General features: G+C 36.2%; 1 protein-coding gene and 2 long non-coding RNA genes across 6 annotated transcripts; 2 read left to right on the top strand and 1 right to left on the bottom strand.

Moving 5' to 3' along the window:
- Nucleotides 1–7,817: 7,817 nt before the first annotated feature.
- Nucleotides 7,818–25,583, top strand: LOC104595330 (uncharacterized). 2 transcript variants are annotated; one of them, XR_016083398.1, is made up of 3 exons: nucleotides 7,818–8,073; nucleotides 9,725–9,915; nucleotides 25,487–25,583. It is a non-coding gene; the product is annotated as an uncharacterized LOC104595330 (long non-coding RNA). The 2 variants fall into 2 exon arrangements; XR_734865.2 differs by lacking the exon at nucleotides 25,487–25,583 and adding an exon at nucleotides 19,638–25,480 and having other exon boundaries at nucleotides 7,820–8,073.
- Nucleotides 25,584–31,730: 6,147 nt separating this feature from the next.
- LOC104595324 (protein RICE SALT SENSITIVE 3-like) lies at nucleotides 31,731–34,014 on the top strand. The gene is made up of 7 exons (XM_010256019.3): nucleotides 31,731–32,176; nucleotides 32,335–32,388; nucleotides 32,482–32,655; nucleotides 32,759–32,864; nucleotides 33,011–33,052; nucleotides 33,161–33,217; nucleotides 33,392–34,014. Exons 1-7 carry the CDS (start codon nucleotides 32,040–32,042, stop codon nucleotides 33,875–33,877), a joined length of 1,056 nt encoding a protein of 351 aa, XP_010254321.1. The 5' UTR covers nucleotides 31,731–32,039; the 3' UTR covers nucleotides 33,878–34,014.
- Nucleotides 34,015–35,182: 1,168 nt separating this feature from the next.
- LOC104595316 (uncharacterized) lies at nucleotides 35,183–46,231 on the bottom strand. Of its 3 annotated transcripts, none has more exons than XR_016084699.1 (4): nucleotides 45,703–46,220; nucleotides 44,570–44,629; nucleotides 44,309–44,388; nucleotides 35,183–36,175 (listed from the first exon to the last, which is right to left on the bottom strand). It is a non-coding gene; the product is annotated as an uncharacterized LOC104595316 (long non-coding RNA). The 3 variants fall into 3 exon arrangements; XR_734857.3 differs by having other exon boundaries at nucleotides 35,185–36,175; nucleotides 45,713–46,211; XR_016084698.1 differs by lacking the exon at nucleotides 35,183–36,175 and adding an exon at nucleotides 37,210–40,117 and having other exon boundaries at nucleotides 42,021–44,388; nucleotides 45,713–46,231.
- Between the last annotated feature and the right edge of the window lie 10,020 nt (nucleotides 46,232–56,251).

The following is a 56,251-nucleotide window of genomic DNA, read 5'->3' as shown; positions in this document are numbered from 1 at the left end:
GCCAAGGTCAGGGTGGACAAATACCATCCACGACCCCAAAGTTTTGGGTTTTCCCTACCCCCCAAGCCCCGACCAGTGGTCAAAAAACCCACCCCCGATTGGGGTGGGGCCCCCATCTCTAGTGACGTATACTTTTTTAACCCAATTTTATTGTTACCGTCTTCTTCCTTTTAGCAACAGCAAATCGAGCTGGCTTGGTCCTTATCCAGTGGCAGCGATAGCCCCCTACACCTCCAACCCCTCACACACACGCACGCACACACTCTCTCTCTCTCTCTACCCCCTAGGGTCCCATCATCGAGAATGAAGAAAGAGCCGCTGAGGTCCTATCACCCTAACCCTTCGAACCATCTTCACATTGCCTCCTCAAACCCTAACCCTTTGAACCGTCTTGTTACTTGGCCAGGTTTGCTTAGATCTATTGTTCAAAGCTCTTCTATAGCTGCCCACCACCTCATCCCAGATCAAGGAACCTGAGATGGGGTTTTATACAAGGGAGGTGGAGAGAGAGAATGAAAAGGGAAGGAGGTGGAGGAAGAAGATCACCATCTCAGATCCGCTCAGATATGTTAATGTTCAAAGCTCCTCCATAGCTGCCCACCTCATCTCAAATCAAGGAACCTGAGATGGGATTGCATACATAGGAGGTGGAGAGGGAGAATGAAGAAGGGAAGGGGGCTGGAGGAAGAAGATCACTGCCACTGCTAGAAGTTGCAGCGATGGCAATGATTTTGATGGATGAAGGCCAGATTGAACCTGGGCAGCGAAGACCAAACTGAGAAAGATGAAGAAGAACTAGAGGAACTTCTAATTTGATTTAAGGGCAAAATAGACATTTTGGCCCTTCTGTCAATATTTTAACAGCAATGGTTATTTTATGAAATAGTAGGAGTAGCATTAGACAATAATCAAACAATAGAAGTATATTTAGTCAATTAACTAAACCATAAGGGTAGTTTAAGAAATTTACCCATAATTACTGATACACAACTGAAATGTATTATAAGGTTAGTATGAGGCATGCTCTATGAGGAGAAGATCCAAACTCTCATCTGGCCCATAGGCCACATGTAGGAAATTAGAAGTCTTGCATATGCTGGTGTGCAAGTTGGGCATTTGGGCCTATTTATCCAAATACGAGTCCACGAGCAATAATCGTGCAGATGATGGAAATTGGTGGGCCCCTATGTAGAGCCATTATAGACACAATTTGGAGTTTGGATCTACTAACGACAAAAGGCTGGTTTTATTCTAGCATATATATATACTAGACTTGGCAAAAGGTTGACCCAGCCCGCAAATCCGACCTAACCCAACTCGAAAAAACAGGGTTAGGGTCTCATATTTAGCTACCCGAATGCGAAAATGACCCGACCCGATCCAAAAAAACCGGGTTGGGTCATGGGTCAACCCGTTGACCTGATTGTCAAGTCTAATTGAGATTATTTATGCCATTGTTAGAAGTTTTCATTCTTTAATTTTTTTTATTTAGTCTTTACTTTTTATTGTTTACTCTTTAAATTGTTAAATGTTCAAGCTTTTTATTTTATATTTAGAATTTTAAGGTTAATTCTTTTAATTTTGATAATTTTTATATAATTTTTCTTTATTTTTTTAATTTCAATTTTTTTTGGATGACCCAAATTGACCCATGGGTCAACCCTAACCCGAATATTTAGGGTTAGGGTCTAACATTTGACAACCCAACCCGAAATCAGTCCAAAGTAACTTGACCCAACCCAAACCCGACCCATCCAACCCAATTGCCAGGTATAATATATACACATTAAAACACAATAGTGAAGAAATTTTCTTTTTTTTATTTCATTTTTTAAAAGATAAATTTCTTAAACTACCGTTATGGTTTAGCTAATTGACTAAATGTACCCTTAGACTTGAAAATTGAATTATACTACTCCTAATGTTTCTAAAAATTGACTAACTCTTGAAAATTGAATTATACTATTCCTAATGTTTCTAAAAATTGACTAACTCTGCCCTTATATGTGATATAATGTGACTAATATATTTATCAAAATTTTCAAAAATACCCTTCCCACCTCCATTCCTAAAAGCGAGGGAGAAAAGGTACCAGAAATTTTCTCCAGTGCGGGAGCTCGGCCTGCTTGTCTGTTCTAGTGGAGGCTAATGTCTTGTACCTAGGGTTCTTGAGAGATGGAACAAAGACAGAGGGATCAGTAGGAGAAGAAACCCTCCCTTTTCTCCTCTGCCCAGTAAGGGAAAACACGAAGAAATCGCTGCACTCTCTCTCTCAGCTTCCCGGAATTAGACCCAGAAGGTGTGATAGATTCAAGTACTCCAGATCCTGTAATCCAAACAAAACTACTAGAATCTCGCCATGGAGGAAATTTGCGGATAAATCTATTCCGACTGCAGCTAGGAGATTGTAACCGAAACCCATTTCATTGTTTCCTCATGTAGCATTTGCAGAAACCCAAATTTCAAGCTCGTAGATTCTGTTGCTAGAGCAACTTACTTGGCGATTGTTGAAATATGAGCTGATGCAGAAACCCAAATCTCAAGCTCGTAGGTTCTGCTGCTACCACAGCTAATGTTGAAGTTTCCATCTAGTATAAAAGCAAGAATTTGAATGAAAGCAACCAATTTGGCATGACACCTTTAACTGAATCTTCATATGCCGCACCTACGTTTCAGAACAGGGGGGTGAGGTCGATGGGGAGAAGAGCGAGAATCTTCATATGCCGCACCTACATTTCAGACTGAAACAGGGGGTGAGATCGATGGGGAAGAAAAAAGAAGAAGAAGAAGAAGAAGAGCGGGAAGAGAGAGTGAGAGTGAGTGAGAATCTTCATATTGCTGCACCTGCGTTTCAGATTGAAACAGGGGGGTGAGATCGATGGTGAAGAAGAAGAAGAAGAAGAAGAAGAAGAAGAAGAGCGGGAAGAGAGAGAGAGAGAGGGGGGGAGGGAGAGGGAATCTTCATATGCCGCACCTACGTTTCAGATTGAAACAGGGGTGAGATCGATGGGGAAGAAGAAAGAAGAAGAAGAAGAACGGGAAGAGAGAGAGAGAGAGAGAATTTTCATATGCCGCACCTACGTTTCAGACTGAAACAGGGGATGAGATCGATGGGGAAGAATAAGAAGAAGAAGAGCTGTAAGAGAGAGAGAGAGAGAGAGAGAGAGAGGAGAGAAAAGAGAAACGAGAAGAAATTTAAAGAAGGTGACCCTGCTCGGGATGGCGCCAGAGGTAATTTGACGGGAGCGTCAACAAACCTAACGGGTTGATTGTACATGAGGCGCTCAGCGCCTAGAATCGACGAACAAGTAACGTTAAGGGAAGAACAACTTGTGAGTCGAAGATGGGGTTTGCCTCGAATTTCTTGAGAGAAAAAGATGAGATGTAAGCAACCGTTCGGTAGTTGCAGCAATCGCCGTCGTTGTCGATGGCGATCACCGTGTCGATGATGGGGTGAGTGTTTGAGTAGGGTTTTGAAGCGGCAAAGACAAGCGTCGAGCAGTGGGAGACGAACAAAGACGCGTGGAAGAGATTGTGTAAGACCTTCTTCAAGGCAAAGATAAGCTTTGACATTGAAAATTTAAAGAAAAAGGATGGGCAAAATAGTCTTTTTAATAATGAAGATTTAGTCAATTGTCAGAAACATTAACATACTTTGAGATAATATTGAAATAGTAAGGGTATAGATAGTCAAATTCCTAAACTTTAGGGTTAGTTTAAGAAATTTGTTCTCCTTCTCAATAAAAATTATCTAAAACCTCTCTCTCTCTTTTTCAATAACCTAAATAATATCCTCTCCTAAAAATTTTGTAAAGTACCTTCCCCACTATCCCTCACTTTCTCCTAAATTATTGCTAATTTAATAGAGATTTCTCTCCTAAATTCTCTCTAATCATATTTATCCTCTCCCACACTTTTTATCTATATCTATCTAAATAAAGTTTAAATTAAAAAAATTGAAAATTATTTAATATTCTCTCAAAATTATATAATAACTTTAAAATATTTATTGAAAACACAAAAAATAGTTTCTCTCTCTCTCTCTCGATCCCACATGTTCCCAATAACCTAAATAATATCCTCTCCTAAACTATCTCCCCCACTATCCCTCACTTTCTCCTAAATCATCTCTAATTTAATAGAGATTTCTCTCCTAAATTATCTCTAATTCTCTCCTCCACTTTTTTTATCTATATTAATCTAAAGAAAATTTGAATTAAAGATTTTAAAAATGATTTTATAGTCACAAAATTATATAATAACTTTAAAATACTTGTTTAAAACACAAAAATAGTTATAATATATTTAATTATTAACAATTTTATATTTTTACAAAATTATTGTTTTCCGGATTGTTCAATTTAAATGTTATTCAAATAAATAAATATTTAACATTAAAAAATAAAATAGTTTAAATATTTCAATAACTAAATAACAAAAACAGCTAAATAATTATATAACAAAATATTTAACATTATGTAATAACTTTAAAATAAAAAAGTCAAGTAAAATAAATTTAAATATTTTATATATTATTTAAATATTTAAATAAGTAGATATTTTAACTAAGAAAATATTTAACATAACTAGATTTTAAATAGTTAAAATAATGAAATTATGTATTAAACTTAAAAAAATCTTAAAACTAGAAAATAATTATAACATAATATTCAAATTAATAATAATTTAATATTTTACAAAATTAATAACGAAATTATGTAATAATAGTATAAATTACAATTATGTGGATTATTAAATTCAATAAATAGTTAATATTTTAAATTTAAATAATAATATTATTTAAATAACTAAATAATATTGTAAATAACTAGTTTCACTTATATCAACTAATAATTCTAGAAAAATAACTTTCAAACAAATTAAAGTTTATTAATAATAATTTTATAATCTTAATCAATATTTATTATATATTTATATATACTAAAATCAACATTTGTTGTATTTCAAGTAATTATTTATTTTTGTGATAAATATGTTTTCAATAATTATGTATAAATCTATTTTTGTTTTGTTATTTAATAGAAATTTTTCAATGATCATTAGAGATTAAACCACTATTATTTAACTTTTTATGTTTAATTTATTATATTTATTGTATTTTTGTTATAATTTATTGATTAATATTTATTAGAGATTAAACTATTATTTGAGATTACACTATTTATTGACTAATTTTATATATTTTTTATTATTTTATTGTATTTTTGTAATGATTATATTTATTTTATTTTTATTACCAATATATTTTCAATAATTGTGTTTTTTCGCTATAAATGTTCAGTAATTATTGGATATTAAACTATTCTTGTTTATTAGAGATTAGACTATAAATTTAGATAAAATTAGGAGTATTCATGGGTTGATCTGGTTCAATTGTAGGTTGTTTGGCCAACCAAATCAATGTGGTTAGGTTGGGGAGTTGGTTACGCAAAACTAGGGATGCAAACAAATCAGATCAAATTTGAATAAGGGTATATCTGAATTTGATCTGATACTGCTAATTGCAGATCCCAGATATGATATACATGGATCTGAATTCGAATCCAATGAGGAAGTCAGATTTTTGGATCTGATCCGATCTGATTTGATTTTTAAAAAATTAATAACTTATTAAAATTAAAATAAAATATAACAATTTAAATAAAAAACCAAAAACTACAAGTATCTTTTCAACTATTTTCATCATATATGTACATGTTTTTATTAAAAAATTAATAATATAAGAAATTTACAAAAATGCAATATAAATAATATATTTATAAATGAATAAATAAGTAACATATATATATATATATATAGATGTTTGTTATATATATTTATACATAAATAAATAATATATATCGGATCAAATCTTATTGAATCAGATAGGGGTTGGGTGATCTGAATTTGATTTGATTTTTGATCGGATCCTATTATCTAATTCGATCTGAAGATTCAAAGTGGGGCTATTTGAATCCAATAATATAGGATCAGACTTTTGGATCGGATCAATGATTTGATCCATTTGCACTCCTACTCAAAAACCAACTTATCATTAGTGAAATCTGCCTAGCTCGGGTTGTATTAGTTTGAGTCAATTTTCGGTTTGGTTAGTCGATTCAAAAGACAAACTTAAAAAATAAATTTGAAAATAAAATTCATGATATAAAATATTTTAGAATAAAAAGTATGGGGATTTTTCCATATGTGTGTGTGTGTGTGACCTAGTCAGTTTGAGAAATTGATCTAACCTGGTCAGTTTGGGAAATTGTTGGACCAAATCCAACAAAAAATACTAGAAAATCAACCAATTCGAGTCGAGATGGTTGGTTTCATTAGTATGATGAACAATGCTACTTGAAATTAATTGCTGTTATTTTTGTGTTTATAAAAAATTATTAATAGTAGTATATAAGGGAAAATCTATGATGCGGGAAAGATACGATAATATGGTATCAAAAGAGTTTTGACCAATTAATGGAAAACCACCCATGAATTTTGATAAATAACACCTATTGGCTACCACATTTATGATACCAATTGATTGGTCAAAAAAATTTCAAATATCATGCATATCTTTTCTATATCATTATTGAACCCAAAATATAAATAATTATTATTATTTTAAAATAAAAAAATATAAAACAATTCTATACTCTTATATATTTCTATTATTTAACTTTGGTTTAACAAATCTCATGCATCCCACATATTCCTTCTACTAAGAATTAAGATACACTGCTTTGAAACCAAAACAGTCACTCTATAACTCCATATCTTGTTAATTAGACCGTCCCCGCCAGTAAGAATTAAGACACACTGCTTTGAAACCAAAACACATTCACTCTATAACCCCATATCATATTAATTAATTAGACCATGTGTATCGATGCTTTTAATCGATTGATGTGATTTTTTCAGTATCGAACGTATTGATGCTTTAAGCGTTGAGATAAGCAGAGTTGAGGTTTTTGCATATAAGGGATCAAATCGCGGAGTGAAGAATACAGCAAAATATGACAAAACATTCTAAATGGGGACTTGAGGTTTTTGTATATATATATAAGGGATCAAATCGCTCTATAGTTGAATAAAGGCTCGAAATTTCGATACATATTGTATGTGGGTATTTTGAAAACAGTTCTCACTGAAATAAAAAAATATATATTTATTCTATAATCAACTAAAATAAACTGGCCCAGCTCTACTTATTTTCAAAATAAGTAATTATTCTGGACTTTTTTTTTTTTGCTAAACATAAATAAATACTTATTTTCTAAATCCCACCATTTATTTTCAGTAATTATTTGAATGAGTGTGCTTATTTCAAGTAATACCAATGAGGGGGTTATTCGAATAGGCTGCATTTAACATTCCTTATCTTAGGGATTTATCACCTTTTTACATTTAAAATGCGCCATGAACACTGAGTTTTTAGATAAGTCCATAAAATAAGCGGAATGCCAAAATGCAGCCTAAGTGTTTACTCCGTTAAATGGCTTAACGAACAGCGCCTTTCCGGTTGTTGACCACAGGTGTTCCAAGTCCAACGGATATAAACGTGGTCTCAGCACTTCCTTGCTATTGTCCACGGACACGTCATCGGTGGAAATAAAACGTTGATCTCATGAAGTTTTCATCACTGACGTGTCCGTGTTTAATTGGCGTAGTTGCAACTTGCAGCACATGTGAATTCGTACCGGACTGAATCTGAAAAAACAGAACGAAGAGTGAGGGGCGCCTATGCACATCCTACCATGCATCGGGAATATCTCCCCTACCTATTAATTATTATTCACGGGAAATGCTCTCAATGCACGGTGGATGTGCATGTGAGGCGCCCATTTGTGAGGAGCAGCAGATCCCGTCTCGAGGGAAAGAGTGACTGTGAGTTCCTCGTTTTGGCGGTCTTGAATTTTATTCGCTTTTCCCGGCTCTCGTGATTTCTGATTTTATTTTTATTATTGTTTTTCTGATTTCGTGGATTAATGGAGAAGATAAGTATCTCAGATTCTGAACTAGAATGTCTGTTTAATGAGAAGAGATGCACCAAGAATCCTCTTGTTCCTATAGGTAATGAGTTTGTTTTAGAATTACGTATTCTTTAGATTTTTCTGCTTATTCATTTCATCGTTCTTTTATTTTCTTATCGTTTGTTTCTGTTTGAATCGATATCCTCAGACTGGTTAGCTACTTATTAGTTTTAACCGGTAATAACTTCAGAGATAACGACGAACTCTGGCAATTTTTCCTGGCTGGTTTGCTATGTCTAAAATTTTGTTCTTAAGGCTCAGTTTGGAAGGAGCACAAATACAAATATGTAGAGTGTAAAACCTTACATTTTGTATTATTTTATATGTATTTGTACTATACACATTTATATTTGTACTTCTTTCAAACTGAGCCTACGCGAACTACATGGCAAGCAGTTAGTGAAATTTGACTTTCCATCCTGATTGTTTTTCTTTCAGTTTCATTTCACATTATTCATACGCTTATGGAATTGATGGAACCTGAACCGAAATGAGATAGCATATGGTTGAAGTGGAGGAAAATACAAACCATGGAAAAAAAAAGGAAGCAAATAATGTGTGCCATTGAAAAATAAATGAAGAAAATGGAGGTTAAGGAAACAAAAGGCAGTAACTGTAGAGATTATAAGGTGAATTAATCGTCTCATGGGGAAGAAATTCTAGACTCTAGATGAAGGTTGGACTTGCTTGACTGCCGAATATTGGGCATCCTCATGGTATCTCACACTAGTACGTCCAGATATTGTTCATCTATACTATCTAAAATATGAATCTTCACGTCACCCATGTCTGAAATAGATGCTGTCATTAGCCATGTAGTGTTGAATTGTTAGGCCTTAGGCTTTTATTGATCTGGGTAAAAGTACCATTGGGCATATAATGAATACAAAAGGGTTTAAAGACATGCCAATGCCCTATTCGAATGGTGGGTAGAGAGGGCCTCTCAGTAGAGCAGGGTTCACATGTTCTAATCCATGTGCAAGTTACAATCATGGCTGAGGTGAAGTTTGGCTCAATGCCCTTCTCCTCCTCCTCCTTTGGGTTATGTCTTATTCTCCTTCTGTTTGCAACAATTTAACAAGCTTGAAGTTTGGCTCAGTAAATATATTTTAGTTCTGTTTTGTTCTGCAAGTAAACATTTCTTCAGGTTAAACGATGTAACATGATTAGCTTTTCAAGGACAAAATTACAAGTAATTCTGTAAAGAATCTATCCAGTTAGAAGCTGGTTTTCTTTGTCAATTTGCCTCATCCTTTTCAGTGTTCTATGTTAACTTTTGCCACTTTTTTTACTTCCTGTCCTATATTGCTCTCAGTTGACGTTTCTATCCATTTGAGCCGTTGCATGATAGGCTTCTTTTATCCTTATCAAACTTTTGTGTTGTCTAAGTTTTACAATTTCTATTATTCTTAAGTCTAGGTTTCTATAGTCTATGCAGAAAATTCAGAATCTTGTCCAGTTTCTTTTGTTCTCTTGCATATGTTAATTTTTTGTTTTCAAATGGCTGAGTTTCTAGGTTTATGGTTCCACAGCCCAATTTGCTTGTGGGATAGGAACAGTATAGACAATATTATCAATTAACAGACCACATCAATTGCAGGTTTTGTTCATCTAAATTCACTAGAATTGAATTCTGCTATTTCTCTTCCAATACTCGCTTTTAGTTCATTTGCTGATTGTAAATATTTCAGGTGAGCTTTTAACTGGGGTTTTCATAGCTGGCTTAATCACTTCCAGACAGGGAAACTCTCAGTTGGGTCAGAAGATAATGAAGCGTGGTTGTATAAGGTGCCACAGTTGCTCTAATGGTTGGAACTATATAAGTGCAATCAGAGTGCATACAACTGCTTCTTGAATATTCTCTATTTACCTTTTTGTACAGGTATTTTTTCCATTATGGAGGGTAAGTATCATTCTTCTTGAGTGAGATATTTTCTTCATGTTGTTAGTGAAAGTCTTATTCTAAGCAAGAAGGCATCCTGGCCCCCAGTGGACCCTTGCCTGTTTCCTTCTCTTTAAAATAAAGACATTAGTTGGGTGGAGAAAATGTTTTCATGGACCGATTTAGAAGGATCTCATAGTTCTGTTATGAGGAATTGTATGAGGATGAATGGTTGAATCAGCAAGAAATGGAGATTTCCTGTTAAATTCCACTATGCTGACCATATGTGAAATGTTACAATACATGGATGTGCTGAACTAGAAGTGCCTATTTCAGACTGAGGTCTTCTGGTAGATAATAGGGACCTGCTTTATGCACATTTTATTGAAAATTTTGGTAATTGCTTCTAGCTCCTTGCTTTGCATGGAACAGAAACGACAATGGTTCTCAAGGTGTTGAGGTCTTCTAATGGTAACCTTTTCTTGGTGTCTTTATCCCCTATCTTTTTTAATGTCTTCCTTATTGTCAAACAGTATTCTGTGTTTTCTAGGTGTATGTAATGCGTTACTATGTGGTTAATTTGAAAGAGCTAAGTTAAGCCATACATTATTTTTTTGGCACGTAGCTTGTTCATGGGTTGTCTAAAGTTGCTCTGAACTAATAGATGATCCTCCAAATGGTCAGTAGCTATTTGGTGTCTCCATTCTGATATATTTGTTTTGTTATTGTAACTGTGCAAAGAAGGGATGATAGTCCATGCATGCCACCTTGAATTTAACAGTCTGCAAATTATTGTCCACCTATAAATCAGAATGATTCCATGGTATCCATCTCTTTGGTCTGAAGAATTTTCAGCTATTTAATAATTTCTTTTTTTTCAATAAAATATTTTAAGAGGAAACTTAAGGCCTCTAAGTAGGAAATAGATACGCTTAGTACCATCTTTTTCAAAAATAAATAATTAAATAAATGAATAAAACAAGAAAAGCAAAAAAAAGTTCATGGTAATCTGATGCTTCTAGATTATGGCCAACCTTTATAATTTAGTTTTTATTTGTGCTACTGGTAAGGCCATTTTTTAGGTTATAATAAATCACAACTAGTGGAGGGGGGGGGTGAGTTTCCAATCTTATGGTCTATTGAAGTAAATAATTGTTAAATATGTTCTTGAAGAGCAAAACTGAACAATGTCATGAGACATGCATGCAGGTCAAAGGAGTTGTCATGCCATTTCTTTTCCTTCTCTCTAGAGCAAAACTGAGCAGTGTCATGATTCATGACAGCTTCTTTGTTTTTTTTTTTTTTTGGGTAGAAATTCATGACAGCTTCTGGTCCAACTAACATAATTCCCTTCTTCCTACCTCTCTATTACACACTTTCTTAACCAAAAGCAAGTGGAACAGTTAAGCCAGACTATTTCAAAAATAGCAAGTAGATGAATAAGAATCATGAGAAGTCATTTCCTTATCCCTTATGTCCATTCCATCCCAATACACGCAAAAATCAAATTTTGTGGACCATCTATGCTTGAAATGAATTCACTGAGTGTTAGGGAAATTGATCAGTGGGGAGAACATGGTAAGTAAAATACTGAACAATTATTCAAGGAAAGAGGTTTTCTGGATCTTTCTTCATTGATTGTCTTGACTGTAGTTTGGATCAGAGGGAGTTAGGGTTTATGTATGATATTCATAGGTAGCTCTTGGGATATAATGAAATTTGTGAGTTATATAAAGTCAAACAGACTTTTGTTTAGAGGCTGATATGAACTTATGCCTTTACCTTTTTGTACTTCTCGTTTTAGCAATGAACATTTTGTTATCCATCAAAGAGTTTATGTTACTATGCTTCTGCTTTTGTGAAGCTCTGATGCTTTTTTGCCCAGCTTAGGTCTTCCAGTCAGAGTGGACTCCTCTTGTTCGTACCATCTTCTTCTGAGAAATCCTCCAACTTGATTAGTGTCAAGTGATGTCATCTCTCATCTATGACATGGGCTTGAAGATGGTTTGAGTGAAACAAGTGAAGTTTTTTTATTTTTTTATTTATTTTTTTTTATTTTTGAATAATGTTGTAGAAGGTGCTCATGTAAGAAAGAAGAATAAATGTTGGGAAACATTGTGGGCTGACCTTTTCTTGGAAATGTATAATTTGGGGGAAACCTAGTAGGTAATGTTCCAGTTGGTAATTACTTTTGTTTTGATTGGGTGGTTGTAACTTTGTAAGATGCTTACTTGAGTCAGATTGCAAGCTTGCAATGGTATAATCTCTGATTGGATTGGAATCTCAAAGAGACTAATGGTGAGGAGTTGTAACTTTGTAAGATGCTTACTTGAGTTAGATTGCAAGCTTGCAATGGTATAATCTCTGATTGGATTTGAATTTCAAAGACTAATGGTGAGGAGTTGTTTGAGGAATCTTTTGCTAAAACTGAAATAGTATTCCTTTTTTTTAAAGATATTGTGGGAAGTTGAAGTTCTAGCAACAAGGGAAAAGGAATTTCATGGGCACTTGGATGATTTTTGTTATTCAACAGAGAAGAAGAGAGGAAGAAAGAAGAGAGAGAGAAGAGAGAAGAGAGAAGAAAGATTTGAGAGCCAAAAAGGTTGCTAGCAGCGCCAGCTTTTTAGTATATATACTAGGGCGATAGTAACTAAAAAATAAAAGAGTAGAATTACAATAGTACCCCTGCGGTACTATACTTAGAGAAATAACAGCTTTTAACACTCCCCCTCAAGTTGGGACATAGATGTCAATCATGCCCAACTTGTCACATAAATCATGATGCCGCCGTGAGTGATGTAGCCCTTTTGTAAAGATGTCTGCAAATTGATCTTTAGAGATAACATAAGGAGTACACACTTCCCCTGTGATGACCTTTTCTCTAATAAAGTGTTTGTCGAGTTTGATGTGTTTAGTTCTATCATGTAGCATTGGATTAGCAACAATGTTTATGGCTGCTTTGTTATCATAGAATAGGGTCATAGGTCCGTCCACTGGAAAACCCAACTCACTCAACAAATTTTTTAGCCACATAATTTCAGCCACTCCATGAGCCATTGCCCGATATTCAGCTTCAACACTAGATCTAGCTACCACATTTAGCTTTTTGCTTCTCCAGATAACTAGATTTCCTCCTATGAAGGTACAGTAGCCACTAGTTGACTTTCTGCCATTCAAGGATCCTGCCCAATTTGCACCAGTGTACACTTCAACTTTCAAATGCCTGTGCTTTTGAAACAGCAAGCCTGCACCTGAGAACTTTTTAAGATATCTAAGATCTCTTTCTGCTGCTTCAAGATGAGTGGTCTTAGGAGTGCATGAACTGGCTAAGAACACCCATTGCATAAGCAATGTTGGGATGAGTCATAGAAAGATATAACAATCTTCCTACAAGTCTCTGAAACCGTTTCACATCCTTGATAGGTTCACCTTGGCAGTCACCTAATTTGTGGTTAGGATCAATAGGGGAATCAATTGGCTTCACTTCCAATTTTCCTGTATCCTGGAGTAGATGTAGGACATACTCTATTTGGGAAATGAAGATACCCTTTTGTGAGCGGGCCACTTCAATTCCAAGGAAGTACCTTAGAGGACCTAGATCCTTTACCTCAAACTGGGTAGCAAGAAAAATCTTGAACTTTTGAATTTCATCCTTCCAATCGTCAGTGATAATTATATCATCAACATATACTATCAGTGCTCCAATTTTACCTTCCCCTCTTTTCACAAACAATGTGTGATTAGATTGACACTGCTTGTATCCTTTCTGCTGAACCGCTGCATGGAACTTGCTGAACCAGGCTCTTAGTGATTGTTTCAGCCCATATAATGATTTCTTTAACCTACACACTTTCTGTTCATTACCTTGAGCCCGAAAACTAGGGGGTTGTACCATGTATACTTCCTCTTCAAGGTCACCATTTAGGAAGGCATTTTTGATACCGAGCTGATGCAGATCCCAGTCAAGATTAGCAACAGGGGAGAAAAGGACTCTAATGGAGTTCATCTTGGCAATAGGTGCAAAAGTTTCTGCATAATCAACTCCATACACTTGTGTAAACCCCTTTGCCACTAAACGAGCTTTATACCGCTCCATCGTGCCATCAACTCTATGTTTAACTGTGAAAACCCATTTACATCCAACTGGATCCTTTCCCTTAAGAAGATCTACTAGTTCCCATGTGCCATTTTTATGTAGAACATTAATTTCTTCCTTCATAGCATTTGTCCATTTAGGCATCGAAAGGGCCTCTGCCACATTCTTAGGGATAGGAACATTGTCAATGGAAGTGAGAAAGGCCCGAAAAGAGGGTGAAATGTTTTCATAGGAAACAAAGTGGGAAATAGGGTGTTTAGTGGTGCAAGATCTAACACCTTTCCAGTGAGCAATAGGAAGGTCAAGGTCATTAGCAGTAGAAGTTTCAATAGCAATAGGGTCAGGAACATCGATAGGAACCAAGATACCTAAATGGGTATGATCCGCCCCTAGAGAGTTTGATGGCATTGGTGGTACAACTTTTAGGTTCTCCACAGCTCTTGAACATGGTTGGCCTTTGTGACGACGAAAGAAGACACGAAAGGGAGGAGGATCAGGAAGAGGAGGGAGTTGAACCAGTTTCTCCTCATTCCTACACTCCCCCTGAGGAGAAACATGGAAAAAAGGCTCACTCTCAAAGAAAGAGACATCCATGGAAACATAAAACTTCTGAGAAACAAGATCAAAGCAACGGTTCCCTTATGAGTGAAAGAATACCCCAAGAAGATGCAAGGAATAGCACGAGGGTCTAATTTTCCACGAGTGGGTGACAGATTTTGAACAAAACAATGACAACCAAACACACGAGGAGGAATAGAAAGAAGGGGGAGCCTTAGGAAAAAGAAGTTGGTGTGGGGCTTTGTACTCTAACCAACGAGAGGGCATATAGTTGATGAAATAGTTAGCAACCTCAAGCCAAAAACGTTTTGGGACATTCATATGAATTAGTAATCCCCGGACCACTTCAAAAAGGTGTCGGTTCTTTCTTTCAGCAACACCATTTTGTTGTGGTGTTCGGGCACAAGAGCTACGGTGAAGTGAACCGCGTGAAGCAAAAAATTCCATGAGATCACTATGAAAATATTCTTTGGCATTGTCTGATTGAAAAATTTATTTTAGTTTGAAATTGGGTGAAAATCATCCGTTAAAAATCTTGGATAATTTTTGGTACTTCATCCGTGGTTCGCATGGGATATACCCATGTATATCTGGAGTAATCATTGATAATGGTAATAAAATACTTGTAGCCACTCTCAGATGTTAAAGTAACAGGGCCCCAAACATCAGAATGGACAATGTGGAAAGGAAATTCAGATTTATTATTCTTTGAAGAAAAATGAGTTCTACACTGCTTACTCAATTGGCAAGTTTGACAATAAATTCTGAAATTGACACTGACTTAAACAACTCTGGAAACACCACTTTTAAGGACTCAAAAGATAAATGACCAAGACGACAATGCCATAAATAGACCTAACTCTTACAAGACTGACTCTTAGACTTTGTAACTTGAAGACTAGCCTTATTCTCCAGCATGTAAAGCCCATCCACCATATGTCCTCTACCAATCGTCTTCCCCGAGGCCAGATCCTAGATCACACAGTAAGAAGGGAAAAAGGTCACTGAGCAGTTTAAGGAATTGGTAATACTACTAACAAAGAACAAATTAATGGGAAATTTCGGGACATGTAAAACATCAGACAAGGTAAGGCCAAAGGGAAGAGAAATGGTTCCTTGACCATCTATGGTAGTGTATGATCCATCAGCTAGTCTCACCTTGTCTCTTTCAGAAAGGAGGTGATAGGTTTAAAAGTAAGAGGACATACTAGTCATGTGTTTAGACGCTCTAGAATCAATGATCCAAGGAGTGTCAGGGGTATGAGATGCTACATGGAAAGCTGTGGCAGAGTTGCCTGATGTAGACGCAAATGAAGTTGAGGGAGGAGCATCCATCTGACGAATTGCTCTACCATAGAGCTCTAAATGGTCATGGAAGGAATTAATAATATCCTCCCTTAGGTCAGATCCAGAGGCGTGAGTCTAAGTCACAGTAGTAATGGGGGGCTGATTCTCCTAAGAAGCCATATTTTCCATAGTGTTCTTTCTTGTACTTTGTTGTCCTAACTTTTTATTTAGATCTGAACCTTGCTTCTTACTCAAATCTTGAGCCCATTTTGGTTTCTAATGAAGATCCCAGCATGTATCTCGGGTGTGTCGGGGTTTCTGGCAATGAGTACACCACAATTTGTCTTTGTCATTCGCCTTTTTCTGAAAGTCCCCCCTCTTTAATGTATTTCCCCCACCTGTAATCACACTCCCTTTCGCTTACAACCCAACTACATCCCCTCCAAAATTGTTCATCAAATTCCTTCTACTTTCTTCTGATTGTACAAGAGCATAAACTTCCTGGACGGAGGGAAGATCCTTGCTACCTAGGATCTGAACTCTGATAGATTCATATGCAGGATTCAAGCCATGTAGGAAAGTAAACACTCTTTGCTGAGAAACAAGTTTCTTGTATAATTTTGCATCTTCATCACACTTCCAGTCCACACTCTGATAATGATCTAACTCCTTCCAGACAGAGGTCAAGTCTAAGTAGTACACAGAAAGACACCTCTCCCCCTGTTTACAAGTGGACGATTCTACATGTAACTAATAAATTTTTGCATAGTGACACAACTCATAATAGGTTGATTTTGCTTGTTCCCAGATTTCATTTTCCATTTTAGCCCACATAAAATTCCTTCTTATTTGAGGTTGTATAGACCTAAAAGCCAGGACATGGCCATGCTGTTTTCCTGGTTCCATTTGTCATATTCAGCACTCCCAGAATTGGGTTCTTTGATTTTCCCATTTATATAACCTTCCCCTTGCAGTAATGTACAACTTGATCCCTCTTGACCATTCTAAATAATTTAAACTATCGAGAGGAATAACAGCCATGGGAAAGGATAGGTCCACACCCCCGCTCATTCCATTCTGCATTGAGGAAACACCGGCCGTAGCAGAATCTTCACCGCTCATGGTTACAAATTAAAAAAAAACTCTTAAAGTGGGCAAAAAACCTTTTTTAACATCAAGGGAGAAAGGAAGCCCCTTTTTTTTTTTCTAAAGAAACACAACCCCTTTTGATACCAAGGTTTAAAATGTCGATGTTGAAGGAAATGTCGCTTACCAAAATATAGGACATATGTCGGAAATGTCGAGGGGAAATATTGTAAAAATTAGAGACATTGTGGAAATATTATGAAATATGTGGGAATATGCGATGATATTTTGTAAAATGATAAAATAAGCATTAATACATATTTCTAGACTATTATCTTATTCCCAACCATTATATAAAGCTAAGAAACTAAGATCAATAACAAATTAGTAAATGGCGTTTTACTGATTTATTATGCATTTTGATGTTTTTACAAGGTTATCTGATAATTTCTTTTCTTATTTTTAATTCTGATTTATTATAAATTCTAATATATTTATTTCACACTAGTAAATAGAAATACATTTATTCTGATTTTTTAAATATTAAAGTTATAATACATTATGTTTTATTATAAATTTAATAAACTGTTTCTCCTTTTTGTAGTATTAAGATTATGATAAATTCTGATTTCTTATAAAACTTAATGAATTTATTATGATTTTTAATACTAAACTTATAATAAATTATGATTTAGTATAAAATTTTATATTAAATGTAGAATATGATTTATTATAAAATTTAGTAAACATTTTCTGGTTTTAATAAATATTTTAAAAAATATTAACTAATTAATATTTTATGTTTTACATTATAAAGTAATTAATTTATTCTTTTGTTTTTATATTTTGTTAACTCTTTTTTATAAATATTTTATTTGAAATATTAAATAGAAATTATTAATGGAATAGTTTATATTAATATACTGTATTATAATTATATAATATACTAATATTATATTATTAGTGTACATTAGTCGACATCCTGTCGACATAATAGGAAAAACTGTCTTTTTTTTTGGTTATTTGAAGTGATTTGGTCGACATTTCTGAAATAATGTCGACATCCTGTCGACATATAGGAAATGTCGACCGAAATAATGTAATTTTTATATTACCATCCATTTTCATGTCGGTTAGCCTCAACATCAACATATGTCGGGCGACATTAGCGACATTTTGCGACATTTGAAACCATGATACCACCAGGTGCTGTTACCCCTTTTTTTGACAAACACAGGTGCTGTTACAGTACTAACAAGCCATTTTTGATAAACACAGGTGCTGTTACAGGGCGTAGAGGTCATTTCTTGACCTACGCATCAAACATAGATGTTGTTATAGCAAGTACAGGTCACTCTGACCTTCAGGTTCAGCATAAAAGCTGCTATCGCTCACACAAAAGGTCTTCACCGACCTACAGATTTTATAGGGGTCAGTCAACCCCACAAATAAGGAAAGACAGAGGTGCTGGTCACCTCACATCCAGCCAGCAGACCTAGAACAGGTTCTGCCCTGGCGCACGACCAGAAAAAAAGAGGGAAGGAGAGAGATTACTTCAGGCGTGAGGAGAAGACTTGATCTTCAATCACTTGAACAGTAGATGATGGCGACAGGTCTGGAAGTCTGGTGCGAAGGGAACAGTTCACTCGATCCCTCCTTTTCAGATCTGATAGTCTCGCTCTGATACCATGTTATGCAGGAGAGAAGAAGAGAGGAAGAAAGAAGAGAGAGAGAAGAAAGATTTGAAAGCCAAAAAGGTTGCTGGCAGTGCCAGCTTTTTAGTATATATACTAGGGCGACAGCAACTAAAAAATAAAAGAGTAGAACTACAATAGTACCCCTGCGGTACTATACTTAGAGAAATAACAGTTTTTAACAATTTTGATTTAGTGAAACAAGAGGAGGCAGGACACTGGAGGGGGAGGCAAAGAATAGATATTTTCCTCTGTTTTTGAATGCCTGGAAGATCTGCTCCTGAAGTACATTATTTTGGTAGAGAAAAGTGGAGATAGGATTAGCTAAACACAATAGTTGTTTATCAGGCTGTGGAACCAATGATAACGACCAGCACTAGTCATAAAACACATGGGCCTAACCATTCAACCTCTCACTGTGGGCCCCAAGCATTTTATGGCTGGCATGGGGCATTATCATTGGTTCCACAGCCTGTTATACATCCACCGCATTCAGCTAATCCAAATTAAGAAAAATGGAATCAGTGTGGATGGTGGAAAAAAACAGGAAAGAAGGGTAGGCTAAAGGAAAACTAAGTTTCAGTATTGAACTGTACAAGGGTGGGCCTGAGAGTGAATTACTCAATGCAAGACGAATCCACATTTTCTTGAAGTATGTGACCATGGATTCATTGGTGTTTATTTGATTGCATTTGCTTTGTATGCTGACCAAAATAGGTTAGTATATGCTGCTTGAATAGGCCGTCCAAAACTTCCTTGCTCTCATGCCTTGTTTATGACTTTATTCTTGAGACATCAAAGACAGGTCATCACCATTTTAAGTGAAATTTTTTGTCTGTTAAATTTGTTAGATTTATTGGTTGGAGGGCTTTATGATGAAAAGTCTCCTGGTTTGATACATGGGAAGAATTAACAATATATGCTAATCTGTTTAAGTACTTAGCAAGAAAGTTTTATTCAAGAAGGGATAATATATCTCATATCATTTTTTGATTCCTAAGGATGTTCAAAGAATCTCCTCAAGATGGGCCATGTAGATGTTGCAAAGAAGGTAAATCGATAACACTTTACCAGGGAAAATGACAAGTGAAGCACTTTCCATAGGAGCATATGGAGCACAGTGGGGAAGACGACTAGCTATTAAGTTTGAGTAAGATGTCTGAAAGGGGTATTGTGAACTAGAACTTCTAGCTATGCATTACTATGGCAAAGAGAATGATAATGGGCTTGATGGTCTACTTGTCAATCTTGTTCAGACAATATGGTATTATTAGAAAGGAATTCATAGAAAAGGATGCTCCTAACCTCAAATATAAGATTAGATTGAATATCTAAATACTTGGGGTTGACTATGACTTCTTGGTTATGGCTACAGAAGAAATGTTTTATTTTTAATAGGTAATTATTACTATATTTGCTGCATTAATAATCTGATAATCTCTAGAGTCTCTCTAGAGTCAAAGTTTCTATAACTAATTAACTGATCTTGGTTTTCCTTAGAAGTCATAAAACGTTTCCATGGTTGTGTAAGATTTTTGAAGACTTATGTTTGCTTTGGTTACATTTGGATGGATAGCCACAATCTCTCTACAACCCCCAGCAATGAGATCCTACGGTTTTTTGTAATGAAAGATGGACTTTATTTGTCACTGAAAATGCATCAAAGCATCACCCTTCTCTTTCTCATTTCTTATTCTGACTAATGGGACTTCTGGCTTCTGGTACATTTTAAGAGTTTTGTAGTTAATGTGTGTTTGGAGTCTCTTTGTCTTTACTTCCTGCTACTGTAATGAGAATTTTATTCAATTAAGAGAATTAAATACATAATAACAGAAGTTAGTATGCAGACAATGCACCAGAAATTGTTACAGTAAAGCCCAAAAAAGCTGTTGCCTTTGAAAGAATCAGCCGTTCCATTTGCAGTTCTTCTGATCCATGTGAACGGGGCATTAAGTTCCCTTGATATGCTTATTATCTCCCTTAATGGATGTCTATAGATCCAAGGAACATTACCACTTGAATTGGTCCAAGATATCACTATTTTTGAGTCCCCTTCTATCTCCAAGTTCTTAAGATCTGCTTGCTTGGAAATTTTTAACCCTTGTAGCAGAGCTAATAGTTCAGCTTTTAAAGAATCACCATCCCCTAAAGGTCCTGAGCACATAGCCAAAACTTTTCTTGAGTATGCTCTGAGCACACCACCAATGCCTGCCATTCTCGGGTTTCCTATAGAGCTTCCAACAAAATTCAGCTTAATCTTGTTGGGTCATAGGGGCTTCCACTCCGTCACTTTTCTTTCTTTCTTCTCAGCAGTGTGTGCCACTTCATCCCACACTCTTACTATATCAGTAATTGAAAAATCACTCCAGCTCTTTCAAAACTTCCTGCTACTGTCATGAAGGTTCTAGAATTGCCATCTCTAAGCTAATAGGTTAGCATTTGGTAAATCTGACAAGTTGAACTAGAATTAGAAAATATCTTTAAGTGTGATAACTACAACGAAAATTACCAGAGTCAGAAATTTCCAACTAGAATCCATGATCTAATAGGAAGGTCCTAATATGTGGAAGGCCATAAATACTCCACATTAAAGTAGATCTTCAGTGTAAGAATCTAAGGAAGGGTGAGTATGTCCATCAAAGGTATCATCATCATCCAAGCCATGTTGGCTACATGATCCTGTTTCCATTCTGTTCAGTCCCATATCCAGTGTCAAATTATAGGTGCTTGACATTACACTTGGGTTAAGGTGTAGTGTGTCACAATTGAGGCGCCCTAGCATGAAAGCAGACAAATCAGGATACATGACCATGAGAGCTGGGCAAAAGTTTTAGTGCCGGCTGCCAACCTGACACAATGCTCCTTTATCTAGGCTTGGGACCGGCAGTGTAAGACAAGCTCAGATTGGTGGAATTTCCATCAAAGGTATCTTATGCTGAGTTTTTCTCCCTTCCTAGAGATCTAAATGCTTATTGAAGAACCTTCTTTGAAGAATATTTTTGCTGGATACTTTTTTGGTATTCCATTTGCTATAAACAACTTGCAGAAACCTATGGGGATTAGGGCATTTTCTTAGTTTTTCTGTTGAAATTATCAACCATATAAAGATGTTACTGCCTTCAAAGCCATTTTTTTAACATAAATCCTGAGGATAGAGATATTTTTCTGAGAGAAGTTAGAGGAGTTACATATTTCTAATTAGAAATGATTATCCAATAGGACGGTCTGTGCATATGGAAAACTCCAAAGAGGTTTAGAAAGTGATGAGAGGATAAAACTCCAAAAGAGGTTTGGAAAGTGAGTTTGCCTATCCAAGGTGGGGTTGAGCCTTGAGTTCAGCTTTTTATCTTGAGTCCTTTTCTTTTCTTTTTCTTTATCAGTATTCAAGATTTGGAGGCTTAGTGTAGCATGTTCTTTGAAGAAAAGTTTTAGATGGATGTGCAGTCCTTTTCGCTGCTTTCTTTTATATTTTATTCTAATCCACATTCTGGAATGGTTCTAGATTTTTCAAAAATTAGCAGCTGTTTGTTATTTCCCGAACCCAGATTTCCTACTCACTTTTCTTACCCACTCTCTACCCGCCGTGAATTGTAGGAGTTGAGCTTGTTCTCTTGGATTTAGTTTGCTGCTACAATTTTCCGGAAACCCACTATTCATATTAGGTTTTCCACCTATATCAGCTGGTGATTTGAATATACCTATTTGGGTCTCTAGGGCATCCCTTTATTTCTAATTTAAGACCCTTGACATTTTTCTATTTTACTTTTTAAGTTAGCATCACTATGAATTCTAATTTTTTTTTTCTTTTCTTTTTTCTAGTAAAGATGAATTCCTATTGATTATTTGGGAACTTTCTAATAGATTTCCTACATTGCAGCAATATCCCCTTCATCCATTGCTAGGTGGGTGGTCCAAAAGGGTTTGAATCACGTTATGAAAAATTTTGGCAACTCTTGTTTGTTTCCTTCTAGGGTGGTCACTCAGTTATAGGGGTATGAGTCTATTCTGTAGTTCTTGGCTTCTTTTGGTTATTACTGCTTTAGGTGGTCAGACTATTCTCTCTCTCTTTCTCACACACATTTTATTTTGTCCTCATTTTTCTTGGGGTGGTGGGATATCCAATGGAACAAATTATGTTTGAAGTTTTGAGGTGTTATTTAGATATTGGAGACACTTGAAAGGCAAATCAAGACCACCAATGCGCAAAAGCGAAGAAAGCAAAATGATTCATCATAAATCAGCAGCTAAGAATGATTCAATGACGTCATTGCCCAATATTTCCATTTGGGGTGGCTCTCTCCTTGTCAAATGGGGAAAAAAGCCTTTAGAATGTATCAATCTAGGCTTGAGCTTTAACTTCAGTGCTAACCTTAGATGAACACGATGCAACTTCCGTAACTCCTTTCTAGGGAGGCTTTATTGGGAGTAGTTAGGCTATTGATGATGCCAGGATCGATAGGTATTCTGAGTTTCTGATGAACCTATGCTATGGATTTTGAGGGGGGAATCTAGTGTTTTAGCTTTTGGAGCTGGATGGGGACCTCTTTGTGGAAGACAGCTTGCTTAACTTGATTGTGGGCATAAGACGCCAGTCGGAAGACATGGACATTCTTGTGAGATGTGTCATCACGCATGGGCATGGGCATGGCATCTTCGCTCGCTCGAGGTGATGAGGTGATTGATGTTGTTGGCTTGCAAAGCTATTACCCTATTTCTATTTCTCACTTGATTTTTCTTCTTTATAGTGTTCATCTCATCTGTTAAAAAGTGGTCAACATTTGTTGGTGATACTTCCTACTTCCTAGACTGTCAAGTGTCAAGTCAACTTAAGCGAATCTATGCTTTGAATGCAATGAATTAAACCAATCCTGTTCTTTTTTCTTTTCTCTTGTTTTCACTGGATTTTTGCCTTTTGAGTTTAAAGTTCAAAGCTTTCCCTTCTCTAGTTTACTCTGGGTGGCCCCTGGCTTGGGCGAACACAGCACAATTCATAGAAACTGAACCATATCAACATAAGCAATCAATACTGGAGCTGTAGACCTTGAAAATCTGAAAAGCTTGAATTCTGTTCGCTTGAACAACTACACTGAGATTCTTAAGTGGGCATGGTTTAAGCTGCATTTGGCATTTCTTATTTTAAGTACTTATCTCCTTTTTGTAGTTAAAATACGCTTAAGAATACTGATTTTTTAACAGAAAATAAGAGAAAAGTCCTTAAAATAAGGAATGCCACATGCAGCCTTAAACTGTTGAACCGGTCCATCCCAGACTCCAACAACAAGTGGATCCCATCAGCTAATTAGAAATTAGAATGCGTATTAACCTTTCTATATCCAGAGCAAAGCACTTGGTCATAAACGGTCAAAAGGTACGTAGTTTAACCTTTCAGTTTCAGCCCCAATTACTGCCACAACAGTACACAGAATGGTTGGGTCTGTTCTGTAGTGGAAAAATTTTGGGGGCTAATGTATAGCTTCCACCCGAGTCACATCTTTGGTTCCTAAAATAGGTAGGGTGAATGAATTTATGCCTAAACCACCAATCATAGTGTGCCATGTGGCATGTCATGGCAGCAGAAACTGTTTTGGCTAGTAGTGGGGAATTTATTTCAGGTACTAGTTGATCTTCCCATTCGTCTTGTTAGCCGGGGAGATGGAGACTACTCAGTGGAATGCTAGTCTCTCGTACGTAAACACTAAACAATAGAAGCAAGTATAACCATCTAAGTCGTGGGCCCTACTTATTCTTGGACCGCGACTTCTCGCATATTGTGGGTCCCATCTCATGGGCCGCAGCTTTTTCTTACAGTTTAATTGGGGTTGGGATGACGACGGTGGAAGAACGATAGATACTACAATTCTGTCCAAACACCACCCTGGTGACATCCCAAGTTTGCTAGATGACTAAGCATCCTGTCCGTCTAATCCTTGTTCCTTTGACAGCATTTGGTTGCAGACTTGCAGTGTGAATTTCCATTGCACTGGTGTAAATGTATAGTGCAAATAGGTTGTGTAAAATCTAGTTTCTTTTTTTCTTCAGATTTGACCTTGTCGGCTTGTCTTATTTGTTTGTGAGCAGTAAAATAATGTGATCCCACATCTTACATGAAAGAGAACGATGGTAGGAGGATTATTAGTTCATATGAGATAGAATTGAGATGTGGTGCAAAATGATGCAGGTTCTAGTTCATATGAGATAGAATTGAGGTAGGAAGGAAGGTGGTGCAAAATTTGCATCAGTTTTTGAGTTGTGAAATTCACACTGTTAGTAAGTGCGAATGAGACAAAAAGTACAAATTTTATATCATTTAAGAGTACAAATCATAATTTTAAATAAATGCAAAATTGACTCAGGTTCAAAATTTGTATCTAATTCAAATTTGCACTATTAACAAACAGAGCCTTTGGAAAAGAAGATAAGAAAATTAATGAATATAGACCAAATGATTGATGGTGTGGATGGTCCGTCTAGGTGATGCTTTTGAATTTCTATCGATCTGAGAAATGAAGAGTAGACATTTCGAAATTTACCATCTGATCATTGTTTGATCGTCATGCGTCTGTGCTCACAAGTCACAAATGCGGTTTTGGTACCGAAAATAGTCACAAAATGCGATAGCTAGTTATTCTTAATGAAATCTGATGCGTCTTGATTGAGAATATAGATTTTTTTTTTTTTCTGATGAATTATAAGTGAAATGTTGCATATGTTATATTCAAAGTTTAACCATTGTGGTTGTATATTAAATCTATATCTCAACCAATCACATTAAACTCTGATTATTTTTCATTGCTTCATGTTTCACAAAATATACTTTCATAATTAATAAACCAGTCATGTGTTTTGCCAGAGATGAATTGGACTTCTGATTCTCCAATACCACACACAAAGCAGTTTGATATGCTTATTTGTGTTATGTTGAGGTGGGTGTGCTTAGTCCTTGATTAAAATTTCATGATTTGTAATATTTGTTTTCCTTTATCGTTTATACATAAACTTTTGTTTTGTTTATAATATGAATGAAAATGCTCAACAAAATAATTGCAAACTTCTCTTTGCTTTCCCAACTTACTGAATCCGTGGTACAAAACTAATTAGTGATTCAGTAATCAGTACCATTTTCCATTATATGCGATTTGTTTAGGAAGAGGAAACAAAGACGTGACATGAAGCAGAGAGATAACTCGGTACGTTAGGTCATGGGTGTCGCGTTCAAAGCTGTTGGATAATAACCTCCTAATGGGGCTTTTGAATCAACAACACCCTCTGGTTGCTTGACAGCCAATTCACATGTCATTGGACGACCATTCAAGGCCAACTACCGGAATTATGATAAAGAAGAAGGAAACATGTTTTCTTCACACACACACACACCCAGTCACCCACCTAAATCCATGATCTGTCTACAGATATGTACCTCCAACTCCACAGATTTTTATTTATTTTTTCTTGGTAAGAACTCCAGAGGTTGATAACCCAGAAACTGAGATAGAGATTGAACCTCACCATACTACCATAGTGGATGCCTGTCAATTATCTATATCTTCTGTTGCCATGTGACATCCGACAAACAGTACGAGCAACCCAAATCTATTGAGTGATCAAGGTCAGAGTTGGAGGTGATTTATCAGGCCAGACAATGGCACGTCGTAGATATGGCCTATCAATTCAATTGCCTAATTAATTCTTTAGAGTCAAATGCAGAACATGTAGTATATATATGGCATTTGCCAAATAAAACTAGAGCAACCATGTTCAATAATTAATCAAGCTAATTGATTAGGGCTACAATTAAAAGGCACCACTCGTGTATCATGTTTTGTTGATCAGATGTCTCATATTTTCTTTTATTTATCCTCATCGTCCCCATTCCTAATTTTAAGTGCTGGACCCGGTCTGTTGGCCGAGCCTGAGAGAAAAGGTACCAGTCAAGCGTGCATGCTGTATGAGCATGAAAGATTACCCCGGCCTTTAATGCCATGATTTTCCTAAAGAAAAGAAAAAGAATCTAATCTGCCAGCCCCATGTTCCCATGTGCCATCCTTTCTGTAAAGTGGTGATGATACACAAAAGTACCAGAGAGAGAGAGAGTGTATATGTGACATGAGATGACATAGTAGAAACCAAACCATAGAGATATATATAATGCATATACATATACACTACTATATATATATATATATATATATATATATATATATATATATATCTTTAGTACTAGTTTGAAGTGTCCATTGAGGAGGATGCAGCAATTAATATAATTGATGTTGTGCAATTCATCACTTGGACGAAAATGAAAACTTGCAACGCTGGGGAAAGTTGTAAGCCTTTGTGGGGATCACATGTCGCTGTCCTAGCAGTAGCAGCCTTCCCCTGCACATATCTCACTCTGCTTGGCCCTACATCTCACAGAGCTTAGATGCCCATTCCATCTCTCTATCATTGCAAGTCACTTTCAGACTCTGGTGCAGAAAAGATAACATCATCGAAAAGCCCACAACCTCATCATCATTTCTAGTCCGATCATATACTGTGTTTAATGCGTAATGTTTAGTCTAATTTATCCTCCTAAGTCCTAACTAATAAGGACAAATTATTAAGAGGCTAGCTCCTCTGCATGGTGCTGTGTACGTACGATGTGTTATCACAATCGGACCATTTCCAAGAGCCCTGTATTGTGGGACTAATTATAATTAATAAGCAAAACTCTAAATTTGATACTCATCCCTCCAGATCCAGATCACTCTCTCCTCTCAATTGAGCCTGCAGCAGGAGGAGACTTGTTTCATGGACGACCATATATTTTACTAGCTAGTGTCAGCTCAACACAGTGTGTCATTACCTCCCTTTATGTTTACCTGTCGATCGGTTGGCTTTATTTCCAAGTCAAATAGTGCTAGCTGCTTACTATTATGACATGCTCCTCATTTTGAGTGCTTCTCAGAAGAATATACTATACTAGTATGAAAAGAATCCTGGTAGTAGCTAGAAAAGTGGAGCTGTATTCTTATAAGAGTTTGTAAATCTTTTTTTGGTTCGTTTTAGATTAAAATGAAACTGCACCACGTCAAATCGGACTGAGATCTGTACCCAGCTGGTAACCCACTAGAAGGTCCAGTCTGATAAAATGCAATTGCAATTTGACCCAAGCATGAGGAAGACTTAGCTTTGACTGTGGTGTAACCAAACCCCTGCAACCATTTGTTTAAGAATTGCATTACAACCACAACTTTATTTGGACTGGAATTACATGAGGCCAAAAGAGGAGACCTGTTAATTAAACAAACGGTGATGAGCAAAGGCAACAGTGACATCTGAAATTAAACCCATATTGAAAAGCTTGAGCTAGCGAATATGGTAATAAGAAAGATACACAGGAGAGGAGAGATCAATCTAGCTCTACTTCAAGGTATAAGGATATGAGTAGGTAGGACCCTGATCCAAAATGTGGATGGATTCAGGATTCACCACGTTTTGTCGCTGAGCTTCAATTGTCTGATCCATGATCACTTTCTGTTTGACTGTCATTAATTAGCACAGATGCACAATGGGTAAACTTTACTTTTGACCAACCTAAATGGAAGCTTTTAAGCAGATCGATCGATGTTTATGATCATCAAATTGGATGGTGTGGGTTGATGGGGCAGCTGCAATCTTTGTTGGTAGATAATGGGTTATGCCTACTTTTGAAGGAAATTAAAGCTTTTATATATATATATATATAGAGAGAGAGAGAGAGAGTCTTTATTTACCGTGAGCTCTCCCAAAGAATGCCTTGTTTTACTGCATGCAAAGAAAAGTAGGGAAGAAGTGACAATCTTTTCTTTGGTTGGAGGGTACATAAGCTTTTCTAGGCCAAGATTGTGACCACCAAAGTCTTCACGTGATAATGTGGAGTTTTTCCCAGTGGTGGAAGTTGGTATTGGCAGTGTCTTGAAGCATTGACATACTTCACTTAAAATTAAAATTCCCGCCCCAACTTTTTGCCACCTTTTCTTCCTATTTTCTAATTTATATATATAATCTCTCTCTCTCTCTGATGTGCTGTTGGGCATTTGCAGTTGTACCTTGTAATTCTCTTCATTTTTCTCCCCTCTAAATCCTTCCCTACATTTGCAAGTGGAAGGTTAGATTCATGGCATCTAGATCCTTTCATAACAGGTCTTCCACTAAGGTTACTCTTACTAATAAAGGTAGACAGCCAAGGGGGGAGAGAGAGAGAGAGAGCCCCCTCTTCCCTCTCTTATGTGATTCTAATCTCATCTTTCTCCTCTCCTCTGTAACTTTGGTGCTTGCAATCGTCCAAGGAAAAGAATCGCAATGCGTTGAAGTCAACAGACTCAGTTTTACTTTCACTTTGCTTTTTGAGAATTTGTCCTATATTTGTAGTCTTTTATTTGTTTCCATCAAATTTTTTTCGGTGATGGTCGTTTGTTTCATAAATTCTTCTTTCTACTTTTTATTCTTTAAATTAATTTAGTGATCAGGGCAGTAATTTTGACATACGGCTTCCTTTTAAAACCCTGCTACATGTACAATTATTATTGGGAAGCGTGAATGACTGTTCAAGCTAGTCATCCTCCTTTAATTAGTTTTGATGTATATATGGAACCAACCAAAAAAAAAAAAAAGTTTTCATCTTTTTCTCCGTGAAAGGGATAAAAATATCACTAAAACGTTTCCATCTAATTCCACTTTATGTTGAAATAAAGGCAGTTATGTTGGTCTCCTTGGTGGAACAATTTTAACAAACGGAATTACGGAATACCCTGTGATCATTTAATGAAATTCATGATGACGCTTGGACTGAAAGACTGATGAATGGATTATTCGTTTTTGGTGCACTAATCAAAAGAGAAAAGAGTGAGTTGGTCGGTCAATGTGAATGCATGCATGCAGAAGTAAAAGAAGGTTAACTTTTACTGTTCTAGGTTTTGGAAAGTGTTAGAGAACAATCACTCAAATTCATTCCCCCCCCCCCCCAAAAGAATTTTTGGTTTTCCTACCTATATAGCCAAACCCTAATAGCCCACCTTTTCAGTTTTCAATCTTTTTTTATATATACATGGATCCTCAAGGACCTAAACCAAACATTCATAGCTTTTGACCTACTCATCTCATGAGAAAATAATCATATCATGCAGGAATATAACAAAAGAAAGGAGGTTCTCTCTTGTCTATCTTCATCTAGCATTTTTTTTTTTTTTTTTATGAAGACAGACAGACTGCTCTGTTACCATACTTTTCGTCATTAGTTCCATTTTGCTTGTTTGTGAAACCTGTAAGTCTGAATTTTATTTATATTTCATTGGAAGGGTGGTACGAGCAGAAACTTCCATGTGCATGAAGAATGATAATATATTATATTGTTGAATTGTTTGCTACAGTTATGTTTCTTTCACATATTAAATTGCTACAATTATATTGTTAAATAATAACAACAGATATGAAATATATAGCAAAACTATATATACACCATTCCCACCATTATCACAATCACCAGATTCAATAAAATCCAAACGTCATGCACCCCAAAACCCCCTCTTTTCCCTACATCACTACATCAGACTCTGTCGCCCAGCACTACTATTTTATTCTGCTACGGGTTCGTACATATTCATACAAATTATTACAACGAAAACATATTAAAATCTCTCTCCAAAGAAGACAGCAATATATCAAGGGAAGAGATGAGGATAGAGGCTGGATAAAACGGTAAATTCAAGTTGATGGTTACTGGTCTCTCTTCCCACGTATATATTTTTTACTTGGAATATTCAATTTTTTTTGTTCTTTGTTATTGGACGGTCAAAGAGTGAGTGTAGTGGTCTGGTTCTGGTAAGCTTTCTGGGTGTCAGGAGGAGGAATGAAAGCTACGTCACAAGCCTTCTGAAAGCTCCCTTTGGTCATCATGGAGAGAGAGAGAGATCTGCCAAATTTTCCAGAATCTGAGAGGACCCATTCTACTCAACTTTCTACTCACTGAACTATACAAGTAGAAGTACACTCTGATAAATTGTCTTCTCTTCCTCATAATATCGTGTATATTTGTATGTATTCATCTGTTTTGCTACGTGGTTTTTGTGAACTGTGCAAGCACGCAGACGCAGCCATGAGAAAATTTGAAGGAGCATGAAGAATGATAATATATATTATAATACAGCTAGTTAGTATTATTTTAAATTTTAAGCCTCGTTCAGTTTCTACATTTCATTGGCCTATATTACCCACTTTTTCCTCTTCTCAGTCGTCTAATCGATGCGGCAAACATTGGTAGGCCATACCCCAAAATTACAGCAACCCATCTCATCAGCAGAGCTTCTCGGTTCTGGGCTGTCAAACTCATCTTTCAATGTTTTTTTTTTGGGGGGGGGCGGGGGTCATGAAAAGAAATGTATTTCGCAATATAAATGGGTCCCCAGAAACAGGCACCTTGATTCAGATAGATAGGATCATATGCATGTGTTTATTGTGCTCAACAAGCCTTTTCTCCCTCAGTAGTCTTGAGCATGGATTAATTTTCTCCTTGGCATCATTGGTGGCAGTTGGAAGTGAGGTAAGGGATAAGGCAATGGGAATATGACAAGTTCTGTTCTGTAGCATCTTTGTATCAGCATGCTAGGCAAATTTTTCCTCATTGACACAGTTAAAATTAAACATTGAAGCTAAGAAATATGGCCGATTAGGACCTCCACAATTAGTCAATCAACTGCACTACTCCTGGACCACACCATGCAAATGCAAATTATACTGGTCGAACAATCAGAAGGATGAATTATATTGGTCGATCAGGAATACAGGATTGGAAGAGTCCACACTTCATCATACTGCTCCATTTGACCAAATGGAAATGGAAATGATTTTGGCCATGTGCATGGTAAATAACATTCAACCAACTCTTAGGATGGATAAATGAAAATGGAAGTTTTCCTGGGATGGAATAAGTAAATATACGTTACATGTGTCAGGTGAGTCAAAGGAAACAAGGCATTGAGGTTAGAGAGAGAGAGAGAAAGATGGGTTTTCAGGAAACTGAGGAGTGAGAATGGTGCAACATTGCATTAAAAGGAGGCTAAGTCTTACTGATAATTAATAATTGGGATTAGGAAATGAAAAAAAAGAAAAGAAAAGCAGATGAACAGTTTCTGAATGGTTGGTGATTGAAAAAGAGACCGTTGGGAAATGGGAACCGGGAAGAAATGGTTGGTCTTATCAGATCATATTGGTAAATTTTAAAGAATGATTAAATACTGCTTCAGAGAGGGAGATTTGGGGAGGAGTATAAATGTGAGCTGTTCTTGTGGATTGGCCTTTCCATGGAAGGATAGGATTTTGGGTTTTTCCATCCCATCGCGAGAGAGCAAGAGAGAGAAGAAAGAGAGTCAGTTCCAGTTTCGAAGGTTATGGAGGAAAATCTCAATCCATTAGCTGTTACTCATCTCCTTCAATACACCTTGAGGAGCCTGTGTATCCATGAAAACTCTCAATGGGTCTATGCTGTTTTCTGGAGGATCTTGCCTAGAAACTACCCACCGCCCAAGTGAGGATAAAAGCAAAAAAAAAAAAAAAAATCGAAATAGAAAAAAAATCCCAATAGATCATTTAGTAAAGGGAAAACTACTTATTTATGCGTAGATGAATGACAATGTCCTTTTTTTTTCTTTAGTGATCTAATGTCAACTTATTTACTTCTAACAGATGGGATATTCAAGGAGGAGCCTTTGATAGGTCAAGAGGAAACAGGAGGAACTGGTATTATTTTAGTTTTACGATACTCCCTGGATCATAGTTTTTGTATGTACTATTTAGCCATATTGCACCATGATCGCTCTTCGCGTATGGTAGGATATTGGTATGGGAAGATGGCTTCTGCAACTTTGCTGCTTCAATGGCCGAAATCGATTCCGGCGATTGCCCAGGTTCATCGGTGTATGGAAATTGCGAATTCTCACACTTTAAAGGCCTGCAACCAGAGCTTTTCTTCAAGATGTCCCATGAAATATATAATTATGGAGAAGGGTAAGTAAGAGCCACTATGTCTTGTGTAGATAAGATTCAGTTGCTCTCGAAGTGATGATCTAATGTGGTCGAATATTTCTTTTTTTCATTTTTGGGTGGGCAGTTTGATTGGAAAAGTGGCGGCAGATCACAGTCATAAATGGGTATTTAAGGAACCAAGTGATCAAGAAATCAACTTCTTGTCTGCATGGAATAACCCAGGAGATTCAGTATGTAATCGATATTTCTGATCATTCTTGACAAAATATATTTCATAGTTCACGCATACCCACATGATTTGGATCTGTATTTCGTTTGGAGAAATCTCTCAGCTGGCCTGTCTTTTATGCTGATCTTTTTTTTTTTTAATTTTCAGCATCCAAGGACATGGGAAGCTCAGTTCCAGTCTGGTATTAAGGTACTTCATATTACAAACATCACTCCCTCCTTTTGTCGCTCTATAGCTACAGGCTCCTAAGAATTGAGAGATTTTTTCCTCTAATTTGCTTCTTCATGTATCTTCCAGACCATCGCTTTGATTGCAGTTAGAGAAGGTGTAGTTCAATTAGGAGCTCTTCACAAGGTTCTCTCTCTCTCTCTCTCTCTCTCTCTCTCTCTCCATAAACATGCACACAAACAGATGCACTCAGTGTTAATCATGTGCGGTAAGCAAGACTCGCTAGCTTAAAGTTTTAAAGCACTACTGTGTTCCTCCTAGCTAACAGTCTCACTTCTGTTCTCACTCGTGGCACTCAAGGTGATGGAAGACTTAAGCTATGTCGTCTTACTGCGAAAAAAGTTCAGTTATCTGGAGAGCATTCCTGGTGTTCTCTTGCCACACCCATCATCTTCACCATTCCCCTTCAAAGTTGACGGTGCACCCGATGGTTTGTCTTTCCATGCAACGCTGGCTTCCCCAGCAATGACAACGACGACGACCACCGAATTCTACAATCAGTTCGGCCAGCCAGTAAAGATTATTCCATCAATGAGCAGCCTTGAAGCACTTCTCTCAAAGCTACCGTCCGTTGTGCCCACACCGTCCCCATCCTCATCTGGGTATAACTCAGGACCGCAGCTTTTATCATCTCACAGGCCATTGGGAATGATGGGCATGGAGAAGGTGGCCAAGGAGGAGATAGACGATGAATATGGACACGATAAGTACTTGGGTGAGAGTAGCAGTACCGTGTCGTATCAACATCACGCTTATCATTATTATCAGCACCAACAGCAGACCTAACAAACATCTCTGAGCCAATTCTTAAATTAATAAATTATGTAGCTCGTACATTTCAGTCTAATATGCTTCTTTAGCTTTCCTTTGTAGTTCAACCCTCTCTTCTCAATTACATAATGAATTATGCGAGACTCATCTCTGTAGAAGAATCCATTCTTTTCTTATAGCTTATTTTTTGGGGGAAAAAGTGAGGAGGGGATTGGGGGATACTTGACAGGATACTTTTTTTTATCTTGGGTATTAAGGTTTGAAATGGAATGAAAACTCTCCGACGTCAATGCACAAAATGGGATTTGGAGCCTGCCCAACCTCAGTGAGATGGATGCATCTGATTGTGAGTTCTGCTTTTCCCTTTTCTGGGGTAGCAGATGAGATGGGATTCGCTGTAGGATTCTTTTTGAATATTTAATCCAAAATATATAAATGCATGTTTGGACCCAAACACCAAATATGAACAAATAATTTGAAGAGCAAAAGTAATTAGCTCTCATGATCCCCTTGTATTCGCTTCATTAAATCTTGATGGAGTAAGCTCGGACATCAAATTGAGAAAATTTGGTATTAGAGAATGACTACCAAACATCACATGATTTACTAATTAGTTGCATTGGATGCAATTAATCGGTTCCTCTTCGAGCTGTAGATCTAGAATATAAATTCAACAGAATACAGATATATAATGATGGTGGAAGGCATTTTTATTAGATGTTTTTCTACCATTCGTGAAGATGCAAAGCCACGTGGATGGCTTAAATTTAAAGAATCGCTTTAGAACATCAAGGAAAACCTGCTCAAAATCAATTCAGGATGTGGTTGAAATTGCCCTCCCTAAATGTGCAAGGAACTTTTACTTTTAAGCAAGCGAATATTAGAAGCCTCAGTTTCTGCCTCAAAAGAGCAAAATTTCCAACAATGAGAAGTTGCTTCTTCCTCCCTGAAGGGTGTATTAATGCTCTTTAGGCTCAGTTTGGAAGGAGTACAAATACAAATATATAGAGTGCAAAGCTATGTATTTTGTATGTATTTGTACTATTCATATTTGTATTTATATTCCTTCCAAACTGAACCTTAATAGTCCGCTTTATCTAACCTCTGATGCACACTCACCTGTGCATAATTGGAGGATATTAGATATGATGTAATTCTTTTCATGTTAGACTTGAAAGTAAGACTATAATCAAATCAATCTTTAATTGAATAGTTTGGGTTCAAATTTGATTCTAATTGAGTTCGAATCTTAAGGTAAGTTCGATTATTTATTCAAACTCGAGCTCAACTAAATAAAAAGTTTGACTCAAAAGCTCATTAGTCTTGTTTGATTAACACACACAAATAAAAAAACTAGAGTTCGAATTGACTCAATTCAAGTTCGGCTTGGATTGAGTCACCCCTACTTGGAAGGACATGTTCATTAAGCATATAGCACATGAATCCTTGAACAAAGGATCAATAAGTATTGGGCAACACAGTAGTACAGCACCAGCTATATCATTTTCAATTAGTTCGCTAGATGCAGCATGATAACTAATAATCACTGTTGTACGAGGGCAGCACCACCAAACACCCACCCCTCTGGCACTGGCAGGGAAAAAAGAAAAAAAAAAAGAAGAGAAAATAAAACCTTGAAGAACAAAAAAATATCATTTTGCTTACATATGCGTGTGTTGCATTTATCCACTCTTTTAGGTAGAAATCCAGGGGTTTTTTTCAGACAACAGTTGCACTCCTTGCTTTTTAAGGTGGTATTTGAAGAAAACCAGGGCTTTTCCAGTTTAAAACCATCATCTTCCGGTTGCTTTTTTCTGAAGTTCCCACTGTACCGCAGACTTCTGATTAAAAGCTAGTTGTCTGACAACAAATGTTGGGAGGTGCATAAGTTTCACAGTTTGTCAAACGGACCCTAACAGTGGACTCAGACACATGCAGTCGATCATTTCCTCCAAGTAGGTACCAATGCATTGAGGTAACTCTTATAATCATCTTGTCGGTGACACTCTTAAAATATCAATAATGTCTGACTAATAACCAACAGATCAAACCATAGATATAGCCAATCATGATCTAATAAACTAACATTTCTGAATGGCTGAGAGAATGTGAGATGAACTTGTACAGCATTTTGTTCCAGCTCGCTAACACCCGGTATAGTTGCACTGCACCAACTGAGCTTCTTTGTACCAGAGAGGACAACTGAATGAGTTGCAGGACCAATGCAGATATGAAAGATTCGTAAATCAATCATAAAGTTAATTTGGCAAGATAGCACAAGGTTCTCCACTGGTACCAATGGCAGAACTGCAACTGAAAAAACAACTATAAGAAAAAACATGTGAAGACACTCCATAAAGAATGATAAAAGATAATGGAGTGATTTATACGAGCAGTTCAATTTCCAGCCCCTATAGTACTGCCATTAATGGTTGTGGTCAAAGATGATCTGATGCTAGGTTATATCCTGAATTAAAGAGCTATTAATGGCACATAATGCCCAATCATGCCCAAACCATTTTGTTTTGACAATAAAATTGAAGATTATAAGGTTAAGGGTCAGAACCCATATAATAAGAACTACAGAAATCTCAGTAGTGAGGTACCCTTGTTCTCAGCATGTTGGGCAACAACCCTTTCTTGCAGCAACTGACCTTTTCACATAAAAATTAAAGTTCAGTAATGACATGCCATGACCCATCACTAAATACATATGTTGTCTTGTCTCTCTCAATGAGAATGCCAAAGACACTCTTACATCTATATACCCTTCCACAAAGCAATGGTTATTCAAACAGAATCATGAACTTGTATTTCCAACACACAGAATAGTTCTCAATGAGAGATTTTGGATCACCTCCTATGTTTTAGTTAAGCTTCTACATTTTAACACTTAAGTAGCATCTCAAAGATATAAAAAAAAATGTCATTTAATACCTCTCTATTTCATATTTTTAAGGGTGGGAAAGCCCTTAACTAATCACTCAATGCTGTATCAGATAGTATAACCTATAAATCCATCATCATACATACAGAGCACAAAAATCAAAACAATCTGGAAAAAATAATTTAATTTGAAACCTCCACTTCAAAGAATTGTTAAAGCTGGATAACTTATTAGATTAGATTATTTGATTGAATACTGCAGTTTGCATCTGGAAACTTTTGGCTGTTTCACTAGTCCATCAAATGCCACTGAAGACTGAAATATTTCAAAATATCTAGTTGTTATCTATGTAAGGAGCAACATTTCTTGAACTCTGTCTATGTACCATTCCATACTTGCATGCCAGACACATCCTGATGCTTTAATCTATACAAATATTTAATTTTCTGAATATCCTTTGTTCTTTTTTTTTTTGAAAAAAGTAATGTATTGTATTAATAACCAAAAAGAAAGTTAAACTTTTACAATCCTTCTATACATGTATGCCATGTATTTTCATTCTGTACATCAACCTTTACAATTCTGTTAGCAAGATATCTTTTGATCAAAACATCCTTGTCAGATCTGCATAAGACTGTCAAAAAACTGATTATAAGCCAGGCCTCTAAACTTCTTATTCGCTGCACACCAAAGCTTCCTTTTGATACTCCCTATCAAATCTGAAGGAATACTTGCTGGATTTTTCAAATGTCACAGCATTTCTATCCTTCCATATGCACCAAAACACTGCCAATGTAATCAACCCCCATATCACCCTCCCCTTTTGCTCAAACCATGGATCTGCCAACCCAAAAGAAAACCTTGAATGGACTGAGGGAAGCACCCATTCCACCCGAAAGTATTCAGAACAGTCCTCCACACTTCTGTTGCATGTGGGCAATGAAAAAAATGTCATTTGCAGATTCCAGCATCTTTGTGCAAAATACACATCCCACCTAATCCACATCATTCCCCTGCTTAAGAGTTTGTCATGAGATAAGCATTTTCCTAGTACTGCAGTCCAGACAATAAACTTGATCTTTGAAGTAGCACCAGAAGAACAAATTCTATTTGCTGGAAACTCATAGTTTACCTCTTGAAAGAGATTATTGTAGAATGACTTTACAATGAAAGCCCCACTTTTCTCCCACCACCATCTACTCGAATCCAGGTGTCCCACTTCTGGTGAAATGCTCTGAATTCTTTTAAGAGCTCCACCATCTGCTCCATTTTCCAATCATTTAAGTTTCTTCTGCAATTAGAACACTAGGTCACAGGCTGCACTACCTGTCAATCCAAAATCCAATTCTATCCCCTTTACAAACCTTATACTAAATTCCCCTATTAGACGCTGGATAAACCTTTTCAATACCCTTCCAATAGAAGTCCCATAGGTCTGGATATTGTTTCTGGATTCTCACCCCATCTCCTTAATCTCAAATTTTGCAGTTCAGGTTTTCTTAGGTTGAAATAACTGTAACTGTAACTGCAATTCAGGTTTTCGTAGGTTGACATAATAGACAAAAAAAACTTATTTTTTTTCTATATGTTAGTTGATTTTCAACTGACTTTTATACCATGCATATAATTTTTTTGCACATAAATAATCTGATCCTATTTGCATTCTTAAGTTATGTTATAAAAATTTCTGATATTTCCAATGTATGCAATCAACCATATCTGCAATTCAGTTTTTCTCAAGATGATGTATCAGATTCTGTTCAGTATTAGACACTGAGACACAGGTACTGGCTCCTTCATTTTGATACTCACCAAATACAAATACTTACAATGTTAGAATCTGCTGCATTTTAGAAAGTGGAATACTAATATCACACGCTTTATGATTGTGTAGCACTTACAACACCCCCTACATAAGACACCTGTCATGCCTGGAAAGGGGGGGTGAGGGAGTCCTTGGTATTGTTGAACTAGAGAAGACAACATCTTATTTAGAAGGTGTTGTAAGGGCTAAACGCTCCATGGGTGTGTACGATTAGCATTTCTGTTTTATAAATTGAAACTTGAATACATCCAATGTGTGATCAGGTGTCTCTTTAACCTGACACTATAGATTTCTTGTGCATAATTATTACTTTTGAGTACTAGCTTTTTTGTTGCTCCTCTTTTATTGCTGATGCTTCTTATATTGGATATTAATAGCGTAAAACACAGATTAAATATATGTTAGGCAGAGGTACAATGCCTTTTTTTTTTGAGAAAAGGTAACTTTCATTAAAAGAAAGGGGAGGGATATACAGGATATATAAGAGATACATCAATCAGGAACTAAACAAAAACCAAAAAGCCTTCCCTACTCATTAAAAAGGAAGCTCTATATTGCTGTACCAAAAATCCCTGCCCACCCCAGATTTAGCAAGAGCATCTGCTATTGAGTTCAAATTCCTTGGAATCCACCTGAAGACACAGTGAAGCTGCAATTGGATAACCCTGATTTCATTGATTTGATGAGAGAATCTCCAAGGTCCCTCCTGCTGATTTAACATCCAGCTTATTACCACCTTTGAATCTCCTTCCACCACCACTGAAGAAATATTCAGGGATTTTACGCACCTCAGCCCCATCAGCAAGGCCTGCACCTCAGCTTCAACAGCTTCAGCCTCTTCAATGGGTCCACTATAGGCCCAAAATTGAGTGCCTAATGAAATGAGAATTCTGCCACCTATTCCTGCCTGACCTCTGTGGTTAAGTCTACTCAAGCAACTACCATCAAACTGGAGAACAAAATCTGTAGGGGGTTTCGGGGTCACAGGAACTGTGTGAGCTCTATCTAAACTTGAGGAACTCAGAACCAGCCCCAAATTTCTTTCTACGTCTCCCATAGAAATGCCCCTGGACATACTAGAAACCTTCATCCAGGAGTTAATGCGAAAAAGCACCCTTCCTTTTAACTCATCCAGGGAAGAGTATTTTATCGTAAAAAATTCTTTTGTTGCACTCCTCCCAAATGCACCGGAAAACTGCATGCATGATCGCCTTTCCGTAGAGAGCACCTCTTTTATTTGACGTACATCCAGGCCATTGTAAAAGAAGGTCAGACACTGAGTTAGGAGGGGTCCAGTGAAATCTGCCTCTGTAGAAGGTGTCCAAAAAGAATTGCCACAGGCTTCTGGCTACTTCCACAATTAATCAGAAGGTGGCCACAAGACTCCCCATCTTTCATACACATATACAACAGATATGAGGAGCCACATAAAGGTGTCCTTTTCTCTTTCTTAAAATCATATCACAAGTATCAATGCTGCCACAAGAAGCCTCCCAAACAAAGAAGCAAATTCTAGGGGGGGACAGCAGAAAGCCAAATCTTCCTATGAGGGGAAGGGGAGTTAGTTGTCCCAGAAGTCAACACATTATAGAAGGATTTTGAAGTTTCTACTTAGCATAGTTTTAAATATAGCATGCTTGCCTAACCGGAAATTAAAGACTTTATGTCCAATGTGCAGTGTGCCTATGTACCCATATCCATACCCAGTTGGTTGACCCATCTTAGTGAGTCCATGCAACCCAAGATTTTTGGTCGAACCATTTATCATTTAAAAAGTAAACGGTTGAGGAACAATTTTTTGTTTTATGTGCAATAATAGAAAAGATGTTGTACATATATTGATATCTTGCAAAATTGCTGAATTTATTTTTAACTAATTCTTTTCTCTGTTTAGAAAACCAGTTTTCAGGCCTATTCATCCCCAGGAGGTATTTATTCTTTGCTTGGCCATTTTTTTAGGTAATAAGAAGGTAACACTTTTTCGGGGCACTCTTCAGTGTGTTGGGAATTTAGAGAGAGAGAGAGAAGAATTTTGATAAAAAGCATGGGAGCAAAAGGCATATGCTGATATTGGAAATCTTATTTTGCATTGGGTGATGGCCCATCCAAATTTTGAAGATGTGTGTGCTTTTCATCTTCTTAAGTTTCTACTTTGAGTGATATCAACATTCTTACTATAGTTTTTACAAAAAAAAATATCTTAAAAGATAGAACATAAAGGAGTATTGAGAAAAATGCTTAAAAAAATCCTTGGTGCTCTTATATAGCAAACCTTAACCCCACAAACAACACATCTTAATTACAAATTACAATTAAAGAGGAAACAACAAGAATACCAAGAGAAATGACAATTGATCACACTTCCAAACTAACAACCTCAATTATCTTCCATCTATTTGATTTTCTGACCTGATCCTTATAAACTTTTACTTTATGATATAATATTTTTTATATTTTAATTATATTCTCTTTAATTTATTATGAAAAGGATTTTGGATAAACAGATCTGGTTCTTACAGTTATGAAAATATGACATTATTATTAGAGTGGAGTGGTGAAACAGAATTCTTGTTGTGCCCTCTAATGGAACAACGCTCTAATGAGTTGTTGAGAAAGATTGGATTTCTATGCATATACCCAAACCAAGGCTCTTTAACATGGATTTTATGCATAAAAACCATACATAATACTTACATTTAAAATACAGAGAAGAAAACACACAATTCAAAACTTATCACAGTCTGAACAATCTGACACATGTAAGTAGGAATTTATCATGTTGTCAACATTTCAAGTTACATTAATACAGGAGCTTAAAGCTTTTATCATAATATGTAATGACAAGTGCATGCATAGAATTTTCTCTTCTTTCTTTTATTTCCCTTTTTCTTTGGGTGTTAGTAAGCAATTCAAAATTTGTACCTATTTTTGAATTTTTTTATCCAATGTATCAACATCAGCATAATAACAAGTTTGATGCATCTGATTCTAACCTATGAGAACATAAAGGAAATAACATTGAGATTACCATGGTTTTTTTATCATGTCAATACTAAGAAAAAAACAAAAAAAAAATTAATGACTTTGAAAAAACCAAAATTCTGCACCCATTATCCAACTAATATCTAAATTTGGGTGAAGCAAGACCAGGAATCTCAGAAAAAACACTAAAGATTCTATGATACCCTAATACCTGTACATGCCTAGTGTACCAGATACTTATCAGATACAATACTGGATATTGCATGGATATTTTTGAAGTACTCAATAGCATTACCACCGTTAAAATATGTAAAGTAGTATATTAACAAATTATGCTATAAAAATATGAGCACATGTCAGAAATTTAATTAAATTTGGAAAGCCATAGTCTTGAGAAATGACATTTTGCTTCAAAAGCTAGATATAAACACATGATATAAGCACATTACATGGGATAACTGTACCTGTATCTTTGTCTAGAATTTTAGAAAATGGAGAGTCATATCCCTGTTTCCCATAATGGCTAAGATTTCAAAGAATTTTGGGATCAAGGAAACTGGACCTTAGAGAAATCATCTCAGAGTGCTGCACTTGATAGAACTAACATTTCAATATTAAATCCAAATGGCTGTAATAAAGTTGAGTTTAAGAAGGTATATATAATTAGTATTTAACCAGATAATGTGTTCAAAAGGGAAACAAAATAGACATATAGGTAAATATCAAAAGTCAAATAGATAGTAATGAGGCAACTAATAAAGGTCACATAATTGACTCAAACAAAAAACCGATTCTACACAAGCGATGCAAATGACAGAGATTCCATAACCATGCTATTTGACTTCATCCAACTTTAGTGTAGTCAAAGAAAATCTGCTTGACATAGTATTTCCACAGATCCCAGGAATTTGTTGGCCATCCACTGGGTTTACTAAAGTATATGAGCATAACCCCAATTGGTTTTCATAAAAATTGAGGAAGTACCAATGAAATTACAGCAAACAACTGATTAACTGGAATCCAAACAGTGAACAAATCCCTTGCATAAAATACAGAAAGCTATTCCATCTTAAGGGGCATACAGTCCCATATGTAAGGGTAGAAGAAAGATAGGAAGATTTTAAAGGAACTTCAGCTTTCAGAACCGCCAAGTAACCACTTCAGGATTCAGATGGAACATGTAACAGGAGTAAGCCTTTCCCAAAAATTTTTACTTGGAAGTTGGATAATAATAAGAAGAAAAATTGCACCACCAAATCCTTATTGCTCCTCTCTAAATTTCAGATACCAATCTATCAACAAGGTCATGGTTTACTAACTACTTCCTTTCACATTTTCATCTAAATCTGCCCATATAATCCTCAAGATAATAATATTTCTTGCTCAAGAACAATTTAATAATAATTCTTGCTTAATAATCTTTGCATTTTTTGGTCACTGTAACTAAAATTCTCTTTGTACCCAGAATCTGGTCTAAATGTGCTGATATAGTTTTACAGCAATAAATTGCATTGCCCTCTTCAAACTAGAAGTCATGGACAGATAAGTAGTCCAGATCAATCCAAATATGAACTGCTACTTAAAGATTTTTATCTTGGTCTAGATGATTGTTAGCCTCTAGTCTGAACATATTGTTCATCAAGGTTGCTAGGTTTGCTAACTAGATCACAGATTCACTTGTTAGAAGCAATCTCGGGAAGAAAGTTGTTTTCTGGGTCTCCTTGCCAGATCAGTCGCCTTATGTTTTCTTTTTTCTTTTTTTGATAATAAAAGGAAAGGCTTTATTAAAAATAAAAGAAGAGTTGAATACATCCACAAGAGGTGCCAAGGCAACACCTCCAACACCAAACTACAAGACTAGTCAAAAGAAAACACATATTTGAAACTCAACCAAGGGTCCAAGCTCCCAACATTCTCCCCAAACTCTGAACAATTTGAAAAGCAAAATCACCTTTCTCCTATATCAACTCCAAATCCCCCACAAACCCCCTTAAAGCTGCAGTTAATCCTCCCCCTCAAAATCTTCTTCCTGTCCTTTCTCACTCCAAGCCTCTCCCCCTTCCCCTAATGGTTTTTTCTCCAAATTCTCTTCTTTCCTTCTCTTCTCGAACTCTTCAAAGGCTCTTCTGACAAAAGCTTCTCTGCCCACAAAAGAAAAACCCAAAAGCCTGCCAATCTCCACTTCCTTATCAACAAATGTATTAAGAACCATAGTGTATTTTTTTTCCTGGCATTCCTTTGTTTTAAGGCATTGATAGACTTCTTTCCTCTTTTCATATTAGCAAAAACACCAGTATCTTCTCTCTTAATAAATTTTCTTAGCAAAAGAAAAAAAGGAGTCTAGATGACCTCGCTCTCTTCTTCCCTCTTTTACTTCATTATACATGGGCCACTTCTTTTTGTGGGACCTACTATGTATGGATATTGTAATCCCATGTGGACCATGATATACAAATGGACCAACTATCATGTATTTCAATGTTTTCCTTAGAAAAGAGAAATGATGATAAATATCACAAAGTTGGATGGGGTTCCTGTTTAGAATCTGTACATGGTTCTTTCTGAAGCTGTTCATCAATTTGCTATTGTTGATAGACCAGATCAATGCAATGTAGCGGTAATGCAGTATATATCAAATAAAAAGTTATAGTTGGAAGCTCTTGTGTGAGTGTAGGCAGTACATATCAAATAAAAAGTTATGTGCATGAATGTATGCATGTGTATGTGTGCATATATTACAGCTGAAACTTACATGTCACATTGGCTTCATAAGGTAGGTGAAATATTTGTCAAATAAACACCAATCTTACTTCATTAATGCAGATCAAATTCCTGGGACAGAATCAGTAAGATGGAATTAAACAAAGATAAGGCAGTACCAACTGATACCACCCCCCCCCCCCAAAAAAAAAAAAAAAAAAAAAAAATTGAAAAAAAAACAGAGGAAATAAAATTGTTGTCCACAGCTCCACATGTTAAAACAGTTAAGGAGTAACTATGCTATGTCATTTACCTTTCCTCTAGTGGTACAAGGCCCAAGCAGAACGTGTTACTCCATCTCAAGAGGCTGCCACTAAAAGATTCACATCAATTAAGCCATGAATCACAAGTCATGATAAATAAAGCTATGAAACTAACTTCCAAAACATGTGGAATTGGAAGCTATGAAATTATTCAGCAGATGTGGCATTTAATTTATCCAAGAATGTAATTTCTAACAGATGTGGCATTTATACCAGACACCAAGCAGGGCAATGTAATTCCTAATCAACCTCTCCAAGAATGTGGGAACCAGAATAAAAAAATGCACCCCAATTGGTCAGTGTCAAACACAAAACATTTCAGTCCAATCTCCCTCCAGTGATATCATAGAGATTTCCATCTACCTCTGCCATGAGGAAATTCAATTGCATTTCAACAAAAGCAATTCGTAGCATAGTTGCATTTCCGATTCTGATATAAGGTGCAGTCTCATTCTTTGTCCCATAAGCAGCAATGGAGCATCCCTAAATAATTCCTGAATTTTGTATCCTTGTGGCAAATCCAGGGTTCCTTGCAAAGGGAAGCACATATTATGGAATACTTCACCCTTCTCCATATACTGGACCTATAGATATACCACAACTGTGTTTTTAGGCATTTATCTTTTACTTTATTGTTCTTAACTGTATGCTGAAAAGTTATAAACGAATATCTGGATGATTCTAAGAGGTTCAACTTCAATCATTTCAGGAATCAATTACTTATTATTCGTTATATGCTGCAAATGGCTTCTTCCTCAATGCATAGATGTAGCCGAGGATATCCCTTGTTTTTGCTTTTCTTGATGTACATGTACCAACACAGACCCGTAAGAGAAAATAATGGAAATTCAAAATTACTTTGAGCCCATATTCATAGGTGATAAAATGAATGGATGATTTGGACCAACTGGGAAAAAACTATAGATTAAAGCTCATCTTGTTGAGAACTGATGCTAGTACATGCATAAGAAGGAAAAAAAAATCAATAATTGGACTATAAGACCAACACAATTTCAAGCTAAGAAAACATTTACTTTAACTCCAACAAACACAAACACGAAAGAAGCAACTGCATCAAAAAGTATCAAAAATGGTGAGGAACAATGCACCCAACAAAAACTACCAATATATACCCTGCAGTTAAGTTGGAACTTCGAATGCAATTGCATGAGCATGAGAAGCTCTAAAGGTGTAAGGAAGGAGCATATTAGCAGAGCAAGAGAGAACCCATCGTGTGAGGAAGCTGAAGCCTGAAGAGGGCCGACTCGCGAGCGTTGAGCCGATGATGCCGATACCCAGAAAGCATCAACCATCACAGAATGTAACCCCTATGCTGTTTTGAACCGGCGATCGACTTTGTGCGTTGTGCCCACAAAATGTTTATGGATTAGAAAAAGTAAACTGGTCCGAGAAACCAGCCCACAACGAAAGGTGCCCATTTGCTTCAAATATTTTCCATTTTAGCTAATACATTTTTTTTTTTGGGTGATAGTACTTGATTCTGTCTTTTTAAGTTTTGAGAAATGGATAAAACAGAGAAGAACAGCTTATGTTTGGGTGAAAATTGTCTTGATTATTGTTGCGTTTGGGCTGAAAATGGAAATGCCAACCTTACTTCAAAGAATGGAATTCGTTTTTGAACACTTCAATTCATATCATACGGGAATGTCAACATAAAGGTTTTCTCTTTGTTACTTAATAGCAAAACTAACCCACACAAGTTTAGGTGTAGCTCGTCCCCAACTATATATATATATATATATATATATATATATACTAGCAGAGACCCATGTGATGATGGAAAAATCTGAAACATTGAATAATTTTATTTATTATTAATTAATTGATAAATTAATAATCAAAATTTATTGTTAATTAATTAAAGTATTCCAAGTTATTGTTAATATTTAAAATTTTAATAATTGTATTTTCGTTTAACATTGATTTATAGAAAATAATTATTGTTAATTTAATATGAACAAATATTTTTAATAAATTTAATTTTATTAATCATTTGTAGTAATTTTAATAATTGTTATTATTTTCATTATTTTTAAATGAAATTTCGATTGACTTTAAATAAATAAAAATAATTATAAAATCTAACATTTTTATTAATTTCACTAATAATTAACAATTATATATGAATTGCAACGAGGCAGGGTACCACATCCCTATCCCCACCCCGTAGTCAAGACACTCCACCCCATCTCTGCCCTATCCCTAGTGTTAGGCAAGTTCAAGACAAGTCACTCACTCCCCATTGGGGACAAGAAATCCTCGAATTTCCCCGTCTCATCCTCAGTGTTGGGTGATTTCAGGGCAAGGCACCCAATCCACATCAAGCATGGGGAACCCTTGAATTTTCCCCGCCCCATCCCTAGTGTCAAGCAAGTTCAAGGCAAGACACCCACTCCCTGTCAACCCAATATTCATTTTTTATGACAAAAATGATCAAAAATGATATATTGAGTATCAGCTACATGGTAAATTTTGATATACTAAATTGTCTTTAATTTTCAAAAATGTAATTTTATGAAAATTTTGGAAAATTATTACATTTGTATTTTTTAAATAGTTTACTTATAGATTTACACTAATTTATCTTATATTTTCTAATATAAGCTAATCAATAACTTCCTTTTCCCAATATTATACTAGTTATCTTAATAAATTGTGTAATTATTGGTTCAAATTACAACTTTCCCTTTCCCATACTCATTTATCTTTAATAATTTACAATGAAATTTACATATTTTTTCATAGTTTTCCAAAATCTATTAAATGTAATAAATTTTCCTAAAATTTTCAAAATATTCCAATAATTGTTTAATACATTTTAAATAAACTTTCAAAAAAAATATATCTTTTAATTTCCAAGATGCTATTTTATGAAAATTTTTGAAATTTTTATTACATTTGTGTAATTATGGAAATCTATTGAAAATTATTTTAAATTGTTATTAAATGTTTATTTTTATTAGGTAGTTTACTAGCAAAATTACACTAATTTATCTTTTATTTTCCAATATAAATTATTTAATAATTTCATTTTCCAACACTATAATATTTTATTCCCCCATCTGCATTCGATTATTAACTATAGTAATAGCAATAACTAAAATTTTATACTTTTTGATAATTATTAAATATAATTCTCAATTATATAGAAATTAGTTAAAGAGTCTTCAATTTCTATAAGATGTTGTTAATTAACATGAATATAATAGTATTTGCCCAAAATACTTTAAAAAGTCATGATGAGTTAATTAATAACAATATTTGTTAAGTTTTGGTAATTAACTAACTATACTAATTAGAAATTCAATTTTTGGTAATTTACTAACCATATATATTAACTTTTGGTAATAACGTTATTTAATACTCATTGAATACGAGTTGGATTAAATATTAACCATATTTAACTATTTATTATTAATATGAAAATTTTGGGAGAAATATTTTAGGAATTGATTGGGGAGTGGAGTAACATGTACTTCCTAATGGCTTAGAGGAGATACTTTAGGAGAGAGATTCTGTGAATATTTTTAGACAGTTAGGTTGGGAATGGTGACATGGCTTAATGGGAGTAGTAGGAAGGGGAGGGGAGTTGGGTTGGGAAGGATAATCTGAATTTGATTTATTTATAATTAAACTCTATCTTATATTTATCCATATCTAGTTCAATTCTGGTTAAAGAAATCAGATTTGGTCCTCACAAGACCATGCTCACACTATTGGCACGGTCTATTGCAGTATTGCATCGGAAATATCTCCCCATGAAAAAAAGCATACAATTACAGAGATATTCCCAATGAAGGGCTGCAAAAGGGCTGTACCAACAGTGGGTCTTGTGAACACTGAAGCCTCTCCTATTTAAATATACATGCTCATATATTCTTCTCAATATTCGCTTGTAACCTGAATTTTATTTAAATCCGGAATAAATGTGACTTGAATTCGAATATAAAAATAAAAAAATAAATTTAAATCTACCTATATTCGATCCATTCACAGCCATAGCCTCTCCATATGATGTTCCATGGCGATTTGCTTGTTCCTTTCTTGAAGACTCTATCATCAGTTTGGAATATCTGATCAATCACCAATACACTCTGTTCCACTTCCTCTTACCATTATTATATGGGCCTTTTATGCCTGTCCTTGCATTTGCTAATAATAAAGGCTGCAACTTGGTTTGGATTTTGGACTTGGGAGTCAGACCAGGCCTAATGAATTTGTATTCTGCCCTTGTAATAACAAGGTATTGGGGATTGATTCTTCAAGCTCCTAGACTTGGGCCCAGTTGGCCCCAGCTCGACCGGACCCACCCTGACATGTAACATAGGGTCTCCCAAACATGGTAACATCGTTCAAAAATTATTAAATTCAAGATAGGGGCAGTACACCATGTGAAATCACGTGGGGCAGTAAATAACTCCAAAAACCCTTTTACCCTAAAGGTTTAAACTGTTAGCAGAGATTGTTGAATAAAATCTTTAACATGCCCCTTCATGCGTAGATAAGTATATACCAGTGCTGAAATTTAATTGATTATGATGGGTGATGGTCAAACACTAAATCACTTGGTCAAACAATCTTTATTAGGTGAGGTCTTTGAATAGATTTTTATTCTCTAACATAGAGATCTTTATTCTGTTCATATGCTAAAAAATAAAAATCATATCTCTGTAGGAATAATTGGATCCAATTAAGGGGGCGCTTTTTTTTCAGATTTTGAGAAGGGGGAAAGTTGGTCAATGGGATTTTGGTTCTCATTGACCAAGAATCTCATGTTCTTTTTTCAGATTTATGTGGGGACTAGGAAAATTTTATTTTCCTGGGTACCACATCTCCTAAGTGGGTAAATAATTTTTCCACCTATGGGGAAAGTTGCCAACACTTGAATTAGACAAAAATGCCCATTTTAATAATGAATTTTTATAGACAAAATGGTCATTACCTTATTTCCATGAGAAATAAAAGAACATGGATAAATGCACTTACCCGGATAAGTGTTTTCCAAGAAAAACTTACCCAGGTAACTGCATTTACCTGGATAAGTAATTTACCGAAAAACGAACAGGGCCTAAGAGTTTTAAGACTAAGGGTAATCATGACTAAAACCAACCCAGGCAGGGCTCAACATTTAGGATAATGGGCTTATCCTAATGTATACATGCACATTTTTTTAGAGGTATACATACATAGATACATAGTTAAGGGGCTTAAACTTAGGTTGGGCTAAGTTAGGCTAGGAATGATCACCCTTAATTAAGACCCATGCATTTTCTTTGACCAAACCAGTACTTTTGAAGATTGACCACTCCATAAGCAAATAATTAATTAAAAAATCAAAGGAAAATTTGTATTATTGATATTATATTTTCCGTATTTCATTTATCATAGAATAAATTTTAACGATTAAACCAAATAACATAGATTCCTATGACCATCCATATTTATTATATTTATTATGGTCTCTAAGTTTATCAATGAAGAAATTTAAGACTGTGTTTGATTTGAAAGAAAATGCAAAGAAAAGAAGGAAAAAGTAGGAATCCTTGTTAAGAGATAAAATTGGAAACCATAGATGAAATCTGTTTAAAAATATAATATGACGCTACTATAATTAGAAGCACGTTACAACGAGAGCCCTCATCATGACAGCAACAAGGTTACTTCCTACATGAATTGCTATGTGTGTCTAAGTTAAGAAAATGAAATCCATCATTAGATTATCAGATAGGTTGCATTATACCAAAAATCAGCACACTCAAAATTATCAAATAATTCAATTAGACATATCTGCTTAGAAAGATCTTTTAGCTGAGGCCCATTTGATCGTAGGCTAAAATTCTCTATACATTGTATATTTGTATTCATTCAAATTCATGAGTTTCCAATTGGTTAAAGTTTTAATTTTGTACACTTTCGGTACCATACCTTTCCATTGAACTAAAATTCCTTGTTCTTTGATTAATGAAGTCTTCCTTTGTTTACCAAAAGAGAAAAAAAAAGGGTTTTATTAACAAATGAATGCATAACTGCATATACACATGACCACATGTAACTAAATTATATGGAGTTTATTGAGAATGACCATTCTCGTTAAAAAAAAATCTGGATGAGCTACAAGCCTACAAATGGAGGCGTGTACAATGGGCTACGGAACGAAACAAGAGAGATTAGAGAACACACCTTTGTTCTGTACACATAAAGTGTTCCTGATTATTTCTATTATTCTATAGCCCCTCCTATGAAGTTTTTATTTATATGTCATCCCGTTCCTATCCATACCTACTCCATCAATATTTCTCCAGCAGAAAGAACCTAAATCAAGCATTAACCAGCAACTTCAAGCACTAAAAACAGTTAAGGGTTTTTGAATTAATGCCTTGTGTGATGGCATGGATCCAAGTAGGGGTGTCAATTGGCCGATCCAGTCCAATATGAGTTCATTACATATGGATCAGGTTTAATCCAATCTAGTGAATACTTGAGATCAATTTATATCGGTTCAATTCAATCTGAACCATCCAATCTGTTCAAATTGGTTTTAATTTAGATTAGTTCTAATCCAAATCTGGTCCATTAATATCTGTATTCTTATCTTCTATCAATGGATTGGACATTGGTTCAATCCAACCCCATTCAATATAAATCCATTATAAATGGACCAGGTTTAAGTCAATCCAATAAATACTTTGGACCATTAAGTCTGGACTGGTCCAATTCAATATGTCTTATTGGTCCATCCAATCCATCTAAATTGATTTTGATTTGGGCGGGCCCAATCCAAAACCGGTTCATTTACACCCCTAGATCCAAGTAATTAATTACTGCTCTATCATTTCTTAGACTATCTTATTTTCTTTTGCTTGTCAATTTGATATTTACTTGTATGATAAAGAGTGTTGATTCTTCTTTTTTGGGTTATTTATTTTAGGGTTGGGGTGGGGTGGCCCAACAAACCCACCCCAATACACCTATTATCAGCTGAAATTGTAAATGAAAAAAATGTCTCCATAGAAAGAAAAGCAAAGGAGAAATAAACTTGTAGCATTTACTTGGAATTAATACCCAGTAAGGCTCTAGCAGAGTGTGAGTGTGTGTATAAGATCGACCCCTCCACTCCCTCCCCAGTTGTAAGAACCTGAAACAGAATCACTAGTTGAGTGTATGAATCAAGGCTGAACTGAAGAAGAAAAAAAAAAGGGGGATAGAAAGTCTCTAAATTCTAGCTGAATTTATGTCTTCAATTCCGCGTTCTTTACACATGAAATTTCTAGGGATGCTGGTTATTTAAATTCCATGGAATTGATGGAAAAGTAGAATCCTTTCAATTCCTTCAGCTGGGTGACTCCAAACACTCCTAATTCTTTTTTTATTTTTATTTTTTTGACCTAGATCGAAGATCTTTTGTTGTATTCCTTTGTCGATGCTCCAAACTCCAAAGGCCTCAAGTTTATAACCCTATTTAATTACTTATACTCTCTCTTTGATCATGAAGTGGGATTGCAAGCTTATAAGCTAGTGGTGGTACTTCATTACTTGATGCATCAACTTGTAACCTATGTTAATACAACCATTTTACAAGTGAGTTGAGTTGATCTAGATGGATTGGATTTTCTTTTTGTTTTTTTCCCGAAAAGCAATCTAGATGGATTGAATTGAGTTAGGTAAAAGGTACTCACTGTATCTAAGTTTAAAATTTAAATGTTCATGAATTGATAGAGAGGTGAATAGAAAACTTTTCAAATTTAAATAGGTTGAAATTAATTAATGGATTGGATTGAACGTAGGGAGTTGAGTTGGACCCATGTTTGTAATAAGTAAACCGATTATTCATGGATGTGGGTGAATTGCTCTTCAACCTGCAACTGCAACTTAAACCAACCCAACCTACCCGATTGCCACCCTTAAATGTTGCATGTACCAAATACCATCAATCATTGAGTATTTGACTATTACTTTGTGATGCACAGATGGGTCTAGGTAGCCATTGATAATAGGTCATGCAAGAAGTTTCCTTTCTTCCTTGACGATTTGGAAATTAAACAAGTCTTGGGTTTTTAAATTTTGAACCTTAAGTGGGTCCAAAAGAGTTGATGTCTGCCAATCGATGTTGTAAAGGTGACTCATTTGGGTATATACTTGTGTTTCCAAAAAAACAAAAAACAAAAGGAGGGATGTCCTTCATTCAGTCCTTAATGGGGCCCGGCCCAACCGGTCTAGGCATGTGGGCCATATCCCTTAGAAGTTAGAAAGGCCAAAGGAGAACGGAGTCATGTGCAACCATGTGCGTTCCGTTCCCACCACTAAAGCCAGCTGGGGGGACGGCACGGCACTCCACTCAAAACGTCACCCAACCACATCACCCCTCCCCCCCCCCCTCTCTCTCTCTCCCGCCTTCTCTATATACTAACTACTGTAAACAAGGCTTCCCTTACCCTTACTTATTTTCTAACCACCATCACATTATTGCCTTCGCTCCTACGCCCATGACAAGGTCTTCCTACGCCAACCACTGAAATGAACCCACGTAAAAGGCTGTATATCCACGTCCAATTAATTAAGTAGACAAGAAAAACGTCAGAAGTGACATAAAAATTGAATCCAGGCTGAGCGCCTTCAAGTCCACTCTAACGTTGACACAGGACTCCTTTTGTTTCCTGCCGGGCATAAGAAAGCTCTCATACATACTACGGCTTATGAGCCAAAGAGAAGTCCACTCCACTCCACTCGTCCATTGTCTACACTCTCTACACCTTAGAAAGCTGTCCACACTCCTCTGCGGACTGCATGCGGTCCCCCCATCCTCTCTCTCTCTCTCTCTCTCTCCCTCTTTAATAACTCCATCTCAATAATGCTAGCTTTATTATTTATGATTTATGAACTGCTCTGGCTCTGGCCGACGGGGTCGAATCGAAGCTCTCAAACTATTAACTAGCCTGAGTGTGTATCGTTAGCGTGGCTATCAAATCGAGACCATTCAAGTGGGCCCCGCTCGCCCAAATACATAGTTCGTATGATATATATCTCGTCTTGTGCCACTGTGCCACTAAAGACGATGTCTTATGTCTACCTATTGAATGGTCAAAAATCAAGATGAATGAGTTGTCTCACTGTTAAGCGGGTAGGATGTAAGGTATAGTGTCTGTCCTATTGGCTATTGCACCATATATACCAACGGTTTATAGTTTTATATAATAACGAGAACAAAAGACAACAGTGATAACGGTGATGGACCTTGACAATTCATTATCATATTTACTCCTCTTCTTCTTCTTTATGCTATGTCAACAAACATATATAGCAAGCCAATTACATGGATTTTCTTTTTTAAGTTATTCTTTAAATAATTGCTTCTACTTGGTAGGTTGGTTCCGCCAATCAAAGCCCCAAGGCCTATGAAGCATGTGCGGAGCACGAGCCTCCCCACGCATAACAGTATAGTTGTCACTAGTAATAGTAGTAGATGACTACTAGCTAGTAGGCCATGGCCTTCCACATATGAGCTGGGCCTCGAGCCCAACGACGTTATTTAACAGTTATGATCGTTATATATACACTTCAAATTAAGAAAATGAATAGGTGGCTTAAATAATTATTAATAATATATAACTTCCTTTTTACGTATAAACCAGCAACCCCCCCCCCCCCCCCCTCTCTCTCTCTGAGGGCTGGTACTGCTCTATTGATCACATAATCACATGTATGATGTCTTTGTTCACAACAGTTTCACGTATCATGTCTATGGTTCTTCTCATCAATCCATATCCACTTCATGTGTAACATGTGTATAGACACTCTTTACCAAAAAAAAAAAAAGAGTATAGACACCACTAAATTGGAATAAATTATAACGGTAGCTCTGTTGTGGAACACGTGGCAATACATCGGCTTCCTACGTTGCATATCGCCTAAATATATACTATTTTTTTTCGCCAAAAGCTATTCGATCACATAGAAGAGACTTTATTATCTAATAGCAACACATGTGCTCCCCACTAGTGGTTTTGAGATTCTAACCAAGCCATCGAGCAAGGAATAGCGCAGCTCTTGTGAATTGGAGTGAGAGCCACAAAAGGCGACAAAATGGGGTGGGTGATCGAGCCACTTCAAACCGACCAAACCTAAGGAAAGACTCAATGACAGATGGGTTGATGAGGAGAAGCATGTTAGAATAGACGCATAGATTCTAGTTTCTAGATGAGAGAGCGAGAGATGGGTTTTTTCTTAGGGGTCCTCTCCCTCCCTCCATTTGGATGTATTATGCAAAGCCCAATTACATCATCAGTTGGATGACAAGCACAGCGAGATGTGCAAGTTGGCATCAACGACAAGAGCACATGAATACCTTCTTTTTCCTATCTAATTTCATCATCGTCACCCACGCACCTGCACACATTAAATCGTCACACGAGGGCTCAAGCTTTCTATTACTAATTTCCCTAGTACTAGTCGGACCACACATGAGTGACGTTGCATACATGCATTCATTATGTAATGCACCATCATACACACATCTAACATGCATACCCGTATAGTATTTCATTAATTTAATTCATGAAATTATATATACAAAAATGAAAGGAAAAGAAATATATTTCATGCGGCTTGGTTGTATATATATATATATATATATAATTATCAAGCTTATATCCACGTGGGAAAATCCATCTGTCAAAGTCATCATCATCCTTCACATGCCTTGTTCCTTCAACTCTCCAGTTTTTTCGAAAATTTGCTGAGGCAGGTGTGGAGGGGACCACAAATGCCTGCTTACGTGGTTTCATACACGTTAGATAAATAGACACTCTTCTCCCATTGAGACTCGGTTTTGTGTCTAATCCAATAATCCATGGGAGTTGACCTCCGTGGCTTTATTTAACTTTGGCCCCTTGCGCGCGTGGGTCCTATGGCTTCTGATCTCCTTTGAGTGCTCAGATCACTGCTTGGCCCGGCTTGGCTCATCAGCTTCTTTCTTCTTGGACAATTCTCATCTCTTAATTAGTGAAATCATCAAATCTTGAACACTACCAGGCACCAGCATATTGATTAGGTGTAGGGAGGTGGCTCATCCCGTTTTTCTTCACACTCTCTAGTTGTAGATTGGAATGGCCTTATCTCTACAGCATGATTATGTATATATATATTAATTCAAGGGAGACTCCACGTGAAGACTGAAGACAGTATACAAGACATTCTTAGAAACTTTCTATTTATATTCGGCTAGGTCAGCAATAGATTAATTAGAAGTCTCTCATAGTTTGGATCCCCACCATTTACTTAAGGGGCAATTTGCCAATTTATGAAGGTGATTCGATCCAACTTCCCTTTGGCCAGGCCCATAAGCATTCATCAGGTTTGACCGGTTTTATGTTAAACCGGTCCGAGGGAGACCTAAGTTACCTAACATGCTGAGGGCCTGAGGCCAAGGTCTACTACACTGTTTTTTAATAGTTTTTATAGAATTCTACAGTCGACTGGTTCAAGTTCGACCTGGAGAATAGACCAGCTGGTTAGGAAAACTGTGAAGGATATGTCTTTGTCTTTGACCAAGGCAGATCCATGAGCCTAATTTTTGTGGCAACAGGACAAGAGGATGCCAACTGAACAAATGACCAGTTATATATACATGATAATACATTCACAGGGAGACTGGC

The sequence above is a fragment of the Nelumbo nucifera genome, chromosome 3 (genome assembly GCF_055504915.1).
Source record: "Nelumbo nucifera cultivar China Antique chromosome 3, China Antique-T2T, whole genome shotgun sequence".
NCBI classification, from domain to species: domain Eukaryota; kingdom Viridiplantae; phylum Streptophyta; class Magnoliopsida; order Proteales; family Nelumbonaceae; genus Nelumbo; species Nelumbo nucifera.
This window is presented reverse-complemented; position numbering and strand designations above follow the sequence as displayed.

What these genes read in the sequence shown, in the direction of transcription:
- LOC104595324 (XM_010256019.3), top strand. Translation starts at nt 32,040, where the DNA reads ATGGAGGAAAATCTCAATCCATTAGCTGTTACTCATCTCCTTCAATAC. An exon ending in ATATATAATTATGGAGAAGG is followed by an intron (nt 32,656 to 32,758) that starts GTAAGTAAGAGC and finishes TTGGGTGGGCAG; the next exon opens with TTTGATTGGAAAAGTGGCGG. An exon ending in AATTAGGAGCTCTTCACAAG is followed by an intron (nt 33,218 to 33,391) that starts GTTCTCTCTCTC and finishes GTGGCACTCAAG; the next exon opens with GTGATGGAAGACTTAAGCTA.